This window comes from Hemicordylus capensis, chromosome 3, assembly GCF_027244095.1.
Source record: "Hemicordylus capensis ecotype Gifberg chromosome 3, rHemCap1.1.pri, whole genome shotgun sequence".
In the NCBI taxonomy this organism is placed as follows: domain Eukaryota; kingdom Metazoa; phylum Chordata; class Lepidosauria; order Squamata; family Cordylidae; genus Hemicordylus; species Hemicordylus capensis.
In genome coordinates, this window is record NC_069659.1 from 156,383,019 (window position 1) to 156,455,107 (window position 72,089).

Genomic DNA, 72,089 nt, shown 5'->3' on the forward strand with positions numbered 1-72,089 from the left:
TGCAAGAAACAAACCAACTAATGTACAGTGCAGCAACAATAACAACACAAGAGCTCGGATATAAGATCAGTGGACCTGTAAAAAAAGAAAGCAGTACATCACCCAAATGGAAGATTAGATTAGAAAATACAATCGCCAGGCTCAGATCAGATGCTAGTAAATTGAAAGATATGAAAGACAAGAAGATGTAGAGTGAGAACACCAAACAGTATCTGATCCAAAAAATACCATTTAGATTCAAGGAAAATTAGAGAAGTCCTGGAAATAATAAAGCAGCAAATAACAACAGTGTCAAAGAAGATTAGCAGATACGAAGCCAGAATTACACAACACAGGCAGAATATCCAATTCCAGTCAAATCAGAGACGTTTCTACCAAAGCATAGAAGGAGAAAATGCAAGAAACATAGAAACACCAAATAAAGAAGAAACAGTGCAATTCTGGGGGAAATTATGGGACAATCCAATAGATTATAATAAAAAAGCAGGCTGGGTGAAAGAGGTTGAAAAATGTAACCAACAAATGCAAGCTCTAATAATAACACCAGAATTAATAAGTGAAAGAGCAAAGAAAAAGAAAAATTGGACTGTGCCAGGCAACGATGAACTGCATGGCTTTTGGCTTAAACACCTAACAAGCCTTCATAAACAACTATCAAAACAGTTCAATCACATTTTGCAAGGAGGTGATATTGAACAATGGCTAACAACTGGGAAAACTCGTCTCATCATGAAAGACCCAGCAAAAGGTGCAGTTCCAAGTAATTATAGCCCGATAACCTGCCTGCCAACCACGTTCAAATTATTAACTGGAATAATAGCAGATGAAGTGATGCAACACTTATTAACTAACAAACAGCTTCCAGTTGAACAGAAAGGAAATTGCCCGAACACCAGAGGCACAAAAGACCAGCTGCTGATTGACAAAATGATTTTAGAAAACTGCAAGAGAAGAAAAACAAATCTAAGTGTTGCATGGATTGGCTACAAGAAAGCATTCGACTCATTGCCTCACACATGGATACTAAAATGTTTAGAAACAGCTGGTGTCAGCAATAACATTCAGATATTTATAAAAAAAGCAATGAGCATGTGGAGTACACAGTTAACAATCAATGGCGAGACACTTGGACAGGTTAGCATTAGAAGAGGAATTTTTCAAGGGGACTCACTATCCCCTCTGTTGTTTGTAATCGCCATGACCCCACTTTCACAAATACTAAAGAAAACAGGCCTCGGATACCAAACATCTAAAACATCAAGTAAAATCAACCATCTGCTGTACATGGATGATCTGAAGTTGTATGGAAAGACCCAGTCAGAAATTGAATCACTGCTAAACACTGTCCGTATATTCAGTAGTGATATAGCCATGGAGTTTGGACTAGACAAGTGTGCTGCATTAATAATGAACAGAGGAAAAATAACAAAAAACAGGAGGAACAGAACTGCCCAATGGAAGCAAGATCAAGAACCTGGAAGAGAAAGAACATTACAAATACTTGGGCATTCTCCAGGCTGATAACATCGCACACGCTGAAGTTAAAAGAAAAATTGGAAGTGAATACATCAGGAGAGTTACAAAAATCCTAAAGTCCAAACTCAATGGCGGCAACACCATAAATACCTGGGCTATACCTATTATCAGATACACTGCAGGAATAATAGACTGGACCCAGGCAGAGCTAGAGACACTAGATCGTAAGACCAGGAAAATCATGACCATCAATCATGCTCTGCACCCCCACAGTGATGTAGATAGGCTATACATCCCTCGCAGATCAGGTGGAAGAGGAATGCTGCAGGTCCATCAAACAGTAGAGGAGGAGAAAAGAGGCCTTGAAGAATATATCAAGGACAGTGAAGAAGATGCACTTCAAATGGTCAATAATGCAAAACTATTCAACACCAATGAAACAAAGCAGGCCTACAAGAAAGAACAAGTCAAGAACCAAGCAGAAAAATGGAAAAATAAGCCACTACATGGTCAATATTTGCACAATATAAGTGGAAAATCAGACATCACCAAGACCAGACAATGGCTTAAGAATGGCAACTTGAAGAAAGAAACAGAGGGTTTAATACTGGCTGCACAAGAACAGGCACTAAGAACAAATGCAATAAGAGTAAAAGTAGAAAAATCCACCAAAAACAGCAAGTGCCGCCTTTGTAAAGAAGCAGATGAAACTGTGGACCACCTAATCAGCTGTTGTAAAAAGATTGCACAGACTGACTACAAACAAAGGCATGACAAGGTAGCAGGGATGATACACTGGAACATCTGCAAAAAATACAAGCTTCCTGTAGCCAAAGATTGGTGGGACCATCAAATTGAAAAAGTTGTAGAAAACGAAGATGCAAAAATATTATGGTACTTCCGACTACAAACATACAAACATCTGCCACACAATACACCAGATATAACTGTAGTGGAGAAGAAAGAAAAACAAGTTAAAATAATTGACATAGCAATACCAGGGGATAGCAGAATAGAAGAAAAAGAAATAGAAAAAATAACCAAATACAAAGATGTCCAAATTGAAATTGAAAGGCTGTGGCAGAAAAAGACCAAAATAATACCAGTGGTAATTGGCGCCCTAGATGCAATTCCAAAAGACCTTGAAGAGCACCTCAACACCATAGGGGCCACAGAAATCACCATCAGCCAATTACAAAAAGCAACTTTACTGGGAACAGCCTATATTTTGCGACAATATCTATAATAACCAACAGTATCGATAATAACATTCTGGCATCCCAGGTCCTTGGGAAGGACTCGATGTCTGGATAAAACAAACCAGTCAATAACACCTGTCTGACTGTGTAAATAAGAAATAATAATAATAATAATAATAATGGCTGCCATCCAGACTAATGCTGTGCAGTATTTTCTGTCATGCAACAGAGAGGAGTGATTTCCAACAAGCTTCCTTTCCATCTGTGGCTGCCTGTGCCTCCTAAAACCATGTCCCTGAGGGCTGTGGGATGCTCAGGTACATACTTTTTTGAGGTACAGGTGGCTGCAGAGTGAACGAAAGATCATTAAAAGCTGCCCCATTATGTAACAGAAAATCCTGGTGCATTAGTGTAGCCTTAACATTATTGTCACCAATACAATATAAGCAAAATAATACACCTGTCAGTAAACTGTAATTGTCACTACTTTGTCCCACCTACAGTTAACACAATACAAAAAAGTCCAAAGCTGTAGTTTTGTGTGCATTCTGCTGAGATTAAGCCCCAACCCAAAATCGGCCTTACTCTGACTAAACATGCATAGGATTGCACTGCATGTTTCAGATGTAGTAGGGAGTACAGTAGCAGTGACCTTATTAATTATTTCTTTGAGTACAATCTTTATGAGGCCAGTTCAGATAATACTTTCAAACATGTGATTAGATTTCTCTACCCACAAATGCTCATCCAAATGGAAAATCATACATTCTCTACTCTGGATTTAAATACTATATACAATGTAGGACTTAGAATGTGGGGTAATCGCTATGATGTGATTAGATGAGCATCTGAATTGCAATGTGGTCTCTCCCCCCCCCCCGCCATTTAATTATAGAGTTTGAATTGTAAGCAGGACAGAGCCCAGGACTGGATCATCCAGTTAGGTAGGCAGGACTTACTTTGGGCACAATTTTTTTTCTCCCTGCCTGACATGGAGAGTTGAGAGAGAATCCTTTTAATCTCTGCCACACTAACTGACATAGGCGGAATAAGTGATGCTTACAAGACAAGCATGTTGTTTACAAGTATCACCCACTTTTTGGTATAAAATAAATGTGAAAAACTGAAGCTCTTCTCATGATTGGTGAGAAGAGCTTCTGGTGGGTCTGCGGGGAGAGCAGGCTTAGCCCGCTCTCCCCACAGACAAGCAGCCTCCAAGCCCTGGGCAGCCAGATCGGCTGTCCACATGACTGCCAGCCCCATCATGGAGCCGGTGGAGGCTGTGGGGATCGGGGGCTGTGTGGCCTCCGGAAGTACACAGGGCATCCTGGGGAGTCCCCTGGGACCAGGAGGTTTGCTTCAGCCTTCCGGCAGCGTTCTTCTTGCAGAGCTGCACTGTGGCAGCACACAACCTCCACACACCTGGGTTAAGGGGAGGGCTTCTTTGGCGGGCTCCTTTAGCCTGGTTTTCTCCCATCGTGAGAATAGCCTTACTGTATGTGCATCTGTGTGTTTGAGTTTCAAACCTGAATTTTAATTTTAATTTTTGCTGTAACAAGAAAAAAATGGGGCAGTTTTTCCACCCATCTTAAGGGTCACCCCTGGTCCCTTGTCTTCACTCCCCCACCTTTCAGAGCCCCACGTATAGCCTTGTTGGGAGTAAGCTTAGGGGCTTTCCTGGAACCTTGTTCATTCTCCTGGTTAGGTCATTCACCAGACACCAGTATCAGAGTTTCAAACAAGCTTTTATTACCCAGTTTGCAAACAGTTCAGGTGGCGGCCACCCCGAGATCTGGGGCAGCCTCCTTATATACCATGCAGTAAACAACTTGTTCTTGCACCTGCACACACAAGCTCAGCTCAGGCAAGCATCCCTATATGGTTACATTTCAGACATACAAGTTCTGATTGGCATAGGCATATATTTAGCATGTCATCCCTTTTAGCAAAAACTAGCTCTTAGCAAACAGTCACATCCTGGAACAATCAGTGGTTAGCTACATCCTGTTACAGAGAGACAGGTGGGCCCCTCTGTCAAGGGTCTGCTTTGAAGCAAGTTACCTTTCACACAAACTTGAGCTAAGTCTAAATAATATTCCAACAGCCTCTTTAGTCACTTCCTTCCCCCCCCACCGCCCCACATTTCTCCCTGATGGGATCTGACAGAGCATTTTGCCCAGGAAGATCACAGTCAGGTTGGGGATGAAGGGGTGACAAAGAGGTTGCAACAGGAGAGAGCTCAAAGTGAAGGAAGCAAGACCTTCATGGCATAGGGCAGTCATGGCCAGTGCAGGCACCATGGGGGCAGGGGAAGTGAGAGGCACCTTTAAGAGTAAATTTTTAGGAGCTTACCTCCACTACCACTGCACCTGAAAGCTGCTTGGAGCAGCCCCGCGCCACTCAGCACACACTGCGGTGGATGATCAGCTCTGCGCAATTCAGCTGGCAGAGGCCATTTGCATGGCCAGGAAATGGCTCCCATGCATGCACGGAGGCCAGGTGAGTGGTAGAGCTGATTCCACATCACAGGAGGTGCTGGGTGGCATGCCACTGCTCCGAGCAGCATTCAGGTGCAGCAGTAGCGGAGGTAAGCACTTAATCATTTACTCTTAAAGGTGCCTCTTACCACCACTACCCTGTGGCACCTGTACCAGCCGATGCTGGCATAGGGGACACCCCTGGGCCCTTGATTTCTCTTCCAGCACCCCACTTACAGCTGAAAAACTGTGTCTCTTCATTCTTCACCAGAAATCTGGAGTTGTGGGAAGGTGGGGGGGGGAGCTTTAAGGACTGAAGAGGGTGCTCTTCCCCTCCTCCCCACTGCGTTCCCCCCACCGGTGCTGTGGTTTAAAATGGTCCCATGGCGCAGCAGCGTTCCTCCTTGCTGCCCTGGTGCGCTTTGGATGGGAAGTACCTGGAAGCGCCCGGTGCACGTCGCACTCATGCACGTACAAGCCACCTGAATCTTTTTTCCAAGTGGGTATAAAAACCCCACAGATATACTAAACACATGTTTAAAAGTATCATCTGAACTGGCCTCATAGACAGCTTGAATTGTTATGATAGCCTATTGTCCAGATTTGACCTTGGGCGTACAGAACAGAAAAATCAAACTTTCATTATGAGGGGCAATAATGTACTTGTCACCAAAAGACTAGCTACGTTTGTGTCAGCTGCTGCAAGTCCCACAGACATTTGGAAGGCAAATGCAATCAGCTATCCCAACATTATGATTCATTCTATCTATCTATTACTGCAGTGATATTCTGTTCCTGGTTATGTTTATCCTCAAAACAACCCTGTGAGAGATAAGTAACTGGTCAAGGGTCACCCAGTGAATTTCATGGCTGAACAATAATTTGAACTCTGCTCTCCCCGGTCCTAGTCCAACATTCTCACCACTACATCACACTGGCTCTTCCTTTCTTCCTTTCTGCTGTTGCCTTGAAAAAGAAAAAGAAAAAGAGTCAAGGTAACAGCATGAAACTTATCACCACTGGTTGAAGCAGCAAACTTTCACTTACATCCTACAGGTTACATTATTGTACTAAAGCTACGGTCTCATAATCCACTTCCCATTGAACACATAAACTCTGACCCGATCTCCAAAAAGGTCAACATGCCCACTATCATCATCAGCCCTGCAGAGAGCAGAGCTGCAGAAAACAAACACCATCATAGCCTGATCCTGCATCTTTTTGTCATCATGTTCCTAAAACGGCTGTACTTTGTTGAATGGGTTCTTCATTTCCCAGCAAAAAGAATAAGGCTTGCTCCCTAGCAAACTATATGACACAATTGTGATGTAGAAACCCAGCTGCTGAGGTTAGTGTCAAAAAAGGCCCCCACGGCTGTGGATCCCTAGATGGTAGCCAAAACAAATTGCTTCAATCAGGACTTAGATAGAGCTAATAATTTTTACGCTGTGCTGCTTTCCCTTGAAGTAATTGCCTTTGAGGTGCCAAGGTCAAGAATGAAGGCTAAAGACATTTTTTTTCCAAACAAGCCTTATGAGTTTTTTAAAATATCATGTTTGTACAAATATAGTTACAACCTGGTATCATGCCATTTATTTTACTTTGGGGTTCTGCATCGACCTTTGTATTTACACCAGAATCTGGACAAGGTTTTGAGATGTTCCACCCAAACCATTTCCTGACTGTAATCAATGTTTTCTTTAAAGTGGTTAAGAAAAATAAACTAGAAAATAGTTTAAAAAAACAAACAAACAACAGTCTAGCTTTGAGTTTGGGTTGGTAGACTTTTGTCAGAGTCTTTTTAAAGGAATGTTGACTGGGGGAAGCCCAATATGCTAAGGAGCCAATTAACCACTGACCATATATTCGATTAATGGTCTCCGAGCTTACTGGTCTGTGGTATTTATATATTCTGCAGTAGCTTGTGCCAAAGAGTTTAGGACCATGCCTGTCGGGTATTTTCTAGTGAACTAACACAGTGACCTATATTTCTTTACAAAAATATTGGCTGATAATCTAACTAATGCTACATGCGTGCTTCTAACAGCAGTGAGCCCCAAGTGTAGGAGCTCTTGCACAAGAATGCAACTATTTTTTGGTGCTCTGCCTGGATTCTGAATGTATTCTGTTACCATGGAAACATGGCCCCAACTCTCATAATTGCAAAATATCAGGTTGTAACTTTATTTGTACAAACATGATGGCTGAGCAAGGATGGACCAGTGCAGTGAGAGAACAACTTAAGAGAACTTACCATCTAAATGCACTGATGCAGCAGGGAAGCTGCCATTTTTGATGTCTTCCCCTTCCCCAGAAAGCGCTCTGTGCCACCTGAGAGTATGTTCCTGTGGGTTGTGCAATCCTCAAGGATATATTTTCAAGTGGCACAAAGGGCTTCCTGGGGAAGGGGAGGGCATCAAATAGTGTCACTTCTCTGTTGCACCAGTGCAGTTAGTTGGGAACAAGAACAGCCTTGCTGGATCAGGCCCAAGGCCCATCTAGTCCAGCATCCTGTTTTGCACAGTGGCCCACCAAGTTATGTTAGGCTGCGCTCTCACTGCACCAGTGCCTCCTTGCTGTGTATGTCAGCCAATATTTTTGTGTGCAAGTGCACCCATATTTGATCCTTCGAACCACTCTTTGGACTGCACCTCCAGTCAGAGATCTGGTCCTCTGCAGGAGGCGGGGGGCTCCAAATGTCCCCCAGGGCCTAGACCACCTTCATGGTGGTGGTGCCAGCCTGCACTGCACTGCCACAGCCAGCAGGCAGCCATGTGCATGGGAAGCCACACGCAGTGTGCCAAGACCCACTGGGAGGTACTCCAAATGTGCAGCAGAAGACAGCCATGTGCAGCGCTGACCATATGTGCTGCAGGACCATTTCCGGCCCTGCCAGCCCACCCTGCTGCAGAGCTCCTGCATGCATCTCCCTCTCTCTTGCCCTAGGGAGGAGAAGGATGAACTGCAAACTTAGGGAGGACAGAGCCAGACTAATCTCTTTTATGGGGGTGGGGCACACCTGTGGCAGCCACCTGCCTGGTTGTCTCTGAGCACAGCTAACTGTTCGTGTGTGTCCCAGCCTGGGGGGTCCTGCCTCACTCCTCCCTCCCTGCTCCAAATCCCATTCCAGGGTTGGGAATCCTATTTCATCCCATCTATGAAATTCTCTCCCCAACAAGGCTGGCCTGAGTCCCATTCTGACAACTTTACTGCACCAGGAGAGAACCTTTTTAAGGTAATCTGCACTCTGGTTTTCTTTTTGCTGCTTATTGCTTTGGCTTTGTCAGGCTTCCTTTTTTAATAGCATCTGTTCTCTGTCCTGAAACCTATGCTAGGAGGATAGAAGTTCTTTGCAGAGATGAGCAAGAACACTTTTTTAAAAACCGAGAAAGCAAAGCCTTTATTGCCTCCCAGACATCAGTGTCTGCACCAGGCCACCTGAGTAAAGGCATGCTGAAGGCCATTGGTTCATTGAACTCAGCATTGTCTACAGCAATTTAGGCTGCCCAGCTGTTTTTGAACTACAACTCCCATAATCTCCAGCCACAGTGGCCAATCGACAGGCATTATGGGACCTGAAGGCGAACATCTGCAGGAGGGCCTGAGCAACCCTGGTCTACACTGACTGGCAGTGCCTCTCCCAAGATTTCAGGCAGGAGTCTCTCTCTGCCCTACCTGGAGATGCTAGGAACTGAACCTGGGACCTTCTGCATACAAAGCTGATACTCTACCTCATCCCCAAGGATTGTGTCTGCATTCATTTTATAGGTGAACCTGGGTACAGGCCCCCTGTAATACATGATACAGAGAGCAAGTATTGTGCAATAGCAACCAGGTACTGCTGTACCTGTGCTCAACATAAATGTGTGAACAACTGTGCAATACATGATACAGAGAGCAAGTATTGTGCAATAGCAACCAGGTACTGCTGTACCTGTGCTCAACATAAATGTGTGAACAACTGTGCAATACATGATACAGAGAGCAAGTATTGTGCAATAGCAACCAGGTACTGCTGTACCTGTGCTCAACATAAATGTGTGAACAACTGTACAATACATGATACAGAGAGCAAGTATTGTGCAATAGCAACCAGGTACTGCTGTACCTGTGCTCAACATAAATGTGTGAACAACTGTGCTTGATCTGAACCTGTATACACTCGCATGAGTGTTGAACATAACATTTGTATAGGGTGTATGTGCCCATGAGTCATATAGGTCTTATGTGACTCTGGTATAACAAGAGATGGGTTCTTTTCCCCACTCCTAGTCACTTTCTCCACATTATGCATCATCTTAAAACTCTTAGTAAACTAGTAGTCTAAATAAACTCTTATTAAACTTAGTAATCTCTTCTAAATAACAAAAGCCCCAATTCATTCTTCTCTGCTTATAAGAAATAAATGTAATACAATGCCATATACGCAGACACACTCACAAAAGGGGGGAAAGCAATAAAAGATGCCAGCTAAAAAGGACTAATTCAGTGAAAAGTTCTTTAAAATGAAGATGTTAGAAGAAAGGTTAAAGAAAGGTGAGGTTATTGTACTAGTACTCCTGATACACTGCACAGCATGAGACGAATTGAGGCCAGCTCCACAACAGCGCCCACTAGCTTAGCAGAGAGGCTACTACGAGAGACTCAGAGTGAGTCAGGCAGTAGGGATGTGCAATTCAATTCAAATTTGAATCAATTTGACTCAAATCTGGGTGATTTGAGTGATTTGAATTTGATTTGAATCACCCCTTAATGGGCAATTTGATTCAGATTTAATTTTCAAAATTCAATTCCAATTCGATTTGAGAGCCATTTGGCACTTTTAAAAAACCATCCAGGCCCCTTGATTGTTTTAAAAAGGCACCAAGAAAGAGTTGAATCAATTCAAATTCTATTCAAATTAGAATAGAATTTTCAGACCAGATTAGAATTTGATTCGAATTTGAAATGAATTCTTTGAATGAAATTTTAATTTGAAACAAATTGAAAAAATCATTATGTGCACATTGCTATCAGGCAGCAGGCAGGCTTTCATACATCTTTAGATTTTTGCAAATTCAGTTGGTTAAACATTGGATTCTTTAGCGACTGAAGGGGGAGTGGGTAAAGAAATATTTGGGATGGGAATATGTTAAATTGCAAGTTGAAATGTTTATGCTAATGCAGATTTGCATAAATATGTTGTTTGCATAAATAAACGTGTTTTATATTCTTATATTCTTATGGATTCAGTTGCTGTTTGTGCAATCAAGAACCCAAGTGTTAAACATATTGCGTGTGTCACAGTGTGTTTGTGTGTGGGGGGGTGATGCTTAACTTGCAGGAGGGAGGGAGATCCAGAGGCCTTTCAGTCCAAGCTCCAAAATTACCCAGGTGCACCTCGGAGGACTAGCACTTCGTGTGAACTGTTAAATGCATGCATGCAGCATTAGTCAAGACATCAGCCACTAAGCCCTTTCTCAAGACCAGTGAGAAAGGGCTACCTGGTTTGCAGGGAGGAAGCCTGAAAGTGCTTACCTCCCCACACATGAGCAGTCTGCCTTCCTTGGGTGTGTGGACTGCCTGCCCAGGCAAGCACCAGCTGCTGCTGGTAGCTCCAAGGGCAGGGGGGCTGGGACACACCGCCCTGTGGTGCCTGACCCCGCAAAGCTCCAATAATGCAATGCATGAGTGTGGGGTGCATTATGGGGATCCCCCTCCCCTCCCAGAGTATGCCAGCCCTCCATGAGTATGCCAGCTGACACACGATGAGGATCCCACTTGCTCTCCTAACCCCGTTTTGAGGGGAGGTTTTGTAGGTGGCTTTGCCTTAGTGGTGCCACCTGATCCCGGTGGTTCACATGCAGGTGCAAAATCGGGCTGGGCTCCCTTAGCCCAATTTTGCATGCACATGAGAATAGCCTCAATGTGTACCTAAGGAAAACAATGTTGTAGAATTTATAAAGCCTCATTCATGTTATGCAACCATGGCAATAGATATGAACACACAGAAGGGATAAGCAGGATTGTACCTGCTAGATCCAACCCTTCCTCAGATCTCCACATGCTTATTTACAATATGAGAACAGGACTATGTATGTACAAATTTATGTGTACAGTGTATCCCCTGCAACCATGAACCCTATATCAAATCTATCTACCTACCTACCTACCTACCTACAGTGGGTATAGGAAAGAATCACCCCCTTTGATAGACCTTAAATTCCGGTTCCCTTACATCCTGAAATGAAAACACAAAGAAAATTCCCTTCACCAGCTGTATTTATCCAATGCAACCTATAACATCCAACTGAAAAACTTCACAGTTACAGTCCAGAAAAAGTATCGGAAATAAAAAACAAGAATTACTGAGATTGAAAAAGGATCACCCCCCCCATGTCAATATTTTGCTGAACCACCTTTTGCTTTAATAACAGCCTTGAGTCTGTTGGGATACTTCTCTATCAACCTTGCACATCTAGACGGAGCAATATTTGCCCATTCCTGCTTACAGAACTGTTCAAGTTCGGTCACGTTGGATGGTAGGTGTTGGTGGACTGCTATCTTCAAATCTCTCCACAGATTTTCTATGGGATTTAGGTCTGGGCTCTGACTGGGCCACATGAGGACGTTCACTTTTTTCTCCTTCAGCCACTGTGTGGTCAATTTTGCTGTGTGCTTCGGATCGTTGTCATGTTGAAAGGTGAATCTTCTGCCCATCCTCAACTGTCTGGCAGAGGGTAGCAGGTTTTCTTCCAGAATCTGACGGTATTTTGCCCCATCCATTTTTCCTTCTACCCTAACGAGAGCCCCAGTCCCTGAGGCAGAGAAACACCCCCACAACAGGATGCTGCCACCTCCATGCTTCACTGTAGGTATGGTGTGTTGTGGATGGTGAGCTGCGTTGGATTTACGCCAGGTGTACTGTTTGGTGTTGAGGCCAAATAGTTCAATCTTGGTCTCATCTGACCATAAGACCTTTTTCCATTTGGCATCAGAATCTTCAAGGTGCCTTCTGGCAAAGCTCAAACGAGCTTTAATGTGGCCTTTCTTGAGAAGTGGCTTTCTCCTTGCGACCCTCCCAAACAAGCCACATCTGTGGAGCGCTCGTGAAATTGTTGTCACATGCACAGAACAACCACTCTTTGCCATGAAGTCCTTTAACTCCTTCAGAGTGGCCATTGGCCTTTTGGTAGCCTCTCTTACCAGTTTCCTCCTTGCTCTTCCATCCAGTTTGGAGGGACGACCGGATCCAGGGAGGATAGCAGTCCAACACCTACCATCCAATGTGAGCGAACTTGAACAGTTCTGTATGGAGGAGTGGGCAAATATTGCTCCGTCTAGATGTGCAAGGTTGATAGAGAAGTATCCCAACAGACTCAAGGCTGTTATTAAAGCAAAAGGTGGTTCAACAAAATATTGACATTGGGGGGGTGATCCTTTTTCAATCTCAGTAATTCTTGTTTTTTATTTCTGATACTTTTTCTGGACTGTAATTGTGATGTTTTTCAGTTGGATGTTATAGGTTGCATTGGATAAGTACAGGTGGTGAAGGGAATTTTCTTTGTGTTTTCATTTCAGGATGTAAGGGAACCAGAATTTAAGGTCTATCAAAGGGGGTGATTCTTTCCTATACCCACTGTATCTCAAATAAAATAGAGTGAAAACAATTAAAAAAATTTCACAGAATAAATAGATAAAACAATCTCATAGGATAAAAACAATTAATCAGTTTAAAATTGGTTTCAATTGAAAGCCAGAGAAAACAGCTGTGTCTTGAGGGTCTTTCTAAAAGCCATCAGGGATGGAGATGCTCTTATTTTGACAGGGAGCATATTTCAAAACCCTGGGGTAGCCACAGAGAAGGCCCAGTTCCAAGTCACCATCAGATGAGCTGATGGCAACCATAACCAGATCTTTTCAGACGATCTTAATAGGCAGTTAGGTTTATGACAAAGAACGTGTTCTCGTAAGCACCCTGGAACCAAGCCATTAGGGGCTTTATAGGCAATAACCAGCACTTTGTATTCCATTTGGAAAACATATCAGCAGCCAGTGGAGTTCTTTTAAAACCAGTATTATATGTTCCCTTTGAATTGTCTCAGAGACCAGTCTGGCTGCCACATTCTGTACCAATTGTAGATTCAAATGCAGCCCCACGTAGAGTGCATTACAGTAGTCAAGCCTGGAGGTCACCACATATGCACCACTGTTTTAAGGTAGTTTACCTTCCTTTGCCTTACCTCCAGAAATGGGCGTAGCTGATGTATCAACCAAAGCTGATAAAAAGCACTGCAGGATTTTTCTGACTGCATGCACAAAGCCTATATGCATACAAGCTATACATGTAGGCTCTGTTCTGATCTTAGGATCAATGCATGGTGTTGTGGTTGGGGCCAGACTATGATCCTGCTGCCTCTACATATTTACAGTCACATGAAGAGAGCATGGATGTTGGTCTGACATGGTGTTCCCACTTATTGTAATGTAGCATCCTCCCGATTCATTGCTGATAATCTAATAAGTGGATGTTCGATTATGTTCTTTGTCACATTTATCAAGACAAATACTAGCAAAGACCTACAGTTCATTTATAGGCCTGTTCAATGTCTAAAATTATGTTTCTAGTTGAGTTTAGGCTCTTAATTACCATTTTGTAAGTTACTATCTTGAGGCACATGCTACCTATTAACTAGACAGGGAAAGGACCAGTAGCTTATTCGTTTTTGCTTAACCTGAGCAATGACATTACTTAAAACCCTGGAAAAGAAAAATCAATATCCTAAGTGGAATTAATTGGAATGTGCTTTTTCGCCTGAGCTCATATTAATGGCATTGCACAACTTTTAAATTAAATAACAGAACCTTTGTGTTGAAATCACAAAAGCAAAATAGCCATCTGAAGTTTATTAAGGAAAATTAATTGCATCTTAACCTGTTTGGTAGGATGGTTGCTTCTGTCACACTTTTACTTTTCAGATGCAGTATTTGAGGAAGAAGTCCAGTTGCCATCTCGGCTACAAATGAGATGTGATAAATGGATGGAAGGTTGTGCTAATCTTACAGGTGCATTTTAAAGTTGCCCCTGTACTTTATAAAATACAGCTTATTTATAGTGTATATACAAGTACAACTTATACAGTATAGCTTATGCATTAAAATTATTATTATTATTATTATTATTATTATTATTATTATTATTATTAATGTCATTCTCAGAACAAGGTGTTTATATACCAATGTCAGAAGCCTCTGAGCCAAGATGTGCTAGCTAGAGTATTTGCTCGTTAATGAAAACATAGATATAGTGGGCATAACAGAAATGGCATAACAGTGGAATGGTGAGAAGAATGTGTTTGAGAATTATGCTTTGTCCTTTATTTGACTTATTTCTGAATGGACTAGCTGTTGCCCTTGTTGCTCAATGTTTTCTCCTGTCCTTCAGTCTGTATTTATTTATTTTTATTTATTTATTTGATTTTTATACTGCCCTTCCAAAATGGCTCAGGGTGGTCTGTAGTCAGACATACCACCTCAATATGTTTTAATCTTGGACATAATCAAAACGTATTTCATTACTCTATGAAGTGTCATAGGGTTCCACAGTGCAACAACTTTAAATTGGAATCTCCATTCTTTTTAGAGCATGAGTTAAAGTGTAAAGCGTTTTAACTCTCATCTTAAACGGAAGGTTTTTGGATTACTCAGTAGTTATGTAATAATAAAGAATGGAGATGGGTGGCACATGCAAGGGATGTACTGGTACCAGGGCAAGGGGCCAGTCTGTCTAACGCCTATGCACAGCCCTTCCCCATTTCCTGACTGCAGGGGTAGAGCAAGTGTCCCTATCCAACTCCAGCACAGCACGGTGTAAACGGAGCGCTGGGAAGTGTAGCTCCTCCCCGTGCCTTCCTCCTAGAGCTCTTAAGAGAGGGCTTTATTAAAGAGCCTCCCAGCACGAATGAAAGCACAGTACTATATGGAGGTCAGCACAGTGGGAAATGGCTCTCACACTGAAGGTTTTTGGTCAAAGTCACTTTGGGAAGACCACTGCTATATTACAATGAATTTGAACAGACTGCACAGTGAGGAATTCCATACCAAAATCCTCAGGATGTGCAAACTAGGTAGAGACCAGGTCTAACTGTTTTCCAGATTTTTCTTATCATGCCTCAGCTATAAAAATGTAAATCAACAAATCATCTTGTACTACTCAGTGTGCTTGGGCAAAATGATTTTTCCATATATTGCAGAGAATAAAATAAAAATATTTATGTACATCAGACATTTTTACTAGAGGAACCCATTGCAAAAGAATCATTTGAAACTTAAAAGAGGGTTTTAAATTACACTTTTTAAATTAAGTACTATAGAAACAGAGAATAAAGAAGAGTCATAGTGCAACATAGTAATGTAGCACACACACACAAAATGGCTCAGTGTGGGAGAACTCAGGTAATGGGGCAAGGCAAGTGAAGACACCATCAATCTGAAGACACCATCAAAGAAGTGAGGACACCGGGCACCATCAATGAAGATAGCATCAATGAAGTGAAGACAGCATCAATGAAGTGAAGACAGCATCAATGAAGACAGCATCAATGTCCATCACCATCAATGTGAAGACACCATCCATGAAGTGAAGACACCATCACTCTGTTCCTGGTTTAAGTGGACTGTTTCATCTCTCCACACGGTAGCTGCATAAGAGCAACTGCCCTGTCTGAGAGAAGCAGGAGAGGCAGGCAGGCAGGCAAGGACACTAGGGATGTGCACAAAACCGGCAAAGCCAATTTGGCTTAAAGCCAAACCGGATTCGAGCTGACTTGGCCCGGTCTGGTTCCATGCATTGTTGAAACAGACCTGGATCGAGTTCGAACTGAGCTGGTTTGAAAGGACTCATAACTCTGCTGGTAAAGGAGAATCCGGTGAGGGTTCCCCTTTACCAGTAAAGGGGGAAGCAGGGGGGCTTCCCTAAAAGTAGAGCGGGTGGGAGGGGAATTAAAAAGTACCTTAAAAGTGCTGTTGGTGGCTGAGGCACCTGTGGGGGGGAGGGGCGGTGGTAGCCTACCCCTGAGTAGTCCAGGCCAGTTTGGGCCTGGTCTGAGCCTCTGCACAGGCATGGAGGTAACTAAAATGGCCTCCATGAATGTGCAGAGGCTCTTTGCGTGACCACAACACCTGTGCAGAGACTTGAACCTGGCCCCAAATGGCCTGGGCTATTCAAGTGGAGGCACTGCCATGCCCGCCACCCCACCCGAGGCGGAACTTTTAAGGTACTTTTTTTCTCCCCTCCTGCCCACTCTACTTTTAGAGAAGCACCCCTGCCCCTCTTTACTGGTAAAGGGGAATCCTCTCTGTAGTCCCCTTTACCTGTAGAGTTCCAAACTGGCTCAGTTCAAACTGGGCCTGGTTCGGTTTGCAACCTTGGCCGGTGCAGTTCGACCCTAAACCCTTCAAGCCAAGGCCTGAACATGGCTCATAAGAACATAAGAAAAGCCCTGGTGATCAGACCCAAGTCCTATCTAGTCCAGCACCCTGTTTCACACAGTGTCCCACCAGATGCCTTTGAGAAGCCTACAGGCTACTTCTACTGTTTCCCCCCGCAACTGTTATTTAGTGGCATCTTGCCTCTGAAGCTAGAGGTGGCTTATAGCCCTCAGACTAGTAGCCATTGATAGACCTGTCCTCCAAGAATTTATCTAAACCCCTCTTAAAGCCATCCAGGCTGTTGGCTGTCACCAAATCTTGTGGCAGATAATTCCATGGGTTGATTAAACGTGCAGAAAAGTACTTGCTTTTACTGGTCCCAAATTTCTTGGTAATCATTTTCATGGGATGACCCTTGGTTCTAGTGCTATGCAGAAGGGAGAACAATTTCTCTCTATCAACTTTCTCCACACCATGCATGATTTTATAGACCTCTAGTTCCCTCCCTGGCTTCTCCAAGAAAAGGCTGAGAGAGATTCCTGCCTGCAGCCTTGGAGAAGCTGCTTCCAGTCTGTGAAGACAATACTGAGCTAGATAAACCAATGGTCTGACTCAGGCAGCTTCCTATGTTCCTATGTTCCTATCATGTCTCCCCTCAGCAGTCTTTTTTTCTAAACTAAAAAGCCCTGTGGGTTGTAGCCTTGCCTCGTAAGGAAGGTGCTCTAGGCCCCTGATCATCTTGGTTTCCCTCTTCCAAATGTGGCCGCACCATAGTTTTGTATAAGAGCATTATAATACTAGCAGTTTTGTTTTCAAACCCCTTGCTAATGATTCCAAGCATGGCATTTGCCTTTCTCACAGCTGCCACAGATTGACTTTCAATGAGTTGTCCACCACAACCCCAAGATCCCTCTCCCTTTCAGTAACTAACAGCTCAGACCCCATCAGCATATATGTGAAGTTGGGTTTTTTTTAACCTCAATATGCATCTATCTATCTATCATATTTTTATACCACCTGTAGGGGTGGTCCTCCAGGCCTCTGGTGCAAGAAATGCCCATTGTGAACATGTTGCTCTAGCAGCACAGAGGAGCTCCGCTGCCATCTTGAGGTTCCTTCGAACTAGAGGTGATCACTATGTACCTGCAGCGCTCAGACATGAGCGGAACTTGGGGGGGCAGCCAGGGCACGTGCCCTAGGCGCCACTGAGGGGAGGGCGCCACGCCAGTTCCTGCCACCCCCACCCCATTGCCCACCTGCCCAGCCCCGGGGCCCCTCAGCCACTTACCATCCTGCTTGCCTTCTGCGAGGCCTAGGATCCTCCGCAGGCTGGGCCTGCAAACTGCAGAGCAGCTCTTCTCTCCCCGCCTCTCAGATGATCAGCAGGTGGGCGGAGCTTACAGAGAGGCCTCCGTGTAGGCCTCCCTGAAGCCTGAACTTGGCAGGCCCCAAGGAAGCCAGGAAGAAGAAGGCAGGCAGAGTTCTCTGCAGCAGCAGACCCTCTGCCCAGAACATCCAGCACAGCTTTTGACAGGTACTATGAATTCCTTTTTGTGGTTTACTCCCCCCCCCCATATGGGGATCTGCTTGCCATAGGGCTTTGATATGGGTGGTGGTGGTGGGGAGACTGAGAAGTGTGAATATTTAATTTAAAACAGAGAGGAAACTTTGCTGGCTTTAAAAACAAAAACTATCTAAAAAGCCCTATAAGTGGCTTGTTTCATGGAAGAAAATTACAAAAACTTCTGGAACAATATTATATTCATTCATTCATTCACTCATAAATGCACTTATGTTCAAGTTGTTTTGCAACCCAGAAGGTCAGAGTGAGAACTGTGAAGCATGTGTGTGCTTTTGTTTTATTTTATTTTTCTTATTTGTGAACTGCTCCCCAATAACTTGCAGGGACTTCAGGGTAAATCTGGCCAACATGTGAATGCAGCACCTCCATTCCAGAGGAGATGTGTGTTAAAGGGCTTTAAAAGCCCCGTGTGAAAAACCTCCTGGAATCAAACTTTACTGAATTTGTTCAGAATTCTGAGAAAACAAACATAGGCTCACCCTGCATGGTTGAAAGTCTCCTTTGCTAATCTGCAACGAGGGGACTGTTTTAATAATTAGTGAGTCTAGTGTGTTCTAGGCATTAAAAGTAGCACAAACATATAGTACTCAATGTATATCACTATATATTGTGAAGTGTGCGTGTGTGTATTCAGTGAAATGTATTTCCAGGCAGCATACTTATTTTGAAATATCAGACTTAAATCTTTGGGGGCCTGGGGTGTGTGGACGCCCTGGACTTTGAGGGGCTGTGGCCCCATTTTAAAATCTCATCTCTGGGCCCATTCCAACCTTGCTATCCCCTGGCAGTCACTAGACATGGGTTTCTGCACAACACCTGCACAGAAGAAACTCCCATGTAGAAAATGTGTCTCTTGTCAATTGACCCTGAATTTTCCATCCACGACTGGGATATCTGAGAGTTACAGTCAATAATAAAAGAACAGCACACTGCTTGTGACTGGAAGGGGCAAATTACAATGATTTCTTAGTCTGGCAGGGGCTGGTTTTGACCCTGGCAGAACTTGGCTGTCTGCTCCTGTTGCAAATGCCTCTGTCTAGTGTGGCAAACTAATGTATCTTCCTCCCTCTTGATGATGTCAAAGTAAGCACTGGTGTGGTGAATGCACATATACCCCACCATGAGCCAACAGTCATCATAAGACAAAGGCTGTCAGGAATCATTCACTGGTTTATAGACTGCCCCCCCCCACCTTCTTCTTCCCCTATTTTGCTAGTGATCCTCTAGGACAAAGTCATGTTTTTTAATAAGAATGAGATGAGACAGAGAAAATGACACTAGGAATCCTCACATCTCCTGACTGTTGTTCTAAGTCTTTTACAGAGATGGCTCTTGTTTTCAGGTTTTGATCAACAACCATGTCTAGATGGTACAGTGTTCCTTTTAACAGGGATTTCCAGAAATTGTTGACTACAAATCCCATCAAATTCCTGTTTGGACACGGGCGCAATTTCACTGCTTGCCCTAGGCGATATTTTCCCTAGATACGCCTCTGTGCTCAGACTATATGAAGCCAAGCCACTGGCACAATTACTTTATGGTGGCCACCCAGGACCCTCCTCTAACCTTAGTCTATTGGAGCGTGTCCAATCTAAATTCCTAAGAACGGCCTTACAGGTACCTTACTGTATCTCCAATGCCATTTTGCATGATAAAAGTTGAGGCCAGAGTTTGGATGACTGCTCTCAATCACTGGCTCAAACTAGCTCTCTGCCCACAGGGCCTGGCCCCACTGATGCTGCAGGACAATTTCCAATCCTCCTGGAAGCGGGCAGTCGATAATAGGATGGCACTTTTGGGCTTCTCCCTATCTCACCTTCTAGCTATGGGCAGTGACAAAGAGAAAATGGCCATCAAACAGAGGATCCCGGATGCGGAACGACAGGCATACCTAAGTATGGTGCCTGGCCTCAGACAGCTCTAGGTTCATGGCATCCCCCCCTACATATTTGACTCAGCTGGAAATTCCAAGCCACAGAAGGGTGTTCACCCTCACTCACTGTCATGACCCTTCCATCTGCTGTGCTGGAAGGCAAATATAGGAAGATCCCATAAACGGAAAGGCTTTGCCTCCGTGCCTCTGGGGAAGTGGAAACCACTGAACACGTTCTTTTCCTACCCATTTTATAAAGATAGCCAGGAGAAGCTGATATTTCCTCTACTTCTCAACTACCCTGGCCGCCCTAGTAAAGCCTACACTAAGATGCTGCTCTCGGGTGAAAAGCGAACCTTCACATACAATGTTGCTAGGTTCTCTGTGGTAGCGTGCAAGATCCGTAGGACTATGACTGCTAGCCCATAATTTGTGATTTTAACTACTGGATATCCTAATATGTCTCTTTATATAATTATATTTTCGTAGCTGCATTTAACTAATAGATAGTTAACTTTTAACATTTATTACTCATCCTATTAGAGTTGTATTTTTATAGACCAATTTTTGCATAGTGCTTATATTAGTTAGTTATCTTATCAGTTTTCTTACCTATCAGTTAGCGGCCTTATTTTTAGCTATCTCTCTTTTACCCTTTAGTATATCTTATTGCCTATTTTATACTTTTTAGACATTTTTATACTCATTGATAGTTATATGCATTTATGTAGCAACTTTCAATATGGTTCTATTATCTATTCTGCTGTATTATTACCTATGCTAGTCTTTGACCGTAATAAAGTTGATTGATTGATTGATTGATTGATTGATTGATTGATATAACACATGATATATACATCTCTGGATGGTGCACAAAATTTAAAACAATATTTTAAAATCAGCACAGATTAAAATACATGAAACAATTAAAACAGTTGCATAAAACAGATCTAAAAACAGTTGCACAGAACAATTATTAAAACAAATTAAAATTTAATTTAATTAAAAGCCTGTGAGAATAGGTGAGTCTTGAGGGTCTTCCTGAAAACAAACAGAGAAAGAGATGCTCTTATTTCAGTAGGAAGCATATTCCAAAGCCCTTGGGCAGTCACAGAGAACGAGCCAGTGGCAACGCTAACTGGATCTCTCCAGAAGATCATAACAGGTGACAGGGTTTATGACAAAGGAGGTACTCTCTTAAATAGCCTGGACCCAAGCCGTTAAGGGCTTTATAGGTAATAACCAGCACTTTGTATTTCACCTGGAAACATATCGGCAGCCAGTACAGGCGTTATGTGGTCCCTTCGAGTTGTCCCAGAGACCAATCTGGCTGCCACATTCTGCACCAATTGTAGTTTCCAGACTATGTACAAAGGCACCCCATGGGGAGTTCATTACAGTAGTCAAGCCTGGAGGTTAGCAGCATCTATACCAGTTTTAAGGTCATTTACTCTAGAAATGGACATAGCTGTTGTATCAGCCAAAGCTGATAAAAAGCGCTCCTGGCCACTGCCTCAACCTGAGGAACCAGAGAGAACTTTGGGTCCAGGAGCACTCCCAAGCTATGTATCTGATCTTTCAGGGGGAGTGTAACCCTATCCAGAACAGACAGATCTAAACCATCTCTTGGGTCCCAACCCCCCACAGTATGTACCTTGTCTTATTTGGATTCAGCTTCAGTTTACACTTCACTTTACACTTGTTAGCATTGAACTGCATTAGCCATTTTGTAGTCCACTCCCCAAGTTTGGGGAGATCCTTTTGGAGTTCCTTGCAATCTGTTGTGGATTTCACTATCCTAAATAGTTTGGTGCCATCTGCAAATTTGGCCACCTCACTGCCATATCTGACTTCTAGATCATTTATGAACAAGTTAAGGACAACTGATCCTAGAACAGATCTTTGGGGGACCCCACTTCTTACTTGCCTCCATTGTGAAAACTGTCAATTTATTCCTACCCAGAGTTATAGCTATAATTGAGCAAAAGGGTTCAAATAACACAGGGGCCCCAGTTCCTGAGGGCCCCACAGCTCTACCCCTCCCTATTTTCTTCATTATCTCCCTCACTCTGAGGGGCCACCAGAGAGAGGGGTGAACATGGACTTAGCTACGCCCCTTCTCCTACCCTCTGTTTTCTGTCCTTCAACCAGTTACCAATCCACACACAGAGGCTTGCACACCCCTAAAAGACCCACTCATATGTCTGCTGCTGAATCATGTTCAGGGGAACAAAATATTTTCTATTTGTAGGAAGGGCTTTGTTTATTTTTGTTTCTGGTTCTTTTCTTTCTTTTTTTTTTTTTTTTTTTGCATTTTTAGTTTGCTATATTAAAATTTTGTTTTTAACCTCATCTCGCTTCCCCCTCCTCTTGCCCACAATATCAATCCTCATGGACTCATTGTTTCCATGGTTTAAATTTTTAAAGTGTAAAGTTTTAAAATGTGTTTCTTTCTGATAGCTGAGAATTACTTAGGGAACTCCGATCAGAAATTGAGATACTTTATGGGTCTGGGAATTTATTTATTTTTTAAAAATCAAATAATGCTTAACATGCACACTGTGTAGGCTAAACAACGTGTGTGAGAGAGAGGTGGGGGGCTCTCATGAGCAGCCTAAACCAGGCTAGGGCAGCCCAGCCTGGGTTAGGTTGCTGGTGTTCAGCACCGAGATCCACATGCATCCCTGTGCTGCCCACCCACCTGGCCCAGCTTTTTACCCCAGCCTATTACCAAGGTTAAGAGTGCAAGTGCACCCTTAACCCCAGTTCCAAGATCATGTTGATATACCAAAAGCAGGTTCTTTGTCTGGGTGGTGTTAAATGCCAATCACACACACACAGAGGAAAAGCTTGAAAGTTTATTTCTGCAGAAATCAAGGCTATTGGGGCAAACTCAAATCGAGAGTCCAGTCTTTTGTTTGTTACAAGCATTTATACCCCAACATTAACATATGCATTTTCTTCCCCCAACCCTCTTTGCCATTTGATACGTGAAAGATAACGCGTAGATGGACAGCAGAGAAGATCCAGGCCCAGTTGACATTTATGACCTTGTTCCTGCCTTTTGTTGTTCTTTCAGAATCTTAACACCAACTTGCTACCCTCTATAATAAGATGGTTCGGTGTGCGTCCATGCCTTAGAAGGCTGGTGTCTGCGTCCGTGTCTCCCTTGGCTGTTCTGGGCATGCGCAGAGTGCATGCCCAGAACACGCCGAGGGAGACACGACCGCCAGCACCAGGTGGCCATGTTGGGCGGTTGTTTGCCCGGCCGCGGAAAGGCCAGAAGCGGCCGCTGCGAAGCCGGGGAGGAGGCGAAGCTGGGGAAGCCCCGCGAAGCCGGGGAAGCCAGGGAAGAGGCGGCGGGGGAAGCTGGCCGAGGCGCGGCCGAGGCGGCGGCGGAGCCATGGCTGAGGCCTGGCCACGCCGCTGAAGCCGGGCGGGAGGTAGAGGCGGCGGGGGAAGCCGGCCAAGGTGGCAGTGGAGCCGCCGCCAAGGCCTGGCAGCGCCGCCAAAACCGGGCAGGGGGGAGACTTTGGGGCCGTTGCCCGGCCGGGGAGACCAGCCACGGCATGGAGGCTGGCGGCGGCGGAAGAGGGAATGGCGGCGGGGGCCCCGGAGCGCACAACTCTACTAGCGCCCGTTATTTAACGGGCCTCAAATCACTAGTAGTTGAATAACATCCGAGATGGCCCCTTGGCTCATCCTTTATCTTCAAGGCCAAAGTTCCTGTTCCTTGTTATTAGAACAAGGGGAGTGTGAAAGCTATATGCATTCAGGAATGCAAAAGTGGGGGGCCCCTACAGGTCTTTGAAAGCTCAAGCCTCTTGCTAACAGGAATATTTCTAACTAAATTAAAATGGAGTCTAGGAAACAAAATGGAGTCACTTTGGTTCACATCTCAAACATATCAATGTGACTGGTTCCAAGGTCATGTTACTGCTCAGGCACAGAGACCGTCACTTAGAGCACCCATCACACAAAGGTATCCCCCAATGTCCCCATGCTTGTAGGAGATACACATAGCATGCAGCAGCGCAGATCATGTGAGAGTGCAGTCTGTGCTTCCCACCACCGTTGAAGGATCACCTTGGGGGAAGGTAAGTTTGGGGCAACTTTTCCCTCCCCCTCCCCACCTCATTGTTATGTGCATAGCCTCAAAAAGAGAAATAATATTCAGCTAAGGTCCATTGTTAGTCGTTGCCATGCAGTTGTTTTAGTAGGATTTTCTTTTGTGCCTTTTACCACAGCTTGAAACGTAGGAATTAAGCAGGTAAATTCATTTTCTGTCACTGTATCTCCATGCCAAGAGAGAGAAAAAATCACCAGCTATCTTTCTGTAGGGTCAGGATAAGAGTCAGAAATAAGAAAGGCAACTCTACTGCTGATAAGAAAGGGAGGGAGGAAAGAAGGACGATCCTTGGAAACCTACTTTTTCTTCCTCTTTAACATGGGAGCCATCACAAATCTCATATATGGATACATTAACTGTAATCTCATAAAAATACATGATGATGTTTGGGTGAAATCTGATGAAAACATAATTGAATCTAGCTGTGTTTTAGTATTCAGAAACTCAGGTTTCAATTTGGCTCGCAGCTAGGATGTTTAAATCCCATTGAAGTAAATGGAATTTCAGCAGCCTAGCTGAGATCAGGATTATAGCCTCAGTGATGAGTGAAGATTCAGAACCTGAACACAGGAATTGGCTAGAAGTGCCCATGTTAAGGTATCTGCATTGCTAAATAGGACAGAAATATGCTCACTACTTTCAGGTCATAGCTGGATGAATACACAACAGCTCTGCACAATAGGACCTGATTAACACATCCGAAGAAAACAGAATGTAAGAAAGTAAGTATAACAGGCTGAGTATCTTCTGCATTTTAAATCTATATTCTCCACAGAGGAAATCTGAATTCTGTACCAAGGGAAGCCAAATATTTGTTCATTACACTGTTTTATTTACCTACATCTGCATACTTGTATAATTTATTTTGCTTCTGGAAGCAACTGAGAGAGAGAAGCAACTTAAATGGAATACCAAAGGCCCACCCCTGCCAGGAAATTATACTTAGCCACCCTCGCCTAGCTTCAGAGATTTCACCAGGCCATCTCCACAGGCTTTCCCAAGTTGATGTCACAAAAATATTAGAAGCTTATTTACAAGAACTTGAAAGCTGAAATTTCAGGATATAGGATTCTTAAGATGTTGCTCTGCAACTCCAAAGATGCAGCGGATACATAGACATATGAATTATGCAGGCACAATAGGAACTGTACAATTAAAACGAGGAGGAAAAACAGCATTACATCATTGTAATGAACACTATAGTGCTCCTAAAATCAATAGTATTCATCCAATTTCCCTTGAATTTTGTATACATCAACTAGAGACGGTTTGAATGTAGGGGTGTGCATGGGAACGGCTGGTCCAGTTCGAGTCCTAACTAGACCAGGCCAGTTCAGTCCGGCACCCCCCTCAAACACGCCCAGTTTGGTTCAGTCTGGGGGGGGGGGGTGTTTCATAAACACTCTATCTATCTATCTATCTATCCACAGTTCGGCTGTTCTTCAGCCTGTTCGGGCCTTTCCCTCCGGCGCGGTGACCAGGCCACGCAGAGGCCCATTGCACAGGCATGGTAGCCTCCAAAATGTCCACTGCACCAGGGGAAAGGACCAAATGAGCCAAAGAACAGCAGAACGGACTGGTTTTGGAAGGAAGGGAGGCCATCAGTGGGGGAGATGCCCCTGAAGGAGTTAAGCTTTTTTTAAAAAAATAATTTTTAAAAACCTCAAGCTTGCAAAACCCTCTGAGCGGGACGGGGTTGGGCCAAGCAGGGGCTGGTTCAGTTCAACCCCGAACTGTCAAACCGAACATGTTTGACATTGAACCTGTTTTCACATCTCTATTTGAGTGCTGGCAACCTTTTTATCACAAATAACATACCTTTAAAAAGTTACTCATATTTAATTTTATACACTAGTCCAACAAGGACCAAGTCAAGGGCCTTGTTGGACTAGTGCTTTTTTCTTGCGCAAAAACTATCTGTCCAGCCACTACAGGGAGCGCCATGGAGCAAACTGCAATCACTTGATTGCCTCTATATTAAGGAAACAGAAAGGGATTGTGCATTTGCACAAGAAACCGAGCAAAAAATAAACAAAAAGAAATCATATACAGAGAGTGGCTTTTGATATTAACTAATCCTTAAACTGCGGAATGAGACCTCAACACCACATGGCATTGAGAACAGTTAGCAGGCTTGCTGGTGAATGATTCACATGGGGCTTCCTTGCAGTAAAAAAAAGTAGGGGAAGTCTGTTGCCCGGCAGTAAACAAATGGGATTGCACAGAAGTAAATGATTCATTTCCATGAGCTTCCTCTTAAGTAAGTGGCCAGATCTGTGTTTGCCCCAAAAGCAGAACACAAAAGGAAGCAACAGTGGAAGAAGAGGCGAAACCACTGCGGCATACAAAAGCCGGGCTGGGATGGTGAGGGACAGAGAGTGCAAGGAGCAGCCCGCCGGGAGCTCATCCTACCTTCGGAGGGTGTGCACAGGACCCCCATCTTGTTTTCTTTGCCACAAGCTGCAATGTAAAAGCCCCAGTGCGCGTGCACACACACACACACACACCCTGCCATGCCCATCTAAGAGACCTCTAAGAAGAGAGGCTGCTTTTCTGGCCCACTCTCTGAACGTGTGGATTGGGGAAGAGGGAGGCAGGCAGGCAGGAGGTGGGGCTCCTTCCAGAGGCTGAACACACACACCCATTCCATGGTTCCCTTCTGCCCCAAGCTTGTCCCCATCCTTCCTTCCATCCCTGCCCTCCCACCCACTCACTCCACTGTCCACACTACACTACGTTGCAATGCACAAACTATGGAACAAGCCTCTTAAAAATGGGAAAATACAGCTACTTTCCTGCAACACATTTACCACATGATAGGGCTGAAAAACAGCAATAAAATTCAAAACAGTGCATCAGAAATATGGACAGCACCCTGCTGATAGGGCAGCAACCACGATGTCGAAACATGGGCCATTTGGAGGGGCACTTAGCGGACACATTGCAAACCTGTCGCAGGGAGTAATCTGGAAAATGCCCAGGGGTATCTTTAGGAAGTGATTTGGGATACTGCACCTATTGAATTCCTGCCTGGATGCATCCCTCCACAGCCCAAATTCAAACTGAAAGACCAAGGCTTTGCATGAGCCTGCTTAATACAAGAGACTGAAGAAAGTCTTTACTGATTACATGGCAATCACATTAATTTGTAATTTCCATGTTTTAAAGCAAAACTGATTTTCCCCCCACCTGATTGGTGGCAGCCCGGGTTCTTTGAACCTGCTTACCCAATGGTGGCTCCACCCCTGATCCAGAATCCTATTTCCAAGAATGACCAGCAAGTGGAATTGCCATATTCCAGAAAGAATAAGAGACTTAGGAAGCTGGCTTCTACTGAGTCAGACCATTGATCCATCTATGTAGTACTGTATCCATCAAGGGGTCTCCAACCTTTTAAAAAATGTTTTCCCCTTCTGTTGCAAACCTTCAGCTCAGGAACCCCATGGAGATTTTGTGTGTGTGTGTGTATTACATACTCCCCTGGTACCTCCAGGTAGGATTGAGAAAGACTGCTGTCTGAAACCCTTTTTAAATTTTAAAATGTAACTGGCCTGAGTGAACAAAAAGGTCTTTACCTGGCATCTAAAAGAATAAAGTGATGTAGACAGACAAACCTCACTGGGGAGGCTATTCTATAAATGGGGCACAACCAATGTAAAGGCCCTTTCCCTACTAGACGCACATCTTGCCTCATTTGGCATGGGTACTCAAAGGAGAGCCCCTGAAGATCTTAAGGTCCGGGTTGGGACATAAGGGCAAGGCACTCTCTCCAGTAACCTGGTCCCAAGGCTTTAAAGGTTAACACTAGCACTAGTGTTATGCTATTGGACATAAAGGTCAACCTTTAAGCAAGAGGTACATTCTCTAAACAGTCAAGGACAGCTGGGGATCATATGAACACGATAGGAAATTGGACACGTGCATGTCTGTCACTGCAAGAATGGGATATTGCCCAATGTGCGTGGAGGCAAGGTGACTGATGGAGCCACAACAGCCACTGCAGAGGATGCTGGATGGGGCACTACTGCTTGCAGTAGATTGCACATGTGCCAGTGGTACCATTGGGAATCACTCTCACCGGGCGCATGTGCACCTTGATCGTGTGAACAGGCGCACATGTCCCCATCACCATTTCCAGTAGTCTCTTGCCTGAGCCAGAGCAGGAGAATCGGTTCTCTTGCTTGTGGGAAACAACCAATTTCCCCACTCTGTTGGTGGCAAGTGCAAATGTGGCAACAGTGCAGGGAAAGGCAGCAAAAGATTGCTGGGGAAGGAAAGAAAAAGGCAGCACCGGGGAAGGGAAGGATGGCATAGGAAGCAGCCATCCCACTGCATGGGTGGCAGGAGAATCGGTCCTCTCGCTTGCAGTAAACAACAACAACAACAACACCACACACACACACCAGCCTCAGGCAGCAAAAGATAAAGGTGTTGCAACAAGACCACAAGTCTCTATCATTGTTCGAGAGACTGCCAAAAAGGCAGCACTGGGAAAGGAAAAGGCAGCATTTGAAGCAGCCATGGGATCGCAGGTTGAGACTGTGTGGCTGATAGAATCAGCTGAGCTGGGGGTGGGTAGACCTTTGTGTGTGCACATGCAGGCACACACCTTAGAGGGAACACTGCTCACCACCCAGAAACCTTTGAGAGCTTCTTTTTCATTGACAGACCACATCTTCTCTGATGCATAGTAACATAGGCAGCTGCCTTATACTGAGCCAGACCATTTGTAGCTCAATATTGTCTTCATAGTCTGGTAGCGGCTTTTCCAGGATTGCAGGCAGGAGTCCCTCTCATACCTATCTTGGAGATGCCAGGGAAGGAACTTAGACCCTAGATGCTCTTCCCAGAGTGGCCCCATCACCTAAAGGGAATGCTTTACACTGCTCACATGTGGTCTCCCATTCAAATACAACCAGGGTGGATCCTGCTTAGCAAAGAGGACAATTCATGCCACAAGACCAGCTCTCCTCCTTGAGACCAGCAGTAAGCACTCTGGAAGCAAAGGCAACTGTAACTTCCCTGTCCCCTTTTTGCTGGGTCAAGACAGCACCCAAACCATTTTCAGAAGCCTCAGTGGTTATAATAGTGTGCCTGTTAGTGTCAAAAGAAGTTGAGAGCAGGGCTTTCAGCAATGGCTGATTTGATATTCTGACACGAACACTAGCCTTGCAGATAGTCTGAATACTATCCCAATTAAATGATACAGTCTTTTAAAAAAGAAGATGCAATTGAGCAACTTTTGAGGCAAATTGTCTAACAAATCTAGAGTAATACTCACAAAGTCCTAAAACTGATCAAAGTGCATCCTTGTTGTGTGGCTCTGGTGCTTTCCGAATAGCTTTCACCAAGTCTGCTTTGGGATGTACACCACTCTGAGATATTGTGTGACACACGTATGTCACCGAATGTATGTGAAACTGACAATTCTCTACAGAGATAGAACTTCTGTGTTGTCAGAGTTTTCTTAGGAATTCTGTCAGTTTAGCATAACGCTTCCCAGTGGTTTTGTCATACAATAAAATGTCATCCTGAAAGTAAATGATGCCATCCATAGTCCCCAGAACTGCATTCATCATTTGCTGAAATATCAAAGCTGCAGAGGCTGATCATCCAAAGGGTGACCTTTTGTATTGAAAAAGACCTTTTAGGGCAATGAAGACTGTGCATTTGCGCAAACCTTTGAGCAGAGGTATTTGGTGATAGGCCTAAAAGGGTTTGGGCCCGGGATACCTGAGGGACCACCTGCTCCCAAGGGTTGTTGCCCACTTCACGAGGTCATCTGAGAGGACTCTGCTCTGGGTGCCGACAATAAGGGAGGCTCGGTTATTGTGCATGCAGGACAGGGCCTTCTCTGTTGCTGCCCCCAGACTCTGGAATGCTCTACCAGTGCCTATTCACTCCTCGGTCTCCATCACAGCTTTTAGAAAGAGTGTAAAATTTTGGCTTTTTGCCCAGACTTTTATTTGATTGTCTCTGCTGTTGCTCTTTGTACTCTGTATTGCTTTTATGCTTTTGTTTTAATTTTTTAGTCAGATTTGTTTTATATTTTTAGCTTAATATTTTAATTGTCTCCTTCTTACAATCTTGTTTTTAAATTTTGCTGTAAACCACCTTGGGATTGTTTGAATGAAAGTTGGTATATAAATTTAACAATAAAATAAAATAAAATAAATTAATAGATAGATAGATAGATAGATAGATAGATAGATAGATAGATAGATAGATAGAAAGAAAGAACAAGTCCCAAGTTGTGAACACTAAGGCCTCCTTCAACGTTAGCAGCATTTTGTTGATATTGGGTAATGGATAACAATCCACTACCATGTTGGAGTTCACATTTCAAATGTTCAAATGTAATACCTGTATAACACCACGTGAGGAATGTACCCATAGCTTTGTGCCAACCACTTAGAAAGGAGCTTTTAGGACTACAGCATGCTGACATCATAGAACTTGTTGATTGATCAGAATGCATCTCTCCCATTGTATGGGAGGAGAGCTGATCTTGTGGTAGCAAGCATGGCTTGACCCCCTAGCTAAGCAGGGTCCACCCTGGTTGCATTTGAATGGGAGACCACATGTGAGCACTGTAAGATACATTTATTATTACATTCGCCTTCATCTGAATTTTATGTTCAAAATGTATGGCAGTGCTAGGAGTATCAGCAAAAATGTCCAAGAAATGAGCAACCATATCAACCTATGGGTGCTCCATCATCTGTACTATGGGTTCTTTGCTATTTGTGTCCATAGACATACTGATCGATAGATTCACCAGGTAGTTGGGATCTGGAATAGAACTTGTAATGTTCAGCAGACACATACAAAGTAGGGTTGAAAAGGTCATCTAAGGCTTGAAGAGAAGCTCCATAAGAATTTGGCATCCCCTTCAAGGGGGCAAGAAATGGAAAGTGATTATATATTCTTTGGCCTTCAGGGGCCAGGCAGTGAAACAATATGCTTTGCTGGAGTAAAATCAGGGATCTGTATGGTGAGGAGGTAATTGCAGAAATAGGACCTCAATTGTTTCCAGGAAGCTTTTCACATGGGGCTTTTGAAGCCCTTTAACTCACATCTCCACCAGAATGGAGGGGGTGCCTTCACATATTGGACCGGGTCTCATGATCAGTGAGACCCGGTTTCTATGGGTGAGCAGGAAGAGCGGGCTAAGTGATCGTAAAAAGCAGGTTTGCTGGAGTGCTTGCTCCACAAACCTGCTTTTTACCAGCGGTTCTTGAGTGGGTTAGCCACTCAAGAACCACCGGGCTCGGCTGCGAGCCCAGTAGTTCTTACGGTCAACAAAAATCTAGCCCAATTTTTGTTGATCGTGAGAATCGCCCCATTGGCTAGATTTACCCTGAAGTCCCTGCAAGTTATTGGGGAACACTTCACACACAATTCAGGGTTTTCACTGTGCATTAGAGTGTAACCTGATTTATATCTGGGGTTAAAAAAAATCCACTATTTGTGTCTGTTTTTTTGGGACAACTTTGAGTTCACAGTAAAGCCTCTCCATAAACTCATGATAAAACCTGCTGTGCATAAAAGCCGCAGGTGAGAGTAAGTTCTTCTGGGGTGAACAAGATAAAAGCTGGTGGAGTGGACATCGAGTGAACAACAGAGTACAGGACTGATGAGGAAAAAGCACCTTCAGGGGTTGTGAAGTTCAGGAAGCTGGAGAAACAAGCAGCAGCAGCAATAGAAAGCAGTTCAGGAATGTAGGCCCAGTAATGCAATGAAATGAAGATGCAGGAACATTCACAAGCTTTGCAGGTTGACATGCTTAGCTGATTCAAAATATTTGCCAAATATTTTATAGCTGCTTCCTTCATACACACAAAGAAATCTTATGTAGATTTAACTAAGCTAATTCAGAAACAACACCATTTTCTCCTTCTCCTTTCGCTCCTTTTTCCTTCCAGACTCCACATCCCACATTCTCTACAAAATTCCCAATTCTTAACTACAAAACACAAAAGACTACTAGAAAGTAGGGATGTGTGAAACGTTTCAGGTACAGAATGATCTGTACACGAATCTACCTGTTTCGGGCGATTTGTACACAAAACAAATCGCTCCTCTGCAAGCCCGGCAAGATTAGGCTCCAAAATGAATTTTGGAGTCGAATGTTTTGTTGTTTTGGGCCTCAGTTTTGTGGTGATCTCCATATACTCTCCATTTTGTGTTTTGACGTCGATTTGAATTTCTTGCTCTTCCAGGCTTCAGATTGGTGAACGAAAGCATGGGCTGATCCGCTGACCTCCTTGTTCCAGATTGGCTCTTTTGGCTCTTGCCAGTGCTAACTGAGCCCACATTGGTCAGGGGAAGGGTCAAAGAATGGGCAAGGGTGGAGGGGGGAGTTCAAGGAGGGATTTTCAATTAGATTTAAAGAGGCAGCAGGCACCATTCTGCCTTTCTGCCTCATGGGAGGAGAGAGCGAGCGAGCTTTGTTTTGCTTTGCCTTGCTTATTGCCTTCTGTCTTGCCATCTAGCCTGCCTGCCCCTGCTGCATGCTAGCCTGGAATGGATTCTCTGCTGCATTGGGGTTTTTTTGTTCCTGCTGTTGATTCAAGAGAATGAAATTCTTTTTTCACCCCCTTCCTGCTGCTGAGAGAATAACTGCCTGCCTGTACCTGCTGTCTGTGCCAAACACCAGCCCCAGAGCCCCTGTGGACACTGGCCACCTGGCAAGCACCCCCTCCACCAGATTTCCCAGGCTTTTGCCTCTCACACACACACACACCCGCCAAATCTGAAGATTTGAGAAGGAGAAGAAGACTGAAGAAGAAAGAGTAGACTCAGAGACCAGACCACAGAAGTAGACAACTGGACCCTACATAGGGTCCAGACTGAGTGAGTACCCATCTCTCTCTCTCTCTCTCTCTCTCTCTCTCTCTCTCTCTCTCTCTCTCTCTCTCTCTCACACACACACACACACACCTCCTGGAATTGTGTATTATTGGGTTTTTTTTCCTGTTTGGAGGGAGGTTTGGGGTTGCAATTGAATTTAAAAAGTTGTGTGTTGTTTAGTTTAAAAGAAGTTTAAACAGCGGTTTTGCCTGTAGGAGGGATCCCCGTTAGCTAGTAGTAGTAGGTGGTTAGAAGGGTAGCGTAGCCTTGTGGTTTTAAAAAGCAATTCTGTCTTTTTCCCATTCCAAAGATTTTTTTTTTTCATTTTTAAAAAACAGAAGCCTGTCCTCCAGCCCTCTGTGCCCATAATATATCAGTATTAATATTCTCTGCCCAGCAGCCTACAGGCTCTGAGTGGGCAGGTAGGCACAGACTCTAACCTCCTCCCTGTGCCCATTTAGTTTACCACCCCCCACCCCCAACTGCAGCCTTTAAAGAAAGAAAGCCTTCAGCCGCCCCCCGCCCAATCCACCAGCAGCCTATATTTGTATCTGTTCCCTAGTGCCGAGCAGCCTACAGGCTCCGGGAGGCACACACTCTCACCTCCTCACTGTGCTCTTTTACCCACACCCCCACACACCACACACCCCAACTGTAGCATTCTGAGGCCATGGCAAATATTAGCCCTAAACCCACTAAAACTTTCACAGAGCACACACACACACACAGGTATACTATGCTTCCCCCCCACTCGCACATAAACTCAAGTCTAGCAGCATATATATTATGCAATTCAAATGTCATGGTGTGTTGTTGTGCCTGTATTCTGAGGACCTCATGGATGGGCACAGGACAGGTTCTCTCTCTGTGTGTGGACTTCTTTGTAATGAAGATTGGGTCATATTGTATCTTCTAGCATCATCCTCATTTTTATTCAAACTAGATTGCTTGCATCTACAATAGGTTGTGTTGGTGCCACAGGCTCTGATCCATTGCAGAAATATTTTTTAAAAAAATACACCAAAAATTGTGTGCCGTGTTGTCATCAATCGCCACTCTTCTACTTGTGTAGATGGGAGGGGGGCCAAACCTCGCTGTTCCACTGGCAGATTGTTTTGCATCCTTACTTAACCCACTTATGGCCGGGTGCCACAGATGTAGCTGAGTCTGCTGCTTGTTGATGAAATGCTTGGAGGAGGGAGGGCACATTTGATGCTGTTGTTGGCCCTAGTCTGCTGCATCTGTGATATCATACTAACTTGCTTGCTTGTTGCTGGCTGCTGCTGTTATCCTGCATTGGAAGGGGGTGCGTGGGGCAGTGCATTTCATTGTTGTTGTTTTACACTGTTGTGTGTAGATCAATTGCATTTATGTTGGGGGGGGATGGTGGGACACAGTGGATGTGGTGAGTGGCACAGTGGATGTGTGTGACCTTTGGAAACCTTGTTCTTTGCAAAGCTCTGCTGTTGTTGACGTGTGCTGCATCCACCCTATGGGACAATGGGGATAGACAGTAGATTATCTGATAGCAAATGAGAGTGGATTCATTTTCTATGACAAACAGTGAATCCACTCTCATTTGCTACCAGAGAATCTACTCTCAGAACATCTCAGAAACAACAAAACCCAGTACCCCATGGGCTTGTGGGTTTGGGGGTGGTTGGCACCCTATGTGCACTACACCACCACTCACTCTGGGCCACCCCAGTGCCCCCCAAATGGAGTCATGGGGCTGCTGAAATCCTCATTATTCCCTATTGGGGAAAAGCATAAAGACGCACAAACTTCACAAATTATTTTAAATCACCCTTTTGCCCAATTCCTTTGAAATCTGGATGGTAGCAGGCACCCATTGGGGCACTACCACCTGACCCACTCTTCTGCCCCCTAAACCCCCTTTCTGTCCCAAATCTGCCACAAAGACATGCCAAATTCAAAAATCATTTAACATAGGAACATAGGAAGCTGCCATATACTAAGTCAGACCATTGGTCTATCTAGCTCAGTATTGTCTTCACAGACTGGCAGTGGCTTCTCCAAGGTTGGAGAAGTGATTTAAAAATCACCCCTTTGGCCAATTCCTTTGAAATCTGAGTGGTAGCTTCCTTGCACCCATTGGGCACTACCACCCACCACACCCCACTCTCGGCCACCCCAGTGCCCCCCATGTGGAGCTATAAGGTTGCTGAAATCCCCTTTATTCACTATGGGAAAAAGCTTAAAGATGCATAAACCGCAAAAATTCTTTAAAAATCACCCCATGGCCCAATTTCTTTGAAATTTGGGTGGTAGTTTCCACACATTGGACACTACCACCCACCCCCGGGACCCCTTTTTTGATCCATATCTATTCAGATTCGGATTTGGAAAATTCAGGTACAAATCAAATCTGGGGTGATTTGGGGGATCAGATTCAGACCCAAAACAAATTGGTGGTGATGCAATTCAGGTACAGATTGAAACAAAAAAATTGATTCATGCACACCCCTGCTAGATAGACTACAACAGCATCCATGGACAAGTGTTACACTCACACAAGCACAAATGTGTCAAGCAGTCACAGTATGAAGCCCTCAAAACTCCATTCAGGGACGTAGCTATAACTGAGCAAAAGGGTTCAAAGAACATGGTTCCCTGGCTTCTGGGTGCCCTCCAGCTCCATCCCTCCCTATTTTCTTCATTGTCTCCCTGGGGATCCGCCAGAGAGAGGGATGAACACGGGCCCCCTCTCCCCTAGCTACACCCCTGACTCCAATCATATATAATGGTATACATGAACTAACAAGTGAATGGCTCAATGCCCTAAGACCTCTGCTAATCAACTGTATTTTCTATGCAGCATGGGTGTATGTTTTAACTATAAGGTGCACATTTTAATAATGTCATACATGTTTATGGGACATGGAGGTCAGAGGAGGCATGGCCATGCTGGGATTAATGTCAATTGATGCCCATAATTATTCTTTTATGAGAGTTCAGTTGAGATGTCAAGGGCTGTCTGGATTCATCCATGCAATTGTTGCCATTAGGAGACAGTGTTAGAGATAAGAGACATTCTAGGACTGGCCTGATTAGACCCATTGTATTCTAAATTGTTTGCTCTCAGGGATGTTGATACTAATCACTGTGATAAAGATTTCTTTGCAGGTTTTCTGGCAGTTTTTGTGGTGCAGCCTAGTACTCTCTTGATATTTCTTGTTCTATGGAAAGACTGTTTTTGGTAAGTAATTCAGGAAGGTGGGGGTTTTTATTTCCAGAAATCCAGGAGTGCTTGCAGAACAGTAGAGTTGCCAGCTGTGGAACTGACTCCACTAGCTGCCCTTTTGATAGAAGCTTGATCCACAACAATCTATAGGCACCATGAAAACTTCACAAGCTGGTTTTCTGCAAATCAAGGGACAGGAGTATTGTTAGGTCATTCGTCTTGTTCCAGCCAGTTGACAGTTTTAGTGTGTGGGGCGGGGGGAGTCTTCTTTCTGATACCTTTGGTGTTCAGGAACAAATACACAGAAGAACAGACAGACTGGGGAAAAACCAGGACTGCCATATGAAATATACAGACTGGGCAAAACGAGGACTGCCATATGAAAAAGAGGACAGGTCTCCTATACCTTTAAGAGATGCACAGAAGAGAGAATTTCAGCAGGTACAGCTTGTCATGCAGGGGAACAAAAAGCTAAACCTGCTGAAATTTCTTCTTCTGAGCAACTATTAATGGTACAGGAGCCCATTTCTCTTTTCCATATGCCAGCCCTAGAGACAACCTCTTTATATTTAACATAATAGGAAACACATGTCTGTAACTATATTTGCTAGTCATCCCCACTCAATGAACATTCTTGTATGAACTGGAAGAAACTTTGGGGGATGCATGGCGGAGGACTGTAGACACTGAAAATCACAAAATGTTTGTATACATGTGTTTATGTCCATACAGAGGGACTGTAAATATCCATGATTGGCAGCTTCCAATGTGAGTACTGCCAATTCACTTTTGGGGGGAAATGTTGCAGTTCTGTGTCAGGGTCAATAATATTATCAATGTTATCATTTTTTAAAAAGTGGTAAATGTATAGGGATGTGCACAAAACCAGTTTGGCCTGATTGGTTCAAATTCAAACCCAATTCAAACCATGGTGGGTAGGTTCAGTTTTGGTTTTGCTAGAACCCTGACCCCCACTTGGTTTGGTTCAAATCTGAACCCAACTTGAACCAGTTCTAAAAGGTTCTACATAGGTTATAATGGGGACACAAACTGGCTCATTATTCCCTATGAAGAGCACCTAGGGCCACAAACCTGGGGTGAGTGGTAGGCACCCAGGGGTGCCTACCACCCACCAAAACCCAAAGCAATCAGACACTCCTGCGATTTTTAATGATTTTTGAATATTTTTCAAATGTTTGCATTTTCCCATAGGGAATAATGGGGACTTGAATTGGCCCATTATTCCCTATGCAGAGCACCTAGGGACACAAACCCAAGGGTGCCTACCACCCACTGAACACCAAAGCAATGGGATACTCCTGCAATTTTAGGTGATCTTTTGAATATTTTTCCATTTTTTGCATTTTCCCCATAGGGAATAATGGGAATTTGAGGATACCCCAACTGCCCCCCTGGGGGGTGCCTGGGCACCAAATTGGGTTTGGTGCAAGGCAGGTATGGCCAAAACTCCCCTCCCCGGGAGCTGCAAGCCAGTTGGGTTCATAGTTTATTTTTTATAATTTTAAAAAAAGATTTTACCCTGATTAAATGCTACTTATGAATGGGGGAGGGACTCCTATTCATTGCATTGAAACAGGCGAAACTCTTTAAAAATATATAAAAAATAAACCATGTACCCCACTGGCTTGGGGCTCCCGGGGAGAGTTGCACCCAAACCCACTTTGGTCTGATTCCTTTGAAGTTTGGTGGGTGATAGACACCCCTGGGTGTCGACCACCCACCCCGGGTTTGTGTCCCTAGGTGTTCTGCATAGGAAATAATGGGCCAGTTCGAGTCCCCATTATACCCTATGGAAAATGCAATTCCCTCCCTATCAAAAATAATTAAATATTGCAGGAGTGTTCAATTGGTGTGGAGTTTGGGTGGTAGTTGGCACCCATGGGTGTCTACCACCCCAACCCAGTTTTGGAGGCTCAAACCTTCAAACCAATTCAAACTGGTTCAAATAGAACCAGGCTCTGTTTGGTTTGAACTCGGACCAGCATTGCCAATTCAATGCCCTGTTTGTTTCGAGTTTGAATCTTTGAACTGAACCAGTTCTAATTCAAACTGTTTCGAATTTGAACCTGTTTGCACATCCCTACAAATGAATGCTCAAAATCATGCATAATAATGTGAAGGAAAAGATCCCCTACCAAGACTTTCCCAACTGAATCCAAGCAAGTTGGTAGTACTAATAGCAAGGGGTCATAATTCAAGGGATGTGCTAGAACTGCCTGTTTGGGATAGGATTTCACTCCTCCTAAAGAAACAGGTATGTAGCTTGGGAGCTTCTGGACACAGGCTTTTCCCTGTTGTCTCAGGTGGGCACTATGGCCCAGAACACTTTCTATCAACTTTGGTTGTTATGCTACATCCATTCCTTGAAGATAATGATCTAAAAACTATGGTACACTCACTGGTAACTTCTTGGCTAGACTACTACAATGCACTATATGTGGGGTTGCCTTTGTATGTTGTTCTGAAATTTTAGTTAGTTTGAAATGAAGCAGCTACATTAGACTCCAGGGTTTCTTGAAGAGACTATATTATGCCTGTTTTAAAACAGCTACACTGGTTGCTGATATGTTTCTGGGCAAAATACAAAGTGCTGGTAATTACCTTCAAAGCCCTAAATGGCTTATGACTGGGTTACCTGGGAAAGTGCCTTCTTCAGTATGAGCCCCACTGCACTTTAAGGTCTTCAAGAGAGGTCCATCTCTGGTTGCTGCCAGGTCACCTGACGGCGACATGGGATTGGGCCTTCTCTGTAGCTGCTCCTGGGTTCCGGAAGGCATTCTCTATGGATATTATTATTATTATTATTATTATTATTACATTTATATCCCGCTTTTCCTCCAAGGAGCCCTCAGCGGTGTACTATACTTAAGTTTCTCTTTCACAACAACCCTGTGAAGTAGGCTAGGCTGAGAGAGAAGTGACTGGCCCAGAATCACCCAGCTAGTATTATGACTGCATGGGGATTTGAACTCGGGTCTCCCCGGTCCTAGTCCAGCACTCTAACCACTACACCACGCTGGCTCTCCAGCAGCTTAAGAGTTTTAGCAGCCTTTATATTTTTAGCCTGGCCTTTAGTGAGTACTGAAATGAGTTTAAACTGGTTTTAATTTTGTTTTATTGAGCTATTTTTTTATTTTTATTTTTTAAAAAAATCTCTTTTTATATCTGTTAACCACCAAGAGCCATCTGGGTGAGGCAGTATAAAAATCTAATAAAAAATAAATAAATAAAAAATAAACTCTAAATTTCAAATCAAAACACTCACGTCTTTCTCCCCATGGAACTTATACTGCTTAGTGTTGTTACATGATGTGGCTTTAAACCAGTTTAAAACTATTGTATGCATACATGCCCTTTCTCAAAGTTTATATGGCTTAGGGTTGCAATTTCCAACAAGAAACATGATGCAGCTAAGTCAATGAGTATTGCTGCAATCTTAAATTTTAAAAACGTCTTTTCAAGACAAGTAGGGACACTGATGTTCAGAAAAGAGGCTCAGCTTCAAACTCTTGCATGGATATCTGTGAATAGCTAAGGCCAACATTGGGAAAGTGAAAATCTCTATGGGAATAAGTTTCTATCTCTGCCCTTTTTCAGGAAACACTGCTTGGAAGAGTCAAATAGCTGGGCTTAGTATATCATTTGCATCTAACAAGGCAAGTCTCAAAATATTGGCATCATAATGCATTTTAAGAATTTGCCCCAACATTAAGTTTCTTTGTGTGTTCTTTTATGCACAAATAAATACTACAGTTTTACTGTTAGCTATAAACTTTGCACCGGAACACCACTTTTAGAGGAGTATAGTTTATCCTGTTTTTCTTCCCAACATATTGGAAAGGAACATAAGGAGCTGGCATACATTTGTTTGACAGTAACAGCTACATAGTCACATGGGAGCAAGTGAACAGTCATTTTATAGTCACAAATATGCTTTATGTTTAAAGCTGCACCTGCTTAAATCTCAGCCAAATTGTTATACATGGGTCACTTCCATTCTTCATTTTCTTTATGAATTATAAGTAAAATGAATGTGCACTTAAGCCCAGACAGCAGATGGCAAGCAATAGGTACAAACATATTGCACCATATGTCGCCAAACCCTTTCAAAAAGTTTCAGGCAACATTCATAGGTTTCCCCCCCCACTGAATTGAACACTATAAAAACATTAAAAAACAAAAACAAATAAAATCATAGCTACATTGTCTTTCAGTTACTGGATTCTACAATCACTCAAGTAGTTACGAGCTCAGAGGCCATCAGGAGAGTTGAAAAGTGATGTTGAAAGGCCTTGCCATGTTTCCAAAGTCCCTTTAATTTAGGGTCTTCACATGACCATTGGGCACCCTGAAAATGCAAGAAAAACCCTTGGAAAAGACTATGAAGCTGTTCTCACGATCAGGAGAAACCAGGCTAAGGGAGCCTAGCCCGGTTTCTTGTGGTCGTGTGCTGCAACGGGAGCCACATGGCTTCCGGCAGCAAACCTCCCTAAATGCCCCTCCCCTTAAATGAGCTTATTGGCGCGCATGCTCAGCTAACCCCGTTTTCATGAATTGTGTGCCACCATGGTCTCTTCGCTGTGGTGACTGATGAGGAGACCCCCGGCCGGGAGCTCCAACAAGCCTCCTGGCATTGGGGGTCTTCCCAGAATATCCTGCGCACTCACACGGGGCATTCTGGGACTTCTGGGGGCCAGGCAGCTCCTGATCCACCAGTAATGGTGTGGGTGGCTGATCCGGCCGCCCAGGGCTCGCCAAAGGATCATCTGCAGGGAGAGTGGGTCAAGCGCGCTATTCCCGCAGAAGCCCTTACCCACACCATTACTCTCCACTGGAGAGCCTCTCTATGTCTGCTTCCAGCTGGTGGCATACTGGTTGCATGAATACACCACCATACGCAGGATTCAGATCTTGGCACAGCAAAACAAGTGCTTGAACAATAGTCACATTTATGGTGGCGGGCCAGAAGCCAAATCCTGTTTGTGGCAGCAGAAGCACACAACCAGCTCCCCATGGGCTGCAAAGCTAACTTATGAAGGATATCTTGGTGGCTCCCACATGCCCAGATGGCTGTGTGTGAAGAGATTCATAAAACTTAATTGCTGTTCCATTAGAGGAGTAAGAGCTTCCTTGAGCCTCATAATTTTGTGGCTGCTTCAGAAACTGGATGGCTTCCCTTATCCTGAGGTTGGTGAGTTCCCTTGATGTTTTTATTTATTCCATGTTTGCCTTATTCCTGATGATCTTATTTAAAGAAAGCAATCCCTCCCCCATGATGCCTGATACCCATGAGTATTTCTCTAGAATACTTATAACCTTTACCAAATTACTGGTTGTACATATTTTAGGAGCCAATCCAGGCTGTTGCCACATCCTTCTCTCCAGCCTTATGCTGCTTCAGATGAGGGATGTCCTTGCTGCCAAACCTGGCTCTGTCTGCAGCTCTTCTGCAATTTTGGAAGGACTACATACACCTAACAGCATATATAGAGGCCATGGTGGGTCTACGCATCTGACATTAGTTATAAACAGTTCAGGAGGCCTGTGTACTAGATATGCAAGCCAAAAGCACAAAAGGGTCAATTATTCTATCATAACTCTGTCCATACATGCCAAAAAAAGGGATTCTGTAGTCATGTACAGAGGCCCAAGAGCAGCCAGAAAGCCCTGCCCCAGTGCTGATGCACCAAGAAACCTCATGTTCCACACTCTCCAATCTTACAGTGTTTGACTGAAGAAGCAAATGCCATAATTGTGCTGGGGGTTGCTTCCATGATTTGAAGGTTGGCGTGTCCCAGCCTTCTGATCACAGAAGCTATCACCATCATGCATATGGTGCTTGCCTTTTCAGACAAATGATGAAAGTTTGGAGAGCTCAAAGAGAGTGCTGATCTTCAGTACATCAGCACCAGGGAGGGCCTTCCAGGCACATGCTCAGGATGCTCTATAGCTCATGTGCGACATCCCTCCCGCCCTTCCTTTTCTTTCGGTATATCATGTTTATGTGGCATAAAACATTATTATGTGGCATAAAACATTTTGGTAATGGAGAGACTTAGGAACGTAGGAAGCTGGCTTACATTGAGTCAGATATTGGTCCATATAGCTCAGTATTGTCTACATCAAGGCTGCTCAACTTCAGCCCTCCTGCAGATGTTGGCCTACAACTCCTATAAACCCTGGCTATTGACCACTGTGGCTAGGGATTATGGGAGGTGTAGTCCAAAAACTGCTGGGGGACCTAAGTTGAGCAGGCCTGGTCTACACCGACTGGCAGTGGCTCTCCAAGGTTTCAGACAGGAGTCTTTCCCAGCCTTACCTGGAGATGCCTTGGATCAAACCTGGGATCTTCTGAATGCAGGCAGATGCTCTACCAACGTCTACAGACCCATCATCTAATGGGAATATCTTACAGCAGGCAATATTCACATGAAGTCACCCATCCAAATGCATACCAAGGCTGCTCAGGAAAGGGAATAATTCATGCTTGCTACCACAAGACTGTCTCTCCAGACAATAGAAGAATGGGAAAGAAGTAGGAAGAATAAAAACATAGGTGAGGGAAGTGTCTTCCAAGTATTAATAGAGAATATGTGTTTATATTTTACCTTTTCAGAGCTATGCAGGAGCTCATTAATGCTAGTAATATAAGCCTATTAATAGATTTGTGCTGCTTTTCAAGCAGCTTAAGTATATCAAGGGAGGCATTCTCTTTGGCACATCCCCTCTGTGCTAATGCAGAAGTAGTCTGCCTTATGATTAGCAGTATACCCAAATTGTGACAGGATGTGAATGCTGAAAGTGACAGCAGGCTGTGTCTAGCAGTGACTTTTTCCTTTGCATTTTCAGTACTGGTTACCCCCACACACTTTAGGGAAATACAGGGATTGTCAGAATGATGTTATGAGTAACATGAAACATTTCAATAATATAGCATGTAAGGTGCCTTCTCATGGGTAACAGTAAAGATCTGTGACAGTGACAAATGGTCGGCATGGACAACAATCCTCTTTGCAGAACACTCTTGATTTTTCAAAGCCATGCATATTTTGAACGGATGCTGTCTCATTGTGTTTTAGGTCAGGATGAGTTGTGACAGTGAACACTGATTTGCCGCTGAAAATGGCAGCCGCCCCACTACCGAATAACTTAAGACACTGATGTCTGGATTCTACAGACATGCTCACTCTCCAGGACTTTTTCTTTCAGTGACAATATGAACGTTACCTGCTGCTCTGCATGCTCATGCTGATCTTGCTGCCCTGAACAATATGTGACAGTTATTGGTCTTTTTCATTTGCTTTTGATCCATTAACCATCTCTACTCCAGTTACTGGTTCATGAAACTAACAAATCAGGCATTGCTACATGGTGAAATAGATGCTTCCCCCGTAGAGATCGGTCATTCCCTCCCCCCCGCCTTGTTTCCTTGCTTAGTATGGTAGTTTTAAAAAGTTAGATGACTGAAAAAATTATGTAGGCACAGTAGTTCCTGTATAGTTAAGATGAGATGTAAAAACTGGATTTCGCCGTTATAAGATCTAAAAGCTCTCTCAGCCATAAAATCCAAACCATCTGTCCAATCCACCTAAAATGTTGGCAAGGATCAACTAGGTGACAAGCATCACGGACTGTTCAAAATTGGTGCAAATCTACTGATAAAGGACCAAGATGCAAGCCTGATTCAGACTAATGGGGGGGGGGGAGCTGTACACAACTACATCATTGAAAGTGGGTCCAGAAGTCCTGCCACAGCATGTCAATCACCCCATCATCCATGCTCTTCATGGTCACGGAAGTGTTCAGCTGAAGAGATGAACATCGTAACCATGATGGTGGGTGTTTTCATGATCAGCAGCCTGGAATGCTGACCAGGACTTGAATTCAGATAATCTAAACTCAAATCCAAGTTCTATCTATGGAACTATACGGGGGACTGTAGGAGTAGATGAATGTTTCAAAATGTTTTGCAAAAACAGAAGGCAGCATCTATAAGAAATGTAACAATATTAAAGAGGTTTATTTTGCTTATGCAAAAAGCTCCCCCCCACTTCAGTGTGATTGTCATTGCCCAAAGATCCTCTTGAGCATTATTTCCAATAGAACATTTTGGTACACCTTGTTTTTTCATACTACGTATACACGGCTAGAGATAAAACAGAAGTAGTCAATTAGTTAATGTGCACAGCAGACACTTTGTCACTTATGTACAGTTTCCAATCACAGTTTTGTTTTGCAAAATGCCCTAGAAGTAAAGGCCTTTGCACCTTATACAAGTCTATGCTTTCCTGCTAGGATTCCTGAGTGTCAGATAAAATCTAATATACTCAGATGAAATCACTTCCTAAGCAGAAGCTGAGGAAAAGCTGAACAATTTTCTACAAACAATTATTATTGACTACCCTGATGGTAGCATGCTGTTGAAAAGAAATTTACTGCTTTGCTTTATGTTCTTGAATTTCCAGTTTACAACTCAACAACATCACTATATCTGATTTCTATTAAGCTGGGAGATGAAGGAGATTGCAGGTTTTCAGAGTTCATTAAATAGGCGGTTTGGATGTGTTGTTAATTCAGGCATGACATATTGCAATATGTATTGGAATGGATTCCAAATTGGTCCAAGTATTGCGCTTTTCAGTAACAGATCATTCTCAGCAATTGTAGAGGTTATAAAGGTTCACACTTATGTTTTTGTTACGATGATCATACATACAAATGCTGCTGGCTTGACTTCCAAATGCAACTGCAATGCAATCCTTATGGTAATTTCTAAAGTCTTCAATATCCATCACCATTACCAACAGTTGGAAATATTCTTATCACATCTCTGAACAGCTACACAACGGAGTTGTTAGGGCAGAGGGCAGTCGGCAGCTTTTATGGCAGACCATTGATACTGTCAGATGTGAGTTGTGACATACCTGTACAGTTGTCACAAATGTGCTATAGTAGGTTCTTCTGATCTGCTTTGTTTATTGAAAAGACCAGAACACCCTTATCCTAATGATGTTCATTGAATTCGATGGGACTCATTTCCAGATAAAGAGTGGTTAGGATTTCAGCCTTTGGATGTATTCACACAAACTAACCTCTGCGTGACTGCCCCTACACTCAGTTATATGCTGCAAATTGCGTGTACTGTCCTTACTTAATGTTCCACCTCCTGTCTCTTTTTGTACACTATTGATAAGGTAAACCACCCTGAGCCATTTTGGAAGGGTGGTATGAAAAATAAATAAATAAATAAATAAAAGATAAACCTTGGTATTATGATGACTTTATTCAATACTTTGCATTTATTTAGCACTTCAGAGTCCCCACACAGCACATGCATCATCTCAGTAATCTACAGTAGACTTGTAGGCTAAGTCAGTATTATAATCCCTATTTGACAGATAGGCAAAGGGGGGGGGGGAGAGAGAGAATACGGCCATTCACACAAACGGTTGGGTGGGACGGAGAGCAGGTGGGGTGGTGGGTGGGTGGGGGAAGATGGTTAAACTCCCCCTCCACCCAGATGAGTGTTTGTGGGTCTGCTCTCCCAGACAATCCTTGCTGCTTGGCGCAGCATGGAGCTCCAGAAGTCGGGATGATGCGTTCTGGCCTCTGTGAATCCCACAATGCACTCTGCACCAAGCACAGTGTATTGGGGGACCTCCCTAGGACATGGGCACTCTAGGTGCCCATCTTGGTGTGCATCCAGGCTGGAAGCAGCCTGAGCTTTCACATGAGCAGCAAGCCCGGGTTAAGGTAGTGCTTGCTCCTTTAACCTCAGCTAACGGCCAGGCTAAAAAGTCGGGCTAGGTGGCACTGCCCCACTGGGATACCAGTGGTTCTAATGCACAGCCTAACCCAGGCTGCGCTTCCCGCGTGAGAACAACTTCAATATATTTTTGCTTAAGGCAATCAAGTATCTATGGGTTTGTGACTGAAATTTTGAGTGTGGTCTGATTCAAGTTTATAGTGGCTGAGTCTCCACCCTCAGGGACACATTTCTGCAAGTGGAGAGTTCTTTAAGAGAGAGGAGAGAGCAGTGAAAATCACTCCCCTCACCCCTCAACTGCTTCTGGGATGCGGAAGAAACTAGGGTGTCCTGGCTTTTGCCCTGGATTTGCAACTGTTTCAAACCTCCTCCAACTATTTCTGTATTGGATGGGGTGTCCCGAGTTCCAGTGATCCTGCTTCAAGCTCCATGGGGCCAGCCCAGCTTGCAGTATGGCAGCAGCAGCTGCTGCATACGCCACCACTTAGAGGCTACCTGCTACCAGCCAATTAGAGGCTCCCCCACATGCAGGGAGACCTGCTCCTCCTCCTCCTCCCTGATCACCAGCTACTTTGCTCAGAGCCTTAAACAGCACTGAGAGCAACCACAGCCAGCCAGCGACATATTTTACCAATCATGGCCTGGTTTGTATTCTTTTGAGCGGGGAGGGTTGCTGGCTGCTAGAACTGAGAGGCTCAAATCACTCAGCGGCTGTTACCCATGAGTAGCCCCATTGGGAACCATGAGATTACTCATGTGTAGCATCTGCTGTGTGGGGGCTGGAGGGGCTCATCATCTGTATGCTGCTGCTGCTGATCTTCTGGCAATTCCCGTCCCATTTCCCCAGCCAAGTGGTTTTTTTTACAGCAGCCTGCCTCCTTGTTTTCTCCATAACTCACTGTGACTGGCCCAGTGGACCTAAGGAGGGACTTCTTCTGACCGTGTCATGTGTCTCTGCTGCTCTACAGCTGCATGAGTGGCCAGCAAGCTCTCTTTAGGTCAGCTTTCCCTATTTGTACCACTCTTGAGGAGAGGTTCGTAGCATTGAACAGTGGGGGGGGGTGTCCCCACCCCAAGAAATTAAAATGCACCATTTGCCCCATGGGATCCTGCGGCCCATTGAGAAGAAGGTTAGTGGTTGAAGTGTGTGAGAGTTGTATTTATTCTCAAATTATCCTTTTTTTAGCAAAGTATGCATATATTATACCAATTAGCATATGTAAATAGTGTGCATTTTTGACATGCAAACTGGAGACATTTTAGAGACTTTTTTGGTGAACTGCAGCAACTATTTCCAATTTTTGGTGACAGATTTCTTTCTTTATTACGGTCTTTGACCAGCCAAGCAGACAGAGAAACAGTTCAAGAAACTTACAGTACAACTACAACCTCTCTGTAGAATTACTTAGTATAATAAATACTAAAAGTTAATACCATAATAATAAAGCTATAAACTAAAATGCAATCATACGAAAAGCGGAATGACAAAAATTATAAAGTGAGCATAGCAAAGAGAACTTGGATAACTAATGCAGTGATGGACCTCATAAGTGACAGATTTCAACTATTTTCACCACCTGGGCCTCGCAACCCTAGAAAAATGCACAGCTAGTTTCAAACCTCTTTGCATCCCCACAAAGCTTCTTCCATTGTCGTAGCACTGCAGGGAATATGAGCCATTTTTAGCCACTATATCATACAACTCTATTTTAGAGCTAGCAAATACTCATCTGGGTTTTGTTTTTTTTAGAATCACTTCGATCTTCATCTATTTAAAAAAATCATTTACATGTTTCTTAAAGAAGTTTAGGTGCAGAAATAAAATCCAGTGATAATTTTAAAGCTTAAATACTTCCAATCTCATCTGTATGGACTTTCAGCTGATACTCATGCATTACAATTATGAATATTCTGAATATTCCATGCAACAATGGAACATCAAGCCAATATTTTAATCTGTGATTTTTTAATATCTTAAATTTTGTACACTGCCTAGAGATGTACAGATCAGGTTGTATAAAATACGAATCATCATTATCAACAACATCATCATCATCATCATCATCATCATCATGTACAGAAACATCCATGTTCTATACCTATATACTACTATGTTCTATACCTATATACTACTAACAATAATGCTTATATAATTTTAACCAACAACAAAACAGGAGATATACACTGTATCTGCTGAATGTTGAACCGAGCCCATGTAATTCAATGGAAATCTGCTGCTTTGATCAAGGGAAAGAGATCTGATGCTGGAAAACTCCTGTGGGTTTTGAATAAGGTCTATAGAGTTGCCTTCATAGCCAATAACTGGTATTAAGAGAAATTAGTAATCCCTGGGATGGGAGTAAGGTGGGATGTAGGACCCTTGCTTACTATATCTAGGTTGAAGACATAAGGCTGATTCACATGACTGTTAAAATCAGGATAGGAACTTGGCAGTGTTCCCTGTAACAAAGATTCTTGGATGTTGTTGACTACAATTCCCAGCATCCCCAGGTGCAGTAGCCTTTAGCTGGGGATTATGGGAGTTGTAGTGAACAACATCTGGAAATCCCTGTTACAGAGAACACTGGAGCTCCGCTACCCACATTTGCATAATTATGAGAACTCAGGCAAATCCCTCCAGCCCACATTACTCAAAGCAGGATAACTTTTCCACCTTGCTTTTAACTGAGGGTGGAGAAGAGGAGAACCCTCCTACCTTGATTCTCTGGCTGTGAGAACTAATGTGGCTTTCTTATTCAGTCGAATGGCATACTTCCTACCCTCTTGTGCACAGCAACCATAGAGATCTGTGGCCAGAGCAGCCATTGATGATGGACACATTCTCCTGAAAAGCAGATTCTATGATCCTGAAGCTACCACAGCTTTAGCAGGGCTGGGTGTGCCATCTGCTACTTTGTGGCCAATGAGAGGACAGCTACTGACATCATGAGGCATTTCCAGTCTGCTGGCACTGTGAAGCCTTGGATGACTTTCCATAGTGGGGCAGGGTTTGTGGATGATGATTTCAACATCAGACACCGTGGCTGGCTTGCTCATGTGTATCCTGATTTTGTGGACCCAAATAGAGGTTCTGCTCGTGTACTACAGATGAGGTAGGAGCTCCCCTGCTCTCTTTACCCACTTCCAAATGGTTGTGTGAATGAACCTACTGTGTTTCAATGCAAAAAGAAAAAGTGATTATTAAAATATTTGTTCACATTTCTATTTTAATATTCCAATTGGGAAAAGATAACTGAACAATTCATCCTGTTAGTTATTTGCGGTGGGGGTGGAAGTAAAAATATTTGCATCCATTTGAGTAAAGTAAAGAGTTCACAAGTGCAACATCTGTCATGTCCCACTAGCAAAACATCCTAGGACGGGAGAAATATAGTTATGATGTTCCCAAACAGCAGAAACACTTACCTGAGCTTTATGTTAAAATATCTCAGCATCCCTGCCCCCGATATCAAGCACACTGCTGGATTTTAAGTTTCTTAATATCCTCCCTGCTCCAAATGGGAGCCAGGGAACACTTTAAAGAAAATCTACAGAGGTATATAATGGAACACAAAAGTTTGCCACATGTTTTGACAGACTTTTATTGCAGCAGTACAACTGGCTATGATACAAAAGCAGATCTAAATGGTGTTTTATGCAACAGAATGCCTGACTTTGGCAAGTTCTGGATTTAATTAAATAGATTTATGAGTCACTTAGGTTGGACTACTCTGAATAAAGCCATTTTCCCCACCTCACCCCCCCCCCCAAAGTGTGTAGGCATTAGGTAGGTCTTATTGTAACATAAAGTTCTCCTCTGCATGAATATGGGTGACAGACCAAGGCTGCATAATGAACAAAGAAGGTGGATATGATTCCCACACAACCCTTGGAAAGTGACTGTTTGTTCTTTCAAAACACCTACAACCGTAGAGCCGCCTGAATAATAAAAGTACAACTTAATTGTGATGATGACAAATATAGCCACACAATTGCCCCTTAAACATGGGGTTGGGAGATGAAAAGTCACTAATTAGACAGTGGAACAACTATAAATAATGCGACTCTGCAACAATTTGTATTATTAAGCAGCACAATAATAATAGTTAGAATAATACTTAGCATCCATAAATTACAAGGCTTTTCACAAAAGCCCAGCTATAGATATCATTATCCCTTTATTGTGCTCAACTCTAGCATATGATATTATTTGATATATGGATAAGTCAGGCAGATTTCTGGGGATTCTAATAGAAGGGCTCCGTCCACTCCTACATTCACTTTTAGCAGGATTTATGAAATAATTTGGAGGATCAGAGAGCTTACAAACTATTCCAAACATACTGAGGTTGTTCACTTCAGCAGCCCTATCTGGACTCGCACAGTCCCACCCGAGTAAGGCTGTTCATGTGGAGTACCAGAATCAAGCCCAATCCTGGCACTGCCCTGCTGGGTAGCTCAAGGTTTCCCCCCGGCTATTAATGATGCTTTATTGTGCTGCAGCTCCAGCAGCCACAGAGCTGGGTGTCTAGAGTGCCCTGCACTGGGTAAACCCCCCAATGCCCTGCACTCCTTGCATGGTGCATAGGAGGATTTCTGGACTCTGAGCTTCATTCCCTCATCCTCCAGATGGCCATGTGACTCCGGGCCACATGGCTTGTGTGGGCGAGCAAGCCATGCTGCCCAAAGAAGACAAGAGATCATCGGGGGGGGGGGTTAAGAGTGCTCCTGCCTTTCCACCAAGCCCTCCCCACCCCACCATCCTGGATCGAGTGAATAGCCTTACTATGGAGCAGGGAGCTGAATAATTACACATTTGGGTTCAATTCTGGCTAAGGTACATCACTCTTTGTGAACTCTCCAGTTCAGTTCTGGTTCAAACACTGGATGACATCTGGGCTAATGAAGCACTTGCACAAAAATGTTGCACTAGTGCAAGGCTGTTGCACTAACCAGTTGTGCTGCCTTTGTATATAGTCTGGAAACTGCAGTTGGTTCAGAACACGGCAGCCAGGTTGGTCTCTGGATCATCTAGGAGAGATCATATTACTCCTCTGTTGACAGAGCTACACTGGCTACCGATATGTTTCTGGGCAAAATACAAGGTGCTGGTCATTACCTATAAAGCCCTAAACAACTTAGGCCCTGGGTATTTAAGAGAATGTCCTCTTCACCATGAGCCCCACCGCCTGCTAAGATCATTGGGGGAGGTTTGCCTGTGGCTGCCGCCAACTCATCTGGTGGCTACCTGGGAACAGGCCTTCTCTGTTGCAGCCCCTGGACTTTGGAATGCGCTCCCTGTTGAAATAAGAGCCTCTCCATCTCTGGCAACTTTTAAAAAGGCACTGAAGACACATTTATTCACTCAGGCTTTTAATTAGATTTATAGTTTTAAATAATTTTAATAGTAAGTTTTAAATATTTTTAATCTTTTAAATGATTTTAATTGTTAATTGATTTAATGTTTTAAATGATTTTAATTGTAAACCGCCCAGAGATGCAAGTTTTGGGCGGTATAGAAATATTTTAAATAAACAAATAAAATAAACTAGCTGGGCTGGGCGCAGAGTATCTGTGCCTCTGCTGGCCTGGCCAGCCCACTTCTCCCTCCGCCTGGCCCGCTTCTCTCTCCCTGCCCCACTTTTCTCCCCCGCCCGTCTGCCTGCAGTTTCTGGCTGGCAGGCCAGCAAGCCAGCCTGCCACCTCCTCCTGCCCGCCCACCCATTCTTGGAGGCCAGGCCAGCCCATTGCTGCCTGCTGCTCCCAGTGAACAGGCCGGCCTGCCACCACCTGCTGCTCCTGGAGGCCAGGCCGGCCGGCTGCTGCCTGCTCCTGCCGGCCGGCTGCTGATGGAAGCAGCCTGCTTCTTCCCCACCCCCTGCCATTTCTAGCTGGTGGGCCAGCCAAAAAACTGGTCTGTCACCTCCTCCCATCCGCCCACCCACCAATTCTCAGCGGCTGGCCGGCCAACTGCCACTTGCCACCTGCTGCTCCCAGTGGCCAGCTCGCCACTGCCTCCCGCTCCCGGTGGACGGGCCGGCCAACCGCCGCCTGCTCCAGTGGCCAGCATCCCTATTTTCTCTCATCTCCATTGTTAATCGAAGCTGCTTGCAAACTTTCGTGAGATCTGCCTCACATGGGATTAGCAATGGGTACGCCTAGGAGAAATAAATATATAGATAAGTTTGGGTCTTTTGTTCTAGACTAAGTTTGCAATAGCACAATCATGGTCATGATAATGTGACAACTTGTTGCATGCCTAATGGGTTTGCTGGGATCCTTTGTGTAACAGTGTAGTTCCGAGACTCCCCGTGATTTTGCACAACTGTGCAATTTTCTTTCACTAGTACAATGTTGTTTGTTTTGCAAGTGCTTTGTTAGTCTGGATGTCAGCCACAATTTTTTTTAAAAAAATGGTTCTGTAACCAGTTTGGAACCAATTCAGACAGTTTGAACTGGTTTTCAGCCAGTTTAAATACACCTCATGCTGAACAATATCTATGCTTGCAATGCCCCTTTAAAATGTATGCCATCTTTATTACAACCTGAGAACGATGATTAATTATTTTTGAAAACTGTTTATGTTTAACCCTTTAAAGGTTTTTACAAACAAAATACATGCAGCAGGGTTTTTAAAAATCAGGAAAATAAAACATTGATCACATACTTGAGAGCTTAATCCTTGACTATTAAACCACATGTTTTGAACTAGGGCTCACTTTTTTGTATTTAGAGGTTCAGTTCCTGCTCAGATTTAAGGCAACCAATGTTCAGTTTCAATTCCATCTCACTGAAAAAAATATTCTTAACCAGTTTTGGGTCCAGGTTCCATTTGGTTTGACTCCCTACACTTTAGAGACGGTGAAACATACTCAGTGATTCCCCTAGAAATTGACAGCAAAAGCGGAAGAGGTTGAAAAAAAAAATACTGGGATGATCTATTAGCAGATGGGGGGGGGCATAAGAATGGAGGACTTAAGGAAGAGGTAAATCCATTTCATCTGAAAGTGGTGATCTCTGGAGGGTTTTTTGGGTCAGGAACTATAGTTACACGGAAAGTACTGTCAAAGAGATTATTGACGGAATGTCAACAGTTCCTGAAGGCCTGTCAAGAGAATGATTTATATGAAAAAGCAAGAGACCAGACATAAATGATGCCTGTCATTTTGCCCAGTAGAATGCTGGTGTTGGGGACCTGTTGGGGCTGCTGTGAAATGTGAAAGGCAGCCCCGACAGTCTTGCACAACAGCGTAGTTGTGCAACAACCAAAACAGCATGCAGACAGCTGAGTAGCACTACTTACATTGTTTCCAATAGGAGTTCCACTGTGAAACTGCTCAGATGCTGTTTTAAGTTATTATGCAACTGTCCTTTATATAACACAGTTGAGGCTTTGGAATGTCAGCAAATAATTTCATTACACAGCCATGTTAGTCCACAGTAGTAGACATACATTAAATCCTTGGGTGTTTTAATGCCAAACTAGGGTTCAATGGGTTCAAAGACAATAGGCACAAGAAACCAGACATTATGCATTGCCACATTTTGTCTTTTATCTATGAAGCTTTATTTACAACATTTCCCTTTAATATACCCTACACTAGTAGTAACCTACCTTTTGAGCAAATGTTCCACAAGCAAGGATATAGTAGAATGTCAATCAAACCAGTATTTGGCAATAGATTCAGGCTGCTCAACCTGTGGATTTGTGAATGGAATGACTGGGATTCTGCTGATTTGCTTGCTGTTCTTTCAGTAGTTGGAGCAAGTGTAGTACTGTGCAGAGGTCTCTAGTACTAATGCTGGTGCAGACTGATTATGTCATCAGCAGCACTTGGAGGCTTCGGCACAGGATGTAGCCTGCATGGTGGTGGCCCCAATCACACGTAACACCAAACCGGAGTTGAATGAGGCAGAGGTTGGAATTTGTGTGCCTGAATGCGTGAAACTGCAGTTTTGCGGGGAAAGCAACATACGGTTTCCCTTGTCAAACTCCAGTTTGAACTTCGGGTTTATAGTGAGTTTCACTGTTCTAACCTGAGGTTTGAAGGTGGCAGCATTAGGTCCACACACAGGTGCCACCATAACTGCGGTTTCATGCTGTTTTGGGAACTGAAATCATAGAGATGGTGGCCAGACCTGCCCAGAAATGCACCCACTCCATGCCTGCTGTGCTTCTCAATGGCTGCCTCTCTGAGCACTTGCCCTGCCACCTGTCTCTGCACTCCTTGAGCTGTTGCCTGGCAAAAGGGACACCGCCTTGTCCCATCCCAAGCTTCTCAGCCTGTCAAAGGGAATACTCACATTGGGGGATGCCCACTTTCCACTGTGTCTCTTGTTCCCCACTCTGTCAACCAGAAGAGAAAGGGGACGGGATGGCAAGATGGGCACTAGATATTTTGGTCACCTAAAATCAATCAGTCAAGAAGTATGTTCACAAGCACATGCAGTAGTGGTGGTGCCATAAACTGGGCAATCTGATTTGATCACTGCAAAGATAAGATATGGCACAGCAGTGATACCCAGTGCCAGCTTAAAAGACAGCCCCACCAAGGAATTCTTGAATGTCCCAGCTCTATATTTTGTACAATCAAGTTGGGGAAGGGGGGCAGCCCCTTCCCCGTGTGTGCAAGCATTCACTCTATGGCATTACCCATGAGAAGAACCATCCAGGGATTGGGCAGAATCATTTATAATGTGCGACTATGCCCCTTCTCCCAAGTACCACTCTCTCACGAGACTGAAAGGCCATGGAGATATGCCTGAGGGCCAGATGGCAGCTGCAGCCTTTTCCTGTCTTGGCAACAGCCACGATGAATCAATCCAAGCAGTCTCTCTGCCAGTCCATTGCTACATTTCTATGCTTACTTTTGCATGGGACAGTGACCTTACTTTCCTTGGATCGCTGATAATCAGGGCTTCCTTCTCTCATGATGATCCGCATAATCCTCAGTGCCAGTCCAAACCTGGGAAATTTGAAGGAGTAAAGATCTATCCCCAGTCCTGGTGTTTCCCTGGTATGTGTACACAGAGTGGACACTACTCCTTGGGAGTATGAAAGGGTTGCCTGGACAGGAGAGGGTCATGGTGTACAAGTTCTATTATTTACCAGAGAGAACAGGGGTCTCATACTAGCAGGCCCCCCTTAATTTGGATGGCCTAACTCATGAGAGTGGAGTCTAATGGAGGACCAAAGCTTACAGACCCTCATGTACTCCCCAGTGGACTGACCTTTTCATGAGAGGTCTATTCCCCTGCTGGCAATCCAACATGGGGGCAAGAGTGTGCTTGGGTGTTCCTGGACCGCTTTGCCAGGACTTGCCATTGCAAGAGCATCCTTGGTCTCGGTGGACCAGAACCCAGGATCCTTTGCCCTCCCTTATATACACATTCCTTCTGAGGAAGTCGTCATGATCCCTTCCCAGAGTAACAGATAAACAGTGCCCCTCTGCATCCCCCTGCTGCCAGAAATTGTGCCTGTGCAAGACTGTTTTTGTTCGGGTCTCTTATGAGGGTGGCAGTACAACTGCTGTAAGGAGAAGGGCCTAAATGCCATTTAAAGGGATTTAAATGCCCTTTCCCTGCTGAGGGCAGGCAGTCCATTCTGAAAAGTCATGATCACGCTTGGCACGCCCCCTTGAAGCTCATGACCAATGGCTGCTGCCCTGCAGACACTCTGAAGCCTTGCCCACAGTCTGGCGATGCGAGCACTATGGCGTTTGCTGGGATGCAGCCTTGGCAGACCAGGAAGAGGGAGGGGCTTCCCTACTCTGAAACCAGAGGTTGCTGGGCTACTGTTGGGCAGACATCTGCAATGTGATTCATGGTTACCAAAAATAACCTTGAGTTTGTCTGTCCACACAGTTTGCCATTATGTGCGAATGCAGCCATTGATTCATCTCTCTTTACTGGCCAAGAGTCATCCAGTGGATGTTGAGAAGGCAGAGTCATCTACTCCATCTATCTAGCTTAGATAGCTAGCTAGCTGGCTAGATGATAGATAGATAGATAGATAGATAGATAGATAGATAGATAGATAGATAATGTGATTTTAATACAAAATCATCTCCCAGACTAGTTCATATCAATTAAAATGTAAGACACAATGTTGTTGTGTAAATCTACTATACTAGCTGAAGTAGAATGTAAACAAGATACATGCCCTCTCTTCAGCCTTAAAACTAAAAGAAAACAGACAAAAGAGAAAGGAAGGGGATGAGGAAGGGGGAAAGGAAGAGATGAGTGATCACCAAGATATGGAAGAACAGGTGAGTTGTTGAAAGGCATTTGCATCCATTTAGGGCAGACTGATCTTCCCCTGCTGGTGCTCTTGCTGTGGTACAATTAGACCAACATCCTTTGGCTCTGGCAGGTGACAAGTACAATGGCTATTATTCAGAGCAATGGAGTACAGAATGAGCAAATGTATGCTAGTGCAAGAAATTGCACTATACTAGGAGGATTTTTGCAAGAGTGCTATTGTACTCTAATTTTCTTGAGCAAAAGTTCCCATTAAGACTAATGAGGTGTGCTGCAATTAGTAGTTTAGTCTCCCACTATCTATTAGATACTGTAGCTGATAACCCAGTATCCAGCTCCACCCATTTAAAGTGCCAAAGTCATGGCTTGACACAAAATATGTGAAGAGCATGAATAAAGTAACCATCAGGCAAACACTGACTGTGTCTCAGCTGTGTGGTTGATTCTCCACACATCCATTGAGTTATGTGTGCCATTATGCTGAGGGTGCATAAATTGATCTGGGCCTGTTTCCAGAATTCACATTTTCTGTAGCTGACAAGCACTATGAGATAAATACTAGCTGAATCATTCCACTGAATTCCATTTGAATTTAATACTAAGAACAATCCAGATAAAACTTGAATCCTATCTAGCTGATCTAATTATCTGGGTATTGTACCCAGGTACAGCATCCACAGAAGTGTGTCTCAAGGTCCTTCCCCCACACTGATCTGATTTGAAACCCATCTCCTCCATTCATTCTAAGGGCAGCAGACAGCTGAGGAGACAAGCATTGCACTTAGGAGAGATTGTCCCTGTGATCCAGAATGCAAGAGTACCAGACAGACATGATCTAAACTGTACTTGTGCACAGCATTCCTGAGACCACTCTTTGAAGCCCCACCCCTGCACTGATGTGTTATTTAACCTCACCTCCACTCACTGTGGTTACAGTGTTTGTCTGTGGGACCCACCTTCCTTCCCATGATCAGAATATTCAGGCACCATCCCTTGCCCTCTCTCTGGCCTTCTGATCACTTGCTCTCTCCCCAGCCCCCAGCCTCTCTCCCCACCCTACTGCAGCTGGCTTCTTGCATGCAGAAGGTCCCAGGTTCAATCCCTAGCATCTCTAGGTAAAGTTGGGAAAGGCTCTTGTCTGAAACTCTGGAGAGCTGTTGCCAGTCAGCACAGACGATGCTGAGCTAGATGGACCAATTGACTGATTCAGTAGAAGGCAGCTTCCTATGTACCGATGGATTAGGCACTGAAGTCAGATGAAATGCTATTATGGATACCACTGATGGACGTTATGTCTTGTATCTGTGTCTTTGGATTTTATTCTGCTTATCAATGAGATGTTAGTAAACACATTAATGGCGGATGCAGTGGTGCGGCTTTCATTTATGGAAGAGAAGAGGCTGAAAATGGGGGGAAAGAAGAGATAAATAATTCTAGTTTTCTCTGCGGAGTTTTAGGCAACAGATGTTCTACACAATAAAGCTGGCTTATTTCCTTTGGACTGTGCCACAAGAAACCTTGCTGACTGCCTTTTATATTTACAGGGAGCCTTTGCTTGTTCTAAGACAGGCCTTTTCTCTTCTTAATAGGTTTTTAACTGCCGAGTGATGTTCTCTGGTGATAAGTGTGACTAAAACTTCATACACGGTTTTTTTGGAAAGTTGACATTGCTGCCCTCTGTCAAGCTGTGAATTCACAGATGTCCCACATAAGTGCATTTTAATGGGTATCCAGTCTCTGGCTGTAAATATCCTCTGTCACTTGAACTGGTGACTGGAGCAGTGTCCTCATCAATATATTGGCAAACCACTTTTAGATCTGCTTAGTTGTGGTGGTTTATTTCATCTATTTATTTATTTGGGAGATGTTTACTCCACTCTTCAGGTAAAAAAGCCACCAGAGTAGCTAAGTGGTTTGAAATCACAACCACAATAAATGACAGAAGACAACAACACCAGGGGGGAAAACCAGCATGAAAAGCAGTAGTAGCAGAAGACATAAAGCAGCAAGTTAAAAAATACCATTGTATCTAAAAAGGCCTGGATGGATAAAAGGCTATTTTCCTGGGGCTAGAAAGAAATTAGGCTTGGCACCAGGTGAGCCTCTCAGGACAGAAAAATAACAGGTCATCTGAAGTGACTTGGCAGAACTGTGTCTGCCTCTTCATGGCAAATAGGAGGGCAGCCACGGCTATCATGAGGTTGTTCCAGTCTGCTGGCAGTGCAAAGCATGTCAAGAAGGCACACAGGCTCTTGGAGGACCTTCCATGGAGGGGCGGGGCTTGCAGCTACTACTGCAAGAGTCTTCAGCAGCCATGCTCATGTGTCTGTTGGGTTTGCAGAGCCCAGCTGAGGTAATGCTTGTGTGCTGCTGGTGGGGTAACATCTCAGCTCGGCTCCTACCCACCCCTAAATGGTTGTGTGAACAAGCCTAACCTTGATTTAGTAGCCCCGTTCAGAATGGTTGTAGCTTTCTCATTGCCAAATTGCTGCAGTGCAAATGGGAATGGCATTTATTCACCTTCCTGCCGCTTAGCTTTGCTCAGTGTAATCTTTCCTGTTCTCTGCCATTTGGAATGTTAGAGGACAATCAGCTACCGCAGCAGGAGCAACATATGTCCTCCCGAGCAGCCATTCTCTAAATTGCAAAACTCCAGCTACCAGTCTCTCCACAAATGAAGACCTAATTAATCAGTGAATCATTGGAAATTTACTGGGAGCCTTGCATGGGTAAGCATTTGTTTCCACTGATTTCGTAGAAGCTGACAGCATAGACAAGGAGGATTTGGCCTCTACATTAAAATGGTGTTAAAATAAAGCAGCCAAAGGGATTAATTGTGAGATTTGCCATGAAGACAAATATTATAAATGCTTAAGAAAAGAGGGATAATAATTGCCACAGCAGTGCAATGTCATAAAATATAACATTCTGCTGGTATGTCATGCTTCTTCTAGCAGGATAGTGCATATATTGAAGGTGAGAGGTTCTTAAGAATGGAGATTTCCTGTTATGAATGGTGTTCATGTTACCCTGTTGAACCAGGTGTGCATCCTAGAGTGCTCCTGAATCCACTGCTCCTGTGATATGTACTACTTGAGAGTTGTCCTTGAAGAATTCAAATGGGTGCTGCACACCCCTACAGAGCTGCATCTCCAAAAGTGGAGTGCTTGCTTATCTGCTTGGGGCCTGTCTCCTGATGAGCTTACTTGGAAGTAGGGGTGGGCAGCTTGAGTGCCTTCTCTGGAGTTAGAATCCAGGAAGAAGTGGAGTTCTCACTAGCTACACAATGAAGCTCTTCTCTCTATCAGTGAGAAGAGCTTTGGGGCCAACTGTGGGGAAGGAGAGTTAGCCTAACCTTCCCCGCAGATGAGCCTCTGTTGGTCTCTGGGCGTGTAGATCACCTGCCAAGATGAATGGCGGCTTCCCTGCAGCGCTCCCGTGCCTCACTCAGTCGCTCCAGGGGTCGGGCAAAGGGAAGCGCCACCGTGCAGTGCTACCGTGTGGTGCCACCGTGCGGCGCCCAACCCTGAAGCCCCAATAATGCACTGCAGGAGTGTGTGGTGCATTACTGGGAGACCCCCTGCCCCCCGTGTGTGCTTGCCATGGCTGTGAGCTGCCCTGGCAGACACATGATCAAAAAATTGAGGGTAAGTGAGTGCTCGCTCCCTTAACCTCATTTAACAAGGAGGCTACATAGGTGGGTTTGCCACCGTGTAGCCACCAGGATCGGGCACGATAACAGTGGTTCACATGTTCACATGAGCGAGCAAAACCAGGCTGGGCTCAGTTTTGCTCACTCGTGTTAATAGCCTCAACCTCATAGTAAGCATACACCTCCTGACGGGACAGCTGGCGCTGACTGCTCCAGCCCTGAAAAATCTCTCTCTCTCTCTCTCTCTCTCTCTCTCTCTCTGTTATTGGGCCCAGGGATCCAGGTTGCTGATTGAGTCTTCTCCTGGTCAATGTCGGGGTGAGACACAACACACAACAGAGGAAGAGTGGGGTATTTGTTTTCCTCTACAAAGCTTGTTACAATTACTTTTGTTCTGAATAGGAGTCGGTTTGAGCCAAAATGAGGATTATTTCTCCCTAGTCATGTGGGACATCTGAAAAGGTACCAACAATGCATGCTTCCTACGCACGTGTTATCCTGTCATTGGAAATGAAGGGAAAGAAAGAAGATGTTTCTTTGAAATTCCTTCAAGGCAGAAAAAGTGTCAAACATCTTTCTCATCTTTTTTTTTTAAAAAAGATCTATAATATAGAGCAGCTGGGCTTCCAAAGGATCTGAGTGCACAGAATTTTCCAGCATTTTAAAACACATATTGATATCTACATATGCATGGGCAAGGAGGCTAGTCAAAATGTTGTGGACTAGTAACTCCTGTGGACTTATTTATAAGAATGGTGTATGTGGGAGATGTTGCAGATAAATTAATAATTGAAAGCACAGCATCCCCCCTTCCCCTTAAACCATCAAAACTAGTAATGACATTGTTTTAGTGTAACTTTAGAGAATGTCAAGTCACACTAATAGCATTTCCTTTCAGAAACCTGGTTACAGTTATAAATTCCACAGATCATTGATTACGAAGCTGCTCCTAAACAGAGCTTCTATGGACCTCCAGGATATTCCATGCACCAGCTTATCACAAATATAACCTTCCTGGGCAAGGTGTTGGTTGCTGTACAACTCTGGGTGCTCTTGGATAAGACTGATTATCTGGATCCCTTTCAATATCCAGTTTTCAATCTGGTTTTTGTTTTTTGTTTTGCAGTGGTATGTCTTTTTTAGCCCTGATGCTTGAAGAAGGACAAGTGAAACATGACCCTGATATTTATCTTGGACCTTTTAGTGTCTTTGATAACAATAGACAATGGTACTCTTCCGGAGTGACAATACAAAGCAGGGGTGGGGACAATCTAGACACTAGCAACAGCCACTGGACAGATGCTATGCTGGGTTGAATAGGAAGAAGAGAGGAAGAAGTTGTTCTTCCTCTGCTAAATATAAGAGAGCTACTGCTTTGACAGGGGCCTCTTTGCCCAGTTATCAAGGATTAGGTATGTATGACAAGACTGAATGTGGTGAGTGTGCTTTCAGAGTGCAGAGACTCTGTACACATCCCAGGTACTGCTTTCTGCTCAGTACTCATTTGCACAGAAACATCCTTTGGTGGGTGAATGGAGCTAAGCAAATGCTTATCTGCACAGATAGATAGATAGATAGATAGATAGATATATTAGTATTTATTATATATTATATATCTAATATATCTTAGTAGTTGAATGAAAATATCAATTTGTTTCAGCAGAGCGTGTCTGGGAGCTCCATGTCAATCCTATGATAAGGGACTCTGTGGTAAGAATTAAAAGGATAATTATCATTTGGTGCATAGCATGCCAAACCCATACTCACTTAAATGAGGATCCATACTTGGTTTATTTTAGTCTCTCTGAGATAAATGAGTTTAGGAACATAGCAAGCTGCCATATACTGAGTCAGACCATTGGTCTATCTAGCTCAGTATTGTCTTCACAGAGGCTTCTCCAAGATTGCAGGCTCTCTCAGCCCTTTCTTGGAGAAGCTAAGGAGGCTCCATCTCCTGAAGTTAATATATTCCAGTGCTCACACTTCTAGGCTCCCATTCATATGCAACCAGGGCAGACCCTGCTTAGCTATGGGGACAAGTCATGCTTGCTACCACAAGACCAGCTCTCCTCCCTGTACTAGTTAAAATCTAGTACTTTCTTAAAAGTACTAAAATCTTTGGTTTTATAAGCTTGCCAGCCTGGAAACTATACAATACTAAAATTAGAATTCAGCATCTTTGTATATAATCTTCTTTCCATTTGTTGAGCAAACACTGAATATTTATTGTTCAGCTTCTGAGTCAGAATGTCTACTGCTTTTTATGTTCAGAAAAATGTGTATCAGACCTTTTAGTATTCATAGGTGTTTTTTTAAAAAAAACTTATTGATCTTACATGCTGTCAGATCTTCACATATACTTGCAATTTATTCTCATATGCTACTTAGTTTGTTATGGAGGATATGTATGACTAAACGTATCACATGTTTAAAATTTAATGGAAACAGATAATTGCATAACTGTATGACACATAATGGAAATGTATGCTTGTGCCCTATATAATTTGCTTTAATGCCATTGAAGGAGAGAAGGGTGACATCACAAAAACTGATTTCTAGTACACAACCTTATTCGTTTCCCAGCAGTCCACCCATTAAGATAGGATAGCAAACCCATTTGATATAAGAATCTTTTTTCCTCCTTAAATTGTTTGTTGCCTTTGAGATAACCTAGGCAAACTGAATATTGATTTTATTAACACACCATGGTTTTTACTGACATCACAATCTGATGAGCAAGCGTTGTGCCAAGAACAAGACAAATACAGACCAGTAGAACATGAGTTTATATTTATGACTGAGAAAGAGAACCTGAATTTACTGTCTCGGCTTGAATTGTGAAGTGAGGTCTTATGAAAAGCTGAAATACGTTGTCAATCAAGAAAAACAAATCCCATATGAAAAGAGCCAGAAGAATCATATCCACCCAAATGCGGCTACAGATGTAATCCTATCTGGATGAATCAGTACACATATGTACAGGTTCTGCAAGGTTGGTGATTATCCAGTCCAATCATCCAGACAAGACTGTGCAGAGATAGCCCCAATCAGATATTTGCAATAGCATTAAGCAGCTGTTCACAATGGGGAGCAGGGGGCTGAATTCATTCGGCTTCCTTTGCCACTAAACATCAAATTTAGCACGTAAACAGCAAATTTAGCATATAAATCAAATAGATAAATAAATAAATAATGTAGCACTATCACAAATATCGAATTAGGTATATGGCTGCAGAGCCCTGGATCAAAGCCACTTTCTCCGTGTGGCAATTTCAAACCCTAGCATCTGGATCAATCAAGGCAAGATGATGATTTGTCAGGTCAGGGTTGGCACAGGGATTCTGAAAAGGTACACTTTCAAGGTTCCTCCCAAAGAGAAACATGTAAGAATCATCAAGGGTAGGCAAAGAAACAAATGAAAACTCTCAGGGGCTGTCTGCACATCCCTCAAGGGTAATCAGATTTATCTTTTTGCAGAGACCTTATTTATCCTCAAGTTGGGAGGAATGCTGGCTGCTGCCACCACCACAAGCAGCAATCTTGCCATCACTATGAGGCTATTCCCACGACCAGGAGAAACCGGGCTAAGGGAGCCTAGTTTTTCCTGGTTGTGTGCTGCAATGGGAGCCACGCAACTCCCGACAGCAACTTCCCTAAGTGCCCTTAAACAAGGTTAGTGGACCGCTAACCCTATTTTTAAAATCACGAGTTGCCACCGTATGGCTCCACAGTGCGGTGACTCACAAAGAGACCCCTGACTGGGAGGCTGCAACAAGCCTCCCAGCATGGGGGTCTCCCCAGAATTAGGGGTGTGCAATTCAGGTTTTCGGGTAATTCGGCTCAGACCCGAACCGAATCACCCCTGTTCTGTTTTGTGCCCGAATCTGGGTCACCCGAATCACCCTTGATTCGGTTCGGATTCGGATTTAATCTGAATCCGAATCTGAATCTATTCAGGGGGGGTAAAAAGGGGCCCAGGGGCAAAATTTTGGGGTGGGGTGGTAGGCCCAATGGGTAGAGTCTACCACCCCAATTTCAGGGGGATTGGGAAAAATCCTGATTTTGGGTGAATTTTTAAAGTTTTAGTGACTTTGGGGCAGTTAGGGGGCATAGCATGGGATCTGGGCAAAAGGAGTGGGGTGGGGTGGCAGTGCCTAATGGGTGCAGGCTACCACCCCAATTTCAGGGGGATTGGGCAAAGGGCTGATTTTTGGTAAATTTCTGAAATTTTCATGTCTTTGGGGCAGATTGGGGCATATTGGGGCAGAAAGTGGGGCCTGGGGCAGAATAGTGGGGTGGAGTGGTAGTACCTAATGGGTGGAGGCTACCACCCCAATTTCAGGGGGTTTGGACAAAGGGGTGATTTTTTGAGAATTTTTGAAGTTTTAGTGACTTTGGGGCAGTTTGGGGGCAGAAAGTGGATCTGCCCCAAAATAGTGGGGTGGGGTGGTAGTGCCTAATGGGTGGAGGCTACCACCCCAATTTCAGGGGGATTGGGCAGAGGGCTGATATTTTGAGAATTTTTGAAGTTTGGGTGTCTTTGGGGCAGATTGGGGGCAGAAAGTGGATCTGCCCCAAAGGAGTGGGGTGGGCTGGTAGATAGTGTCTAATGGGTGGAGGCTACCACCCATCCCCCAGAGTTGTTTAATTGAAAAAAATCTCATTTGCTATGATAGAATGAGAATTCACACCTCAGAAAAAACTTCTTTCAATTAAAAACAACTTTCATGACCCCACTTTCACTTTTTCACACTTCCCTTTACTATGAATAATATGAGGAAGTAATCAATTTAGCACACTTCACCTTATGAAGACAAACCTCATAAAAATAAATTCACCAAAATTCACTCCCTGCCCAATCACTCTTAAATTGGGGATGGGTGGTAGCCTCCACCCATTAGGCACTATCTACCAGCCCACCCCACTCCTTTGGGGCAGATCCACTTTCTGCCCCCAATCTGCCCCAAAGACACCCAAACTTCAAAAATTCTCAAAAAATCAGCCCTCTGCCCAATCCCCCTGAAGTTGGGGTGGTAGCCTCCACCCATTAGGCACTACCACCCCACCCCACTATTTTGGGGGCAGATCCACTTTCTGCCCCCAAACTGCCCCAAAGTCACTAAAACTTCAAAAATTCTCAAAAAATCACCCCTTTGTCCAAACCCCCTGAAATTGGGGTGGTAGCCTCCACCCATTAGGCAATACCACCCCACCCCACTATTCTGCCCCAGGCCCCACTTTCTGCCCCAATATGCCCCAAAGACATGAAAATTTCAGAAATTTACCAAAAATCAGCCCTTTGCCCAATCCCCCTGAAATTGGGGTGATAGCCTGCACCCATTAGGCACTACCACCCCACCCCACTCCTTTTGCCCAGATCCCATGCTATGCCCCCGAACTGCCCCAAAGTCACTAAAACTTTAAAAAATCGCCAAAAATCGACCATGAACTGAATCACCTGAATTTTTCAGGTCCGAAATTCGGGTGATTCGGTTCGTGCCCGAAAAATATCGGGGGACATTGGGGGTGATTCGGTTCAGCCCCGAATCACCCAAAATTGTTCATTTTGGGCACAGATCGTTCTGTGCCCGAAATTTTTTGCACATCCCTAATGAGTTGTAGATCATGCTGTGCTCTCAGGTGCATGTTGAACAAAATTGTCTTACCATCTCAATTCTAAAATGCTGTCAATTCAAGGAGAGGGAAAGGACTACTATGGGAGACAAGGCTCTGAAATAGGTATGGGAAAGTCAGCATCAGATAAAAGGGGTACTACTAACTTCTATGCAAAAGAACCTGAAGCACTGTACTACACAGGTACAACAGTTATTAACAGGCACAGCTGCTGGTGTGAACCGGACCAGCTCCATGAATTATTTCCTGTGACAGATCATGCAGGTATGAGTTGCTGCAGAAATAATGCATGCCAGCATTATTGTCCTTTGTTGCTTTTTGTTATAAGAACATAAGAACTGCCTTGTGGGAGCAGACCATAAATCCTTTCAATGCAACATGGTTGTTGACAATATGGTAAAACAAGGGCTGATAATACTTTGATTAGGCATATTCGTAGCTGGACGAACAACCATAGCCAATGGAAATCCATTAATGGTGTGGAGTCAACCTGGAGGGAGGTAATGCTGCACAAGATTTGTATAAATGATTTTGATGAGAGAGTAGAAGGGAAGCTCACCACATTTGCAGGTGACATGAAACTGTTGGAGGTGCGAAGGGATGGGAGGGGCTAACACCTAAGGTTAGAACCTAAAGACAGAACAGGTCCAAAATGATCTTGAGAGGCTCAAACATTGGCCAGTCTACAAATCTGAGAAATACATACATACATGAGCATACAGTGTTCCCAACTAACTGCAACATGAATTGAGAACAACAGGAAGGCGTGATCAAATATGGTTAGTGCAATTGCTAACAGTGCAGATCACTCAGGGTAACCTTCGATGTGCCCAGGCCAGGACCAGCCAAAGCCTGTTTTTCCTTCATCACATACATACATACATGCTGCTCACTGGTCATTCTGTTCCTCACTGATGGAATGACCATTTCTGCTGCTGTTTTGGTGCACTGCAATTAATTGGTCTCTTTCTCCATAGTGTTGCGGGGAGGGGGCCACAGGGGGAGGGTGCTCTATGCAGTACACATTCCTAAGACACTTAAGAGGCTTTCAACAACTGGATTTTGAATTGATTCAGTAATTAGCAAGCAGTGATTGGTCACATGCCCATGTGTCTGCTTCTTCTGATGGGATTTCTTCGCTCTGCCAAAAGCTCTGCCAGTCATAGTACCTGGAGGTTTTTCACACATGGCTCTATGCCTTGGGGTATCTGAAGAGCAAATCTGCTTCACAGCAGATTGGAGGCATTTTATTCAAGGGATTAGATGGCCATTCGCACAGCCAACAGCAACTCCTTCGCATTGCCATCAGCACCTCCATCAACACCTTCAGAGAAAGCAGAAGCCCCAGAGGTTTTTTTTCCAAAAGCTGCTGGAAATAGAGGATTTTTTTTACCCTGGACATAACTCAGGCTAAGCATGAATTAACAGCTTCCTTTCAGGGAAAAACAAAGCCCTGTCTGTCCTGGTCCCTGATAGTCCACAGGGAGGTCAGGTTAAATGCAGCAAATATGTGGACTGGCACACTCCAATCAGGAGTGGATTTGGGGGAAGGGGGAGCCCTGTCTGTAAAACTTCCTGGAGAATCTCTTGCGCAGAGGTGTAACTAGGGAAAATCGCGCCTAGGGCAAGCACTGAAATTGCGCCCCTGTCCAAACAGGAATAATGGGACTTGTAGTCAACAATATCTGGAAATCCTTGTTAAAAGGAACACTGTACCATCTAGACATGGCTGCTGCTCAAAACCTGAAAACATGAGCCATCTCTGTAAAAGACTTAGAACAACAGTCAGGAGTTATGTGAGGATTCCAAGTGTCATTTTCTCTGTCTCATCTCATTCTTTTTAAAAAACATGACTTTGTCCTAGAGGATCACCTGCCCAAATAGCCACTAGCAAAATAGGGGAAAAAGAAGGTGGGTGTGTGTGTGTCTATAAACCAGTGAATGATTCCTGCCAGCCTTTGTCTTATGATGACTGTTGGCTCATGATGGGGTATATGTGCATTCACCACACCAGTGCTTCCTTTGACACCAAGAGGGAGGAGGATACATTAGTTTGCCACACTAGACAGAGGCATGTGCAACAAGAGCAGACAGCCAAGTTCTGCCAGGGCCAAAACCAGCCCCTGCCAGATTAAGAAATCATTGTAATTTGCCCCTTCCTGTCACAAGCAGTGTGCTGCTCTTTTATTATTGACTCTAACTCTCAAATATCCCAGTCATGGATGGAAAAATTCAGGGTCAATTGACAAGAGACACAGTTTCTACATGGGAGTTTCTTCTGTGCAGGTATTGTGCAGAAACCCATGTCTAGTGACCGCCAGGGGCATAGCAAGGTTGGAATGGGCCAAGATGGGATTTTAAAATGGGCCCCCAGCCCCTCAAAGTCCAGGGCCTCCACACATCCCAGGCCCCCAAGGATTTAAGTCTGATATTTCAAAATAAGTATGCTGCCTGGAAATACATTTCACTGAATACACACATGCACACTTCACAGTATATAGGTGATATACATTAAGTACTAAATATTTGTGCTACTTTTCATGCCTAGAACACACCGGCAATGCTAATTATTAAAATGGCTCCCACGCTGCAGATTAGCAAAGGAGACTTTCAAACATGCAGGGTGAGCCTATGTTTGTTTTCTCAGAATTCTGAACAAATTCAGTCAAGTTTGATTCCAGGAGGTTTTTCACACGAGGCTTTTAAAGCCCTTTAACACACATCTCCTCTGGAATGGAGGTGCTGCATTCACATGTTGGCCAGATTTACCCTGAAGTCCCTGCAAGTTATTGGAGAGCAGTTCACACACAAGAAAAATAAAATAAAATAAAAGCACAACACGTGCTTCACAGTTCTCACTCAGACCTTCTGGGTTGCAAAACAACTTGAACATAAGTGTATTTATAAATGAATGAATGAATGAATGAATATTTGTTCCAGAAGTTTTTGTAATTTTCTGACATGAAACAAGCCACTTATAGGCCTTAGCTAGTTTTTGTTTTTAAAGCCAGCACATTTTTCAGTCTGTTTTAAATTAAATATTCAGAGACTTCTCAGTCTCGCCCCACCCCCCATATCAAAGCCCTATGGCAAGCAGATCCCTATATATGGGGGTAAGCACAAAAAGGAATTCACAGCCTACCTTGCAAAAGCTGTGCTGGATGGTCTGGTCTGCTGCAGGGAGGGTCTGCTGCAGGGAGCTCTACCAGCCTCCTTCCTGGCTTGCTGGGGCCTGCCGAGTTCAGGCTTCAGGGAGGCCTACTCGGAGGCCTCTCTGGAAGCCCGGCCCACCCGCCGATCAGCTGAGAGGCGGGGAGAGAAGAGCTCTGCAGTTTGCAGGCTGCTCCGATCCTAGGCCTCGCTGCCGATCCTAGGCCGGAGCTGGAGGCAAGTGGCTGAGGGGCCCTGGGGCTGGGCAGGTGGGCAATGGGGTGGGGGTGGCAGCAGCTGGCATGGCGCCCCCACCTCAGTGGCGCCTAGGGCATGTGCCCTGCCCTCCCCCCCACAATTCCGCCTATGCTTGGGCTCTGCCCAAGAATTCCTCATCTTCTCTGATAAGTCACACTGTAGTTAAGCACTCCAAGTCCTTTCACCATCGCATCCAGCAGGGAAGATGCTAGCTTGCAATTGTCACAGGTGTTTGTTTATCACTCACTCAATCATATTTATATACCGCCGGGCGATGATGGATAGATAGATAGATAGATAGATAGACGTGTATGTGGTATACATAATCTAAGTTACAATATAAAAATAAAACAAAACACTTTCACAGAATAAAAACAATTAAAACAATTCACAGAGTTAAACAATTAAATAGTTTAAAGTTAGTTTTAATTAAAATCCTGAGAAAACAGGTAGTCTTAAGAGTCTTTTAAAAAGTAATCAGAGATTGAGAAATTCTTATTTTGACAGGGTGTGCATTCCAAAGCCCTGGGGCAGCCACAGAGAAGGCCTAGCTCTGAGTCGCCCCCAGACAAGCTTGCAACAACCATTACCAGACTTCCCCAGATGCTCTTAATAGATGGCAGGGTTCATGACAAAGGAAGCAGTCTCTTAAGTACTCTGGACATAAGTCATTCAGGGCTTTATAGGTAATAACCAGCACTTTGTATTTCGCTCAGAAACATACTGGCAGCCAGTGCAATTCTTTAAAAATCAGTGTTACATGGACCCTTGGGGTTGTTCCAGCGACCAACCAGGTTGCCACATTCTGTACCAGTTGTATTTTCCAGACGACATGCAGAGGCAGCCCCATGTAGAGTACATGACAGTAGTCAAGCCTGGAGGTTACCAGCATGTGTACTACTGTTTTAAGGTCATTTACCTCCAGAAATGGGCTTAGATGATGTATCAGCTGAAGCTGATAAAAAGTGCTCCTGGCTACTGCCTCAACCTGAGAAACCAGAGAAAGTTTTGGATCCAGGAGCACTCCCAAGCTACGTATGTGCTCTTTCAGGGGAAGCGTAACCCCATCTAGAACAGGCAGATAGAAACCATCTCTCACGTCTTGACTCCTCACAATCAGTACCTCCATCTTATTTGGATTCACTTTCAGTTTGTTATCCTTCATCCAGCCCATTACTGCCTCCAAGCAGGCAATTTGGGAAGTTATGCCATTGACTGATGAAGTTGATAGGGAGAGATTTGAGCATCATCAGCATATTGATAACACTCTGCACCAAATCTCGTAATGATCTCTTCCAGCTGTTTCATGAAGATGTTAAAGAGCACTAGAGACAGTATGGAGCCTTGTGGAACGCCATATAGTAACTCTTGCTTTGTAGAGCAACAGTTTCCAATTGACACTATCTGGAATCTACCCAAGAGGTAGGAATGGAACCTCTGTAAAACTGTGCCATCTAATCCCACCTCCCTCAGGCAATTCAGAAGGATACTGTGGTCATGGTATTGAAAGCCGCTGAGAGATTCAAAAGGATCAGCAGAGTCACACAGTAGGGTCAATACTTAGTTGGAGATCATCCATCAGGCTGACCAAGGCAGTCTCAACCCCAAAGCCTGCTTGAAAGCCGGTTTGAAATGGGTCTAGATAATCAGTTTCGTCCACAACTGGAGCTGAGAGGCCACCACTCTCTCAATCACCTTGCCCAACCTTTGAACATTAGAGATGGGCCTATAGTTGCCTAAATCTGAGGGGTCCAATGTAGGTTCTCCCCCCCCCCCCGGTATATTCTAATGATAGTCTCCTTAAGACAAGGCGGCATCCTGCCCTTCCTCAGAGAAGTATTTATTATGTTTACCAGACCCTCTCAGATAATCTGATTGTTAGATAAAATAAGCCAAGTTGAGCAAGGGTCAAGAGAATAGGTGATAGTTGCACAGTTCAAAACAGCTTGTCCACATCCTTAGGAGTCACAAACTGAAAGTTATCTAGTCTGACCGCATAAGAGGAGTTGCTGTAGATCCCCAAAAGGGATATGCACGAGGCCGTGTTAGAGGCCTCCAAACCGGTTCAAATGGGGTCTGGTCCAGCGGTCCGGTGCCAGTGGGGGTGGGGGTGGTACTTTAAGGGCTTGGGGTTGCACTTACCCATCCCGCCACTTTCCCCCCACCGGCACTCCCTTTTTCTGAAATGATTTTGGGGCAGCAGCATTCCTCCCCGCTGCCCCTGCCCCTGCCGTTAGCCAGAAATACCGGAAGTGACAAGTGCAAGTCCACCCGCTGCAGTGCGCGTGCGCCAACCACGCACGTTGCACTGATGTGCACGGTGGGGTCGTGGGTGTGGCAGCAGGCACATGTGCACTTGTGACTTCCGGTATTTTCAGCTAACAATGGGGGCAGGGGTGGCAGGGAGGAACGCTGCCGCCCCAAAATCATTTCAGAAAAAGGGAGTGCCAGTGGGGGGAAAGTAGTGGGAGGGGTAAGTGCAACCCCCCCCCCTAAAGGGAGACCCCTTCCGGCACTGGACCACACCTCCACGGTTCTGTGCACATCCCTACCCATAACAGACTCTGTCCTAATTATAGAATCCAGTTTGGCCTTAATATGAGAGATTTTGTCCACATGCAAAGATCATTAAAAGTGTCTCAGCAGATAACTGATGGTTCCAAATTTGGATTCAAGGGGGAGGGGCTTGTACTAGCCCCCTCACAACCCTAGACAACTCCTCTGGACATGAACTTGCAGAAGAAATGCAGGGAGAAGAGAATTGCTTCTTTGCTGCATGACAAACAGATCCAGACAACAGAACTTCAGATGTGCTTATTCATCTTTATTTATTTCTCTATACAAATCACTTTGGAAACTTGTATGGAAAAGTAGTATATAAATATTCATTGCTGTTGCTGCCCATGCTGTAACCAGTTGGATTCGAGTTGAGTCTTTCCCTTTATGCACTCTCGCCATCTATTTTGCTGCTTCAGCTCCTGCAATTCTTCTGAATACCACAAGGCTAATTTTGAAGCAGGTTTTGATTGTGTCTACTGCTCTAGTGAGTGTGTTATTCCAGCTTTGCACCAGAGTGTTGACAGAATCATCGGCAGAGCAAACTCAAAACCCTTCCAAGGCTTCTATTGGATCCAATAACGTTCTT

The 72,089-nt window shown here is 44.2% G+C and overlaps 3 long non-coding RNA genes across 4 annotated transcripts; 1 reads left to right on the plus strand and 2 right to left on the minus strand.

Moving 5' to 3' along the window:
• Positions 1-5,347: 5,347 nt before the first annotated feature.
• Positions 5,348-17,976, minus strand: LOC128351397 (uncharacterized). The gene is made up of 3 exons (XR_008319754.1): positions 17,850-17,976; positions 14,067-14,148; positions 5,348-6,118 (listed from the first exon to the last, which is right to left on the minus strand). It is a non-coding gene; the product is annotated as an uncharacterized LOC128351397 (long non-coding RNA).
• Positions 17,959-39,881, plus strand: LOC128351394 (uncharacterized). Of its 2 annotated transcripts, XR_008319750.1 has the most exons (5): positions 17,959-18,095; positions 24,789-24,867; positions 36,134-36,218; positions 36,936-36,971; positions 39,822-39,881. It is a non-coding gene; the product is annotated as an uncharacterized LOC128351394 (long non-coding RNA). The 2 variants fall into 2 exon arrangements; XR_008319749.1 differs by lacking the exons at positions 17,959-18,095; positions 24,789-24,867 and having other exon boundaries at positions 33,099-36,218.
• Positions 33,833-42,915, minus strand: LOC128351396 (uncharacterized). The gene is made up of 3 exons (XR_008319753.1): positions 42,544-42,915; positions 38,860-39,004; positions 33,833-36,382 (listed from the first exon to the last, which is right to left on the minus strand). It is a non-coding gene; the product is annotated as an uncharacterized LOC128351396 (long non-coding RNA).
• Between the last annotated feature and the right edge of the window lie 29,174 nt (positions 42,916-72,089).